The sequence below is a fragment of the Porites lutea genome, chromosome 14 (assembly GCF_958299795.1).
Source record: "Porites lutea chromosome 14, jaPorLute2.1, whole genome shotgun sequence".
Lineage (NCBI taxonomy): Eukaryota > Metazoa > Cnidaria > Anthozoa > Scleractinia > Poritidae > Porites > Porites lutea.
The window spans coordinates 11,982,779-12,034,984 of record NC_133214.1 but is presented as its reverse complement, the minus strand read 5'-3'; the positions used below and the strand labels follow the sequence as shown (position 1 = coordinate 12,034,984).

Genomic DNA, 52,206 nt, shown 5'->3' with positions numbered 1-52,206 from the left:
AAACATTTTTAAAACAGAATAATATTTATTGTTTATGGAACTAACAGACTCTTGCGACCAATTAGAGGTGTTTATACTTTAGTTAAATTTTCTACAGTACCACGCCGACCCGTAAGCGAAAACTCTCTTGTATGAGCTATATGCAAGTTATTTCCTGTTATATATAGCCCGGAAGGATTAGCAAAAGCTCTCTTTACAGTAAAGTTCGGATTGAGAAGTTAACCATTAATTGGATAACAGACGGATACCAGAGAGAATGAAACAAGAACACTGATATCGAAATAAGCCTTATGCTATCTGGAATCGGGCTCAAGAACTTGGGAAATTAGGACGGTTTTTATAATAAGTAAATTTTCTTCAGTTATTATTATTCATTACTCAGTGAGAACCGTGTGGTTTTGCTGACTTAGGAAATCTACATTCCTTCAACGCTAAGTTGTTGATGCAAACTGGACGGTGATTCAGTTCCTGGTTAATGTATCGCTCCCATGTAAGGTAATCCGGTATTCTGGAATCCTCAAAATTTTTGCTTTTGCAGCCCAAAATCCTCGGCTTTGCTACCCGATACTTCTAGCTCTGGGAATTCGGAATCCCGCAAACGATTGTAATCCGGAATCCAGGTTCCACTGACAAGTAATCCTGAGTCCACAAAGTTGGATTCCGGAATCCAGTATAATCGGCAAACCCGGCCATGAAGTGTCAATAAAAAGTGGTTGACTTTCTATCAGAAACTGTTATTTGGGCAAGAAAAAGTGTTTGCTGCCCGCAATAACAGGGGTCGGTATTGAGAAGGTTAAACTAAGAGAAAATGGAAGGGCTTTCTTCAGGTACAAAGAAAACGGTCCGTAATAATCACTCAATAATGAGGTGTTATCTCCCAGATTGCATCTCTCCAGGGAATAGTCTATAGCCCTATATGCTCAGTGTATGCTGATGACTGTAAGACCTCTCAGATTGTTGATAGCCCTCAGCAGGACCGTGCCTTATTTCAACTTGACCTTGATAATCTCTGCAGCTGGAGTCGACTAAAGACACTAAACAGTATGGATTTTTCTTATGAGAATATCCAAGAAAAAACAGCCCTTGGAAGTAAACCTTCAGTATGTCTGACTCATCCTTAGATATTGTTTCATAGTTCAAGGACCTTGGTTTTCTTAAAGTCATAACCTCAAAAAATAAATAAATAAAGCGGTTGTCTAGGTTCGACTGCACCTGTTATCCGGAATTCAAAGCGTGGAATCCAGAATGCAAGACTGTCTTGGATTGCATCAGATGGGGTGAAATTAATGTAACAGTGAGTACTGCTCCACACGGGGTACTACTCTCAAGATCAGTAGACCGTGACAGGCTGCGAAAAATCATATGGAGAAACATTGATGTTTGATCCCACTGCTTTTCTTGTTATTTTCCAGAAACGATGCTTATAAAAAATTGTGGTCAATATTTGGAAAAAAGAGTTAAGGTTAGGAGTTTTGACTCGTGAGGTCGTGAGAAACGTCAAAAATCGTGAGACTCACGAAAAGAATCGAGAGAGTTGGCGGGTCTGGAAGGAGCAAGCTTGAAAATGAAATGATCTTTCTTTTCTTTGTAGTTATAGAACGTCGAAACAAATGAAATTAAATAAACAGAATAAAATAATGGCTCTCAGTTATTTAATTAGCGTCCCTTGGATAATAAGACGGAAAACTGACCCCAGCCTCTAAAATAAACCTGAGCACGCAACTTTTTAACAGCGGTTATGCTGGAAAAGAAGTTGCCTCTCATGTATCTGTCAATAGAGTGTAAGTCAATCCGCCATGTTGTCTCATTTCTTTATCTTGTCGTCTCGTGGAGATACACTTATATTTCGCGACTGTATCCTTTTAAAAGTAGTTCCATAGTAATATTTATTGTGCTGGAAGCCTGGCATGTAATTATAACGCTTGAAATGGTAGTTAATAATATGATTTCCGTGTTCAGTGGCAGTCAATGTAATTGGCACCAAATTCACATCTGATTTCATCTTTCCCACAACTGTTATCCATGTATTTCTTGCGGTAGCAATATAACGAGCTGGCGTATATGTGAGAAGTTGTAGTCGGGTGCTACTCATCCAACTTTTATTGTAAGCTTTCACTGATGCCTTTGCTATGTAAGGTTAATCATATTCCAATTCGAAGTAGACAGACTGCACATTATAGTCGTTCCATCATATTTTATTTATTTATTTATTTATATCCATTTTTATTTGAATTGCATTTATTGGTACATCACAATTATCCTTAAGTTATTTTGCAGACAGAGGAGATGGTGTAAAAGGGACACCAGAGATATTTTTCCAAAAAATCAAAACTGCCAGCAACAATAGTTTGCCTCCTATTTTTGTAAGTAGAATATTATAAAAAGCCTTGTAGCAAGGAACACTGTTATGTTGATATTTTAGTAGCCTTGTAATAACTGGGTACAAAGGAGATGGCTGAATAATGTAAGTATGAAATAACAAAAAAGCAGAAAAGGCAACTAAATTTCATTATAACATGAGTTGCCGGCATGAAATTAGAAAAGGAAGAAGGTGAGCCTAGCTGTTTAAAAAAACAAGCGTGGGTTTATTCATATTTTATATTGTTATTTCCAGTTGATTTTAAAGTGGTTCAGTCAGGGGAGTCAGTTGGAATCATTGTCAAAGCCCCCCTGTGAAATAGAGAGCAAAGTTTGTACCCTTAATTCAAGAAATTATTTGTACAGTATTTGATTTCATCCGATGGCAATATACTAATACATAGTTAGGGTTTGGTTTGTCATTTACCTGGGCAATGATATTGCATATTGGCGTGTCAATGCTGTAGCTCTGTGTTATCATTTCGTGGAAGATGGGGAGTGACTTGCAGGTTACCTGGCCTACCCCTTGCTGTTGCAGTTTGCCATTTATTTTTCCAGCAGACAATAACGTCAATGTATATGTATACAGCTAAGTGTGGTTGTCTAATCTTATTCTATTGCTTTTGACTGTTGATTGACATGAAGGATAATGTCAGTGAGAAGAGAATTCTTGAATAAATGGCCAAGGTTGTGTTAACTCTCTGTATGAATTGTGTGTCTATTCCAGAATGTCGATGGGGTCAATTTTATCTTTATTAAAAGAAATGGCCTGTATTTTGTCTGCATTACAAAGTTCAATATCTCACCAGCTTTTGCAGTTGAAGTTCTTACCAGGTAATAAATAAATAAATAAATAAATAAATAATATTTTGCTCCTGCATAAATGAAACCATGCTTTTCTCCATTGTGTAAACATGGCATATTGCTTTGCTTCCTGAAGATATTCACTAAAAAAACAAACTAGGTGATCAAATAATGAAAGAATAATTATTGAACTCAGTTATTGAAAAAATAATAATAATGATTTGTCAATGTCTCACAGATCAAATTATTATTTGCCTCAGCCTGATCTGCTCGCCACTGACAAATCACAATATGTTGCTCAACCTTGTCCAATAATTGTTAAGCATTAATCTGATTTCTGTTCATATTCTTTTGTTAACCATTGGTTATGTAATCTTCAGGTGTTAGGCAATTTAGCATAATTTGATCCACTATCACCATTCCAAGGTCCCGATTTCTCAGGCTGTTTTAAATGTTCGTTCTAATGTTTTAGTTATATAATTAGAAATGCCAATCATAACTGTGGTAGTAAACACCTTAACCGTCACACCCATGCATATCCATGGCCCTAATGTACCACTTGTGATGTCATCAGGCCCACTCTCAGAGTCATAAGCAACTGGCACCTTGCCTGTACCTTAACAAGTCCAGGGAAAAACCTCTCACACTATATACACAAGTAAACATGATTTAGCCTTAAGGTCTGGAAAACAATGCAAAAAAGGATAAAGAAAAGGAAAAAAATTAATAAGCTGACCTGAAAATTTCAACATAAATACAGTTCCATACCCACCTGCATATCCTCTAAAAAGGCAATCTTAATTTTATCCTAATAAAAATTTTGCTTGAGACTGAAATAAGGCCTTACATGTACTTTTGTGCCCTTGAAAAGAAAAGGAAAGTGCAAGAAAATCAAAAGAAACAGGGAGGAGGGAAAGTAAAATTCATGTAATATCAATGGTTTTGTTAATTGGTAGCCTGAGTGATCAGCAGTTTTTTCGCTAGAGTTTCAGATTTGTGTAAAGATTATTGTGGTGTTCTGAATGAGGAGTCAATCAAGTCTAATTTTCCTCTTATTTATGAGTTACTGGATGAAGTACTGGTGAGTTTTGTTTATTTTTTTTTTCAGTAAAACAATTAAGTAAGATAGTGTACATTCCAGTGTAACCCCCTTTAAACCATTCCAGATGTATAAGCTCTACAGAAAAGAGTAGATTTAAACTCTTTTGGTCAAAAATTATGTACAGATTTGGGCTGAAATATCTTTTTTTTTTTTTGCTGTCTGAAGCCCTGGTCTGGAACTTTTCATTTAGAAGTATTAGTTTTTTATTTTATAATAATAATATATATATATTTTTGCTTCTTAATAAGAAGAGTCGTTTAAGGCCTGAAATAGTTGGGTAGGGTTTTACAGTGCTTTGAAGCTACGTTTTTTTCAAAGTTGCATTTTGACAACCTTAAATAATGTAAAAATGATTCCCAGACACACATGTATTATATTGGTTGCCAGAAAAAGACATTGGGTGATAATTACATTATGTCATGAAGAGTTAAACAAGTAGGTAATCAATTGGTTGCCCAACTACTGCAATCAAATTTGAGGAACAAACAAGATGTCAAGACTTAACAACTAAACAGCCAGGGTGGAAAAGGAAATTTGTTACAAATAAAATGGAGCACAAATAATATCTCATATGTTTCATGATCTTAGTGTTACTTTAATTTAGAAAGACCATGATCTAATAATGATCTAATACAGTTCGGCACATGACATACACTGTAAAATTGAATACTGCCACACAGGCCTCACCAAATTGGTATCTTTCTCTGCAATTTTAGTCGCAGAAACTTTCTTTACTCAGCAATTGGCAACCAAAATAGTAAACTGCTTGGAGCAATGAAAAAGATTTTCATACAGTCAGCATACCACATGCCCTCAGGTCAAGGTCAAACTTCAGCTGTAATACATGCAGTGCAGTACATGAAATGATGTATAAAACAATATGCTAACTATATAATTTTTAATTTATTGTATATCAATCTTATATTCCTTTTCACAGGACTTTGGCTATGTGCAGGTCACATCAACTGAAAGCCTTAAAGCATATATTTGCAACCAGCCAGTGGCCACAGCATCGGAAGATAATATACGGCAATGCACTGGAGGAACTGTGGTGTGTGTGATATGTCATCTATTTTAAATGTAACTTCCTTTGCAAAAGAAAATAGTTAAACTCAAAGTGAACAAAGGATTGGGATAAAATTGAGGCACAATATGTTTATTGAAATTTTGATAAACATGTACATGTATTTAAGTTTACTTAAACCATCTCTGATTGTTTGCATCTAAATTAAGAATGTATAGAAATCACTCTAAAATTGATTGTCAAGCAATTAGATGTACTGATTTTGTATTGTGCTGTATCATCTGTAACCCTATCTGACACACTTGATTCAAGTGTTTGAAGCGTACCCTTGAGTCCTATCTGTAGGATAATTATTTTCAACAATGATATTGTTTCCTGAATTCTTTTGCCAATGAAAGTTAACTGAAACCATCAAATCCATCCTCAGTGGAATGTAAGACGTATGTTTATTTGTTATTTTTTTATTTTTATTTTTTTTTTTTTTTAACAGGGTTGCTATTTTAATTTGCAATAAACTTCAATTTCCCTTTATTCCTTTAAAATCCTAAGAAATTCAATGAGTGCTATCCAAACATTCTGTGAAAAAGTTTTCTATTGGATTTCAACCATTTATTGATTTTTATAAACTGTACATATGTAAGAGTGTCAGCTAGTACAATGTATAATCTGCCTTAACATCTCCTCTAGTGATCAAGTGAAAGGGCATATATTTTTTCTCTGTTCTTAGTTTGGTGTAGAAAAGATGTCCTTGCCCAGCACTGCTGCTAACAAACCTGTTGTTTTAGGAAAGGTTGGTATTAATTTTGTTTATTTGAATATTGTGAGCTATTTTGCAGTTTTAGCTCTCTACAAGAGTAGCCTGGGACCAGGCTCCGCGAAAACGGGGTGAGCGAAACAAATTAAACTGAACAGTGGATTGGGGAGGGGAAAAGGGTAGTGGAACCCTCACCAGACTACCACTTAGGGAGCCCTCTCCAATTTTTCTCTTTAACCTCCTCCACGCTCCCTACTGCAGAGTCAGTCCCAGTCTATACCAAAGTGACGTATATACTCTTTTGCTCCAAGATTGGTTTTGAATACCCTGGGTACCAGAGACTTTTTATACTCTACATTTTCCAGTTTCATCAAGTCTTTATAGTGACCTATATGAAAAGCTTCACCACTCATGGTTTTGTCCTGTGGGCAAGACCAAGGTAACCCACCACAAAAAAACCTCTGGTATCCAGCTTTAAATTAAAAAGACCTTAAAGGAATAATAGAAAATTATAGACAACTTTCTCAGAATAAATTTAATGATTATTAGCACTTTCTTTTGAATTAGTGTCCTTGTTCAAACAATGCTAATATGTACAGCCACCAACTTAGTTCAGTTCTGAAGAGCACTGGTCAGCCTAGTGGGAGGTCATGTTTAAACCTGGTTGGACTGCTATAGCAATGAAGATCCTGCTAGCTGTGTTTAAAAACCTGTTCAGTTCATATAATTTCAGTATTTAACAGCATCAGTAAGCTACAGGCCTTGTCTCCTTCATCCTTATATATACATCAATTTAGAAGAAGACATAAATGATCCTTGACATTGTTCAAAAAGGGTAGGGGATATAGACCCTAATGACTTCATACATGTAGTCAATCTGACTTTCATGGGGGTGGGCAAGATCTGTACAGATCTGTGAGATCTGATCAGATCTGTACAGATCTCACAGATCTCTACATTGTACAAATCTCAGCAATATGTACTGAAGCAATATGCTCATGTTTTAGATCAAAATGGTTTCAACCTAGGTTGATTCTTATTTTTTTAGTTTCTTTGTTTCCAAACCATAATTATCCATAATCATGACTGATTACGAAGGGCAAGGAGACAAAGGAAATTGAAAATCAACTACTTGTAGGCTAAAACCATTGTAACCTTCATTTCATTTTGACCTGCAACACTTACATCCGATCTCATCCCTGTTTCCTTCGTGATTCAGTCGCTGGCTACAGTGGGCCCTTTCTTTTACACAACGTTTAGGTCCCCCCCCCCCCCCCCAAAAAAAGGAAGAAGCATTTCCTACCCCTCACGTTTTTAATGAGAAATGGTATCACTAGGGAAGCTTCTTAATTTCTCTCTGATTTGTTAAACATAACGTGTGCTGTCTTCAACAGAAAAGATCCTTTTCTTGTCTCTTAGAGAAGTTCTTGTTCATTTACAAGTGTATGAACATTGCCTGCCAAAATAAGTTTATTTTAGTACTAAAGAAAATTTAATAACTTTCCTATTGACTGAAGTGCTGCCCTTTCTAAGCACCCCTCCGTTGACTGTAAATTTAAAGATCGGTCAGGCTAGCTAGTTTAGGAAATATAGTGTGTAAAATTGACATTCCTTCTGGTTCCATTTAGAGAGGAAACAAAAGTGAGGTGTTTATGGATTTACTGGAGAGACTTACAGTGTTGATTAGTTCAGATGTAAGTGATGTATTTACGTATAAGTGGGGTGCGCTCATTACAACAGATACTGTATTTTCATTTGAAGGGACGTGCCACGGAAGTTGAGTAAGTATAGTCGAACCTCTACACCACAACGGCCACCTTGGGTACAGAAAAAAGTGGACATTGTGGAGAGGTGGCCGTTATGGGGAGGTAGGGGTGTTTACACCTGTATATAACAATTTGTTTTAGGGAGTACAACATGTTTTTTGTGCAAAGTTCATGCTTACTGTGTCCCATGGTAATCCAGTCATACAGTATGATTATGGGACACAGTAAGCAATTTATACTGCTGCATTAAGCAAAAATTGCTACTATACTTATAGCGAATGTTGCGAACTATGCTCGCGTTTTGTCACGTTTTAATATTTTGATTCAAGACATAATTTAAGCTTTTTGTGTATTTTATCTCTATACGAGCATAGTTCGCAACATTCGCTATAAGTATTGTAGCAATTTTGCTTAGTGCAGCAGTATAAATGAAACAAAAATCAAAATACGATAGCCCCGATTGATAATAAACGTGCCAATTCGTGACCATTCTGGACTTTTTCATCAGTCGCGAAAAAAAACTGGCCGTTTTCGAGAGGTTATTTTGGCAGTTGGGGACACGCGTTAGTGGCCGTTACCGTTGTAGAGAGGTGGCCATTTGTGGAGGTTCGACTGTATTTAGATTTGATTCTACTACCTACCCACACTTTCTTTCAAAAAGTTCAAGACCCTCGCGAAGTTGGTAACCTTTCCAACGAAAATGAAATCTAGTAAATGCCCAGCCAGAAGCGATAATTCGGCCAAAAATGAAAAGCCTCTAACTACTTTTGTCCCAACCTTTGGAAGCTGTAATTTTTTTATTATCAGGGACACGACGTAGCGTAGTGCTCGACTTCGAAGTAAGGTTTTACAGCTCAAATAACTTCAAACGGCGTCTTTTCAAAAACACTTTCAGAGGGGGAATAAATTAATTTTGTCCATATGTACCTTCTTTTGGATTTGCTGTCTGCAGAGTTTCCTCACCTCTGTTTTAAAGCTTTTTTTTGGCAGTTACCTCTACAACCCCGGACAAAAGATTTGGAACACTTAGTCGACTTCCCCCTCCCCTTCACAAAGTCGAAAATCGCTCAAGCTTTCCAAAACTGCGCTTGTTGACAACACTGCACGTGGACGAGGGGACTGTACTGAGCATGCCCAAAAATCGGAAGTGTTCCAAGTTTTTTTTTACTGGGGCTGTAGCTCATTTCCGTTTGTTCTACTTAATTTTTCTGTATCACTTGAGGACGAATTTTAAAGACGGCTTTGAAAACTAAAACAAGCTTCAATGTGTAATTCACTGTTAACATTAGCAGGGTATGTCCAGTAATACGGAAAAGAAAAGGGAGAGAGACCTTTATCTTAACTTTTGTTTCCAGGGAAACGTTTTAAGAAGTGAAGTAGACGGTTGCATTCAAATGAAGAGTTTTGTTGTTGGAAATCCTGAAATCCGGATTGGACTGACTGATGATTTCTTCGTCGACAAATCCAGCCTTACGTCTCAAGGTAAGTAGACAATCTTACTGATATGTTGCTAGCTGAACTTTTTCTGAAGACTAAACTTTTTGCTTCAGCAGACGACTAAAGAAAGAATGAAGGTTAAAGGCGATAAAGTCAGTTTCCATTCATTTTAATTCGGCAAATGGCAAGGTTGATTTTCAAGGATAGACGCGCACAGATTAGCGAAATGTCACCGAAGACTCATTGCCCAATTGCAGGAGATTTTGAACTATTAAAACCAGTTAGCTTTACGTTTAGGAGCAAATTTCTACTAAGTGTAGATTAAGGGTGACCTTGAAACTAGAAACGACAAGGAAACCGGCATCTGTTTACTCTCCATTAGGCTGTTTAGAGCTCCATTTTTTCCATAAGATCAGTGTGATGCAGCTCTTGCTGTAACGGGCGGCCACCTTGATTTCAAATTTTGGTCGGATTCCGGGACTGGAGATGAACCACATTTTCCGGAAGGTTGCCTCCTAGACCATCTTTTTTAGTTTCGGCCGAACTTTGCGGAAATTTTAGCTTAATGGAAAGCACTTTCATTTCCAACCTGCCTGATAGCTACACCGTGACAACTGTCATGTCTAGACTCAAGTCGAGATATAAATTGTTACTAGAGGCTATTAGATGATAGCTACGCACGTTTGCAAAGTGTATGGAGAGCACCAATTCTTATTCTTTGCTTTGTAGACAGTGTTGCTGTAAGGCTTGACAATTGTATATTCCATGAGTCTGTCGACTTGTCCAACTTTGAAACAACCAGAATACTTGTCGTAAAGCCACCAGAAGGCGAGGTAAGACGCTCTTTCTCATTTGAAGCTGAAGGCTGCGCATTCTTGAAACAACACCGCCACTAAGTTATAACCGTGGGTACCAGAGGTTTGTGTCTCGCGTGCGGTGGGATGTTTGGGTGTCGGCCGCAGGCCGCGAGCGGCGGGAAGAAGTCTCTGGTACCAAGGGTACTGAGCTGATCTCCATAACTGCGAAATTACCACCCTGGAGTCTCCTTTGAGTAAGCTCCAACTTTGGTGTAGATTCAGGCCAAGTCCTTAGGTATCTTTTCTCTGCTTTCAAAACAATTATCGTCAACTCGTTTATGTCCGTCGGAAAACGGTTAGTAAACGGTTAGTAAAAGCCGGATTGGATTCTTGAATTCTCCTTGTACTCCTTCGAAATCACTGCTGGTGTCCAATACTAAGTTATCTAGCCCTCGCCAGAACTATCGTGTCCTCTAGTTGTCTGACGTAAAAGCGATCAGCATGGTAAAAGTGATCGTTAATTTGTCTAGCTCTGAAATAAGTCGCACCCAAAAACGTCTATGAATGGCATGTTTTATTCCTCCTGTTTTAACAGTTTATCGTCATGAAGTACAGACTTTCCGAAGCACCACAGTCAAGCCTTCCATTCACCCTGATTGCTTTTGTCGATGAAGATGAAGATTCCAAGTAAGTCCATGTGTAAATTACACCGACTATGTAAAACCGCAATAAAAATTATTTTGTCACTCTTGTCCTTTCTTAATGCCAGAGTCCCCGCGATCACATTGAATAGGCAGCCTTTGATACTGGGGTAATCAAAAGGCTTCTACATGCTAACAGGTAATGAATATTTGCTTTTAGGGTTCTTGAAGTTGTGCTCAAACTTAGATGTAACGTGCCTACATCCAGGTAATGCAACGAAATAAAACAACATATGGATAACTGTAGAGTGGTTGACGTGGCCTCTGTGGCAGACTTTACAAAATTTTAGCTCCAAGACCAATTCAAAAAGGTTCTTTTTTGTTGAGCTATTTTGAAAAAATAGCTCATATGTCAGTGGTGTGAGCGTATGTATCTTTGTGGCTTTGTATCTTTGTGGCTTTGTATGTTGGGATGTTTGTTGCAAGAGCCAATAAGGTTGAAGGTACTATGAGTTGATGCTTAGGAACCAGTGAGATCTTGGCATCTATTTAAACATGGCATTGGTAAAGGTCGAACAAGGACACTTTGAGATCGCCATCTTGATTCTTCACAATTTTTCCGTCTCTTATTACGGCTACAGGTGTTTGGAAGAATTACATTAAATATCTTCATGATTCAAACGCTGTGTACAGTGATGCAGCTGCTTCAAGGCATTTCTGACCTAATTCGGCTATCGGTACAACGCACGTCAGTATGAGTTCTGTTTCACCTGCTACAACTGGGTAGAGTATAAAAGATCATTTTCAAAGCTCTTCCAATGAAGCAATGATTGATATTTAGATATAGACTTTAACTCGAAAGTATGCGCCCTATAAAATGTGGTTTTAGAAGTTTAAAAAGGCAGCTTATTTTTGTGAAAGCTCTACCGAGTATTGTTAATCCTGTAAACAAGCTTTAAAAATATTATTCTCTTGCCTACAAAGTTCAACAGACCTTTTTCGTTCTGGCAAAACAAAAAAAAAGAATAATAAGTGAACAACATGATACATCCTTCCAGCATACTAAAAATTATAGTTCCTGAAACGTATTTTATTTAGTAAAGATGAGTAGAAACAGTAGCGTTAGGGAATAAAATTGGAAGAAGCTAGTTGACACAATAATTAGATACTGTTGTATTGAGTGGAGTAACATGATACAAGTAGAAATATATTTCGACAGTTTGATAATTTTCTTGGAAGTTAATAAATGTTAGGCTATCAACCTTGACGTTGCATGCAACATAATTTAATTCAGATGTTGTAATGAAGCCGAGGTGATTTCTTAAAATCGCTTGAGAAAATTTTGTAGTAAAACAATTTGCCTTTTTTTTTACGAACGAATTGTAAAAGGGCCAAAGACCAACATCTTCGCATGCAAATTGTTTGCATGAGTTATTTTTATAATTCTGTTTACTAGATTACTGTGTGATAACTCGAATTCCCTCACGTACGAACCACGAAAGGGGGCAAAGTCCAACACTTTCACGTGCCGGCTGTGTGACTGTACATCTCATGCAGATTGGCTTTTCACAATAATAATAGTAACTTGGACGTATGAAGACCTGTTTCGTTTAGTAACCAATGCCCTAAAAAGGCTCTTGTCTTTTAAGAAGCAATAGCTTTTAAAACATGAAGAAATAAGTTGTCGGAGTTAAAGACTGTCTCACAAATGTTTATAAATGTTAGGTTATCAACCTTGACGTTGCATGAAACATAATTTAATTGCAGATGTTGTAATGAAGCCGAGGTGATTTCTTAAAATCGCTTGAGAAAATTTTGTAGTAAATAATTTGCCTTTTTTTTTTACGTACGAATTGTAAAAGGGCCAAAGACCAACATCTTCACGTGCAAATTGTGTGCAAGAGTTATTTTTATAATTCTGTTCACTACTTTACTGTGTGATAACTCGAATTCCCTCACGTACGAACCACGAAAGGGAGCAAAGTCCAACACTTTCACGTGCCAGCTGTGTGACTGTACATCTCATGCAGATTGGCTTTTCACAATGATAAATAGTAACTTGGACGTATGAAGACCTGTTTCGTTTTGTAACCAATGCCTTAAAAAAGGCTCTTGTCTTTTAAGAAGCAATAGCTTTTAAAACACGGAGAAATAAGTTGTCGGAGTTAAAGACTGTTTCACTGAGTAGAATCGCACGTGAAAACCTCGTGAATTATGATGATGCAACCATCCACCTCAATGATAAAAATCCTGGTACTTCGTAACTATTCAGTATTCGATGAGCCACATTTTGGCTTAAGAAACTCCGAGGAAACCTTAGAGTTTTCCTTCTAATCAACGTTTGGTGAGTAGAAATTTATTTTACTTTAACAATTTGTTTAACTTGCACCAGATGTAACAGGGAAAGACAGAGGAAAGTGAATATATAGGTTGAGGATCGACTCAGCTGAGCGTTTCGCGTTTTCATTTATGTACGGTAGTGCAATGCCCAATTTCGCACAAAAACCAAATCTACATTTAGGATGAAAAAGGTATAGATTCATCACTCTTGGTAAGGTTACACCGAAGTATTATAGTTACACTGAAGCATTCAAAATAGCTCATGCACGTTTAACGTGCCTATGTTGTTTTCATTTCCTGTCTCTTCTAGCTGTGCTAATAACATAGTCATGAAGTTACCAGTGCCAAAATCGGCCGTTAGTGTGTCCCATAAGGTAACATCCGGGACTCGAACAGCAGAGTTCAAGTCATCTGAGAAGGCCTGGTACTGGAACATAGCAAAGCTACAGGGTGGCTCAGAGATTTCTGCTTCTGTCAAGGTAAATCAGTAACAATAAAAAATGGTTTGTAACGCTGCGCGACTTCGGTGCGCAGTGTTGAGATCCGTAAAAGAGGGTAGCAAACGCAGTTACAGCAACAAACCAGACGGGAAAACTGATTAATCAAGTTTCTTCTCTCTTTTAGGTCCATATGGGTGAAAAACGAAAATCTGCTAGAAAGGAGATTGGTCCCGTAAGGTAAGTTTTGAAGAGCGATTAATTCCTCTTATTTTTAAGTACTTTGTACAGCGTAATGAACATGCAGCACCATAGGAAAGTAGTAGTCTTAAGCATTCATTTGAATATTTATGCTTTAGGATTTCTGTTCAGCTTTTGAAAGCTGCTAGCAGACGAAGTTTTAATTTGGAGATTTTGAGTCCAAATCTCTCGTTTGGAGAGTAGAGAGCACGTGACGTCGTAGTCATGTACGATAAGTTCTATGATATGAAGTCCCACTTTGTAAATCACCTTTAAATAGCTTCTAACCGTATTCTTATTTCTTTCGTGCTGTATTTCTTGTAGGGTAAATGAAGTTACCAATTAAATACATTCTCGTTATTACTGTTCTGCCGTTTATAAATACACTCATATAGTGTTCTTTACTTTTCGTAATTATTTTAGTTTGGAATTTGAAATACCGATGTATATCTGCTCTGGACTACAAATTCGATACCTGCGAGTACAGGATCGCGATAAAGCCTACAGTCCCTTCCGCTGGGTCCGGTACATTACTCACAGGTGAAATTTCAAATTTATTTTATAACCTTAATCCAATGTGCCACGTTCTAAGTGTTAATCAAAAATGTAATGTTGTAATGGTCTGTACCTGGTTTTTCAAGGGAAACGAAATTAGATTTCAGATGGGGTGAAAGGACTCCAACTTGGCCCGAAAAGATGAATAATGCTTTCCAGTTTTCGAGGTACATGTAAATGTTTCTAAAGCGAGGTGATCTCAACAAAATTCGCTCTTAAGCGCTTTCGTAAACAATAGCGTGATGGTAAAAAATCGAATGGACAGACGTTTAAATTGCTTCCTCACTTGAGAAGAGAAGTAGTACTTTTCTGTCAACTCGCCAAGTTAAAAAGATTTCTTGTATCGTTCACCGCAAGTTCAGACAATGGTAGCTCTGTTTGCCAAAGAAAAGGCGTTCTTTTCATGTTGCCTCCTGCGCGCAATAAAAGGACTGTTTTGTTAACATACACTTCTAGTGGACAAAAGACATAGGAAATAAGCGCGGAAAGAATTGTTGACGGCGCCACGGGCGGGAATTTTCAGGGGTGCCAAGCCCGGGAAAAATGTTTGTTGTGAGCGGTGCCCTGCGCTGGGCGGAAAATGATGAGCGTTACAGATTGCCGTTCACTTTTTTTTAGTGATTCCTACGTAATTCGGATTTAGCAGAGGACCGTGATTATGTGTCACAGATGATTTAACAAGGCCGCGACTATGGGTCAGAGATTGTCTCGAGCAAGTTAAACAACTGATGCCCGCAACTGAGTTATTAAAGTGCGTTACCAGTACGAGTTGTTTCTACGTCCGTCTGGAGCCTCCTATGGTAACCATGTGAAAGGATTCACGTTTTCCGCGCCTCTCAACAAGTGAAGTGACCCAAAGGAATAATTACCAGTAGATGCAATTGCTTTCAAGTTCATTCGCCACTGACAACGGATCGGCGACTTCACCAGACGTAGCACACACATTTTCTACTGTTGACTCCGATGTGGTTTTATATATTGATTTTGTGGATGAAATCCGACAGTGTGACCATTCATGTCAAAGGAATGCTATTTAGCAGTTCTTTCGCTTTCACGATTTTGGCGTATTTAGACTCCGCATGAATCGAATAAGAGCTTTGTTGAGCATGCGTTACATGTTGTTAGTATACAGTTTCGAACCCAGGCCCTAATAGTTTGGCGCTTGGTACAGCAGGGTTCAGTTATGACCATCGGTTTATCAATAAACAGAAGCTCGCACCCGAAAAACCACTTTGACCAGAGAAAGTAAGATTGACTAGTCCAGAAGGGCGGGCTGCGGCGACTTCAAAAGCTTGACGAGATTCTGGAAAAGCCCCCTTTTCTCCTCCCGCTTTAAGAAAACTGAGGACAAAAGGAGGGTCTACTCTCAGGGTGTGGCCGTATGAAAAGAACACCACAGTATATGAATAACAGCGTAAAAAGGCTTTGTCTATTTTTTCCAATAATAGTTAGTGAAGAAATCTTAATCACAGATTTATCCTTGATTTTACATATATATATATAAATATTTTCACATGTATGTCATATTTAGAAAGAGCTCTGATAAATGTATACATAAAAATGCACAGCTTTTATGTTAACCAGCTCAAGCTGACAAAACTACGTTCCGTGGTTAAATAAAAGAAGAAACGTTACTGTCAGAACGAAAACGGCTTTTCTTGCAAATAAAAAGTCAGGAAATGCTAGACATTCCTGATAAATCCCAAACCAAGACAGGTCTCTTAATGGCCGTAGTGCCTCCACTGCAACTTTCCTAATATAGGAGAACCCCGCCTAACGGCCACCGTGGTAGTACGGTTGCCTCGTTAGTACTGCGGCTTTTTTTGGCCGCCCGGCAAAAATGACCATACACTTTCTTAAAAAGAAACCCTCGTTAATACGGCCACCTCGTTATTACGCCCAAATATTTTTGGCCCATTGATGACCGTATTAACGAGGTTCCACTGTACCAGTACACATGCAGTTGGCGACAAAATGAGGCACTTCCCATAAAAAAGAAACGGGGCGTCTGTTAAAGTACAAGTCCTGTTGTCCGGTCGAGATGTTCTAAATGGAATACTGCATACCATCCATGATAGTGGCAGAATTTTAAGGAAACCAAACGACAGTGGCAGATGTTAAGGAACTTTCCGCCAAAGTTTACCTTCCTTTAAACAAATCTTTTTTGTACAAGACCTTCCCATGCACACCCGCACTCGTTATTAAGAAGCTTATCCGCAAGGGGACGGCAAAACGTTTGTGTGTGACAACCATGACAGGGCTGTTACTTGCGCGTTTTTTCGTGACCTTCACTTGTCATTACTGTCTCCTGGTCTTTTACAAATTAAAATAGAGACCTTTAGATTCAAGGACGAGAACGACTACGAGTACGAGATTTGACTTGAAGTTTTTTCGCGTATTCTCAAATTATAGACTCCTTTGAAAGCTTCATTTGACCATTTTTCACTAGAAAAGTTAGCACTGTTACCTTTAGTGAAGAAGGTTGCACCCTCTCCCGATCGCGAAATGATAAAACTGTTAACATTTGATATCTTGTTTCCGCTACTTCGACATTCTCGCTAAAACTCGTAGTAGAATGACGACGGCTACCACGTTTTCCCGCCAAATGACGCTGGTTCACGCGCGAGCACTACTTACTGTAATACCGAGAAAATCTCGCACTCGTAGTCGTACTCGTCTTAGAATCTAAAGCTTTCTAATATCTGTTCAAAGGAAGATGACGATTTGTTGGAATAGTTTTTTTCCAACATAATTTTTGTCACTCGCTTGTCACATAAGGTTTGCCGTCTTCTTTTCCGTGCCTTCCTTTTTCTTTATTTTAAGGAGATTAAAACGCGACGACTTGAGACAAGTCTAAAAGTTGCCGACCAGTTTCCCGATGAGGTTGATAAAAGACACATGCTACCACTAAGGGAAACATAAGCGCCCGTGCGCGCGCACATACGTTTGTTAAAAATCCATCCAATCAGGAACTTCGTTAGTGGTTTTCTTATGACGCGTCTCGCACGCACCACGAGAAATTCCATGGAAACATTAAAAAAACTAACGGATTAGAAAAACTGCAATTTTCTTTGTGAGTTTACAGGCATGGCAAGAGTTTTCCCCTATCCGTCAACAGAACCTCCAGCCGAAACAAGTTTGCTTAACTTTCCAGAGAAATTATGGTGGATAGTCAATAATCCCAAACGTGAAGAAATTCACTGGAATTCTGAAGGTACAAGTATTGTTATACCAAACACTCGAAAATTTGTCGACGAGATTCTAAATAGTCCATCGAGTGCGCTTTTCAAGACGAAGAATTTCTCGAGTTTTGTTCGACAGTTAAACTTGTATGGCTTTCGCAAAGTCACTGAATACCCCAAAAAGACAGTACATTCTCCACTTTTGGTACCTTCCAAGTGCGAGTTCAAGCATACTTTTTTTCGTAAAGGAAGGCGAGGTAAGATGAACGTACTGTTTTGATGTTTGTTTGTTTGTTTAATTTGTTTTGTTTTGTTTTTTGCTAAAGTTGTTCATGTCTGTTTTCTGTATCGTTCTCTTCTTTTGTTCTGTTTTGTTTTTTGTTTTGTTTCATTGTTTGTTTCCTAGATCGGTAATCAGGAAATCAAAATCGTTTTCGGGAATCCGGCGAAATGTCGTTGGTTTGAAATGCACGCCTGAACTCAAACTAAAAACAAAACTGAGTGTCCTAAATTACATCCTTCTCAATTCCTTGGTTTAGTTTCCGCTTTTAGACTTGTGGCTCTCCTAACCAACTCACCGATGACCAGGCAAAAAATAACAAACAAACGAATTGCATTAAAAGAAAAGAACACTTTTTCTATATTTCTCTGAAAGCAGCTTTTGGGATTGTGATCAAAAGTCTGTACATTTAGATTATTTTGATATCTTTACCGTAGAAAAACAACAACAACCGTAAAACCTGGCTTGTGCGCTTTTTCTCTCTGCAGATCTCTTAGTCAACGTTAAAAGACAGTTATACACACCGAGAAAATCCGAGGACAAGCAACAGAGAAAACCAGCCTCTCTCTTCAAAGAAAAACAGTCTGATTCCATTTCGCCGACCCTCTCTTGGAATCCTACTCTGTATACACCTATGCCATTTATCCCCTGGCAAGCTTCGTTTCAAATGCCGCTCACTCTTTACGCGCCGTTTTGCAATGCATATCAGTTAGCACAATTGCAACAGGGACCTGTTGCCAGTGGACTGGGGATACCTGGGCAGCTTCAACAGAGCCCCACGAATACCCAAATGGGAAGTGATGGGTGTGTAAATTCTGTTTCCTCATTTACGCCACCTCAACTAGGGGCTGCTGGAGGTGTTGTGTTTTTGCCATCCCATGGAAATCTGCCCGCAACAGCTACTTCTGAAGGTAAATTACATGTATTTCTGATCAATGTACTGCAATTCGATACAACATTGTAGATCAATTAGTCGATGGATTGACTGTGAGAAGGAACATTAACTGTTCCAAACTGTCGGCTGCTTTGAGTGACACACAGTCGATTTATATGATTGAAGGACGTCAATTGATTGACTAAATGAATGTGAGAGAGTGAATGAATTAATCAGTGAACGACTTTCTGAATGGCTAACCAATCAACCATCTCATCAACTGTCTCGTTCACTGACTGGCAGGCTGACTATTTGACCAATCGACTTTCTGGTAGACTGACTGGTAATCTGATCTAGCTGAATCTCTTTTGACCTGCGGAACATTAAATAAGCATATTTACCGGCTATTTTAAAAGTATTTTCGGGTGACTGACCGACCGACCTACTGCATATACACCTGACAACCGTCCTGGTAATGACCAAATTACCCATCAACTGACCGGCTGACTAGCCTGTTCCAGGCGTTCCAATTGTAAGGACAGAGCAAAGAGATGTGAGCAGGAAAAACAGCGAGGGGTTGGGTAGATGCCCTCTCCCTCTCTCCCTTATTTTTTTCCTCCGCTCTCTGGCTTCGCGCCGTACTCCACTATCTTAACGCTTACAACAGGCTACTGACTGACAAGTGTGTAGTATGGTTCTTACCTGACTCGCGTCACACTGATCCCCGGCCCATTTTCAGTAGCTATGTACTGACTGATTGTGAAAACTGTACACCATCCCTTTAGGTGCAAATGGTCTCAATTCTCCGCTAATGACAACATCAACAGCAGATGCAGGCACAAACTCTGCACAAAACGCTCACCCAGAGAGCAATGTTCCGCTTTCCACTTATATCGTAGACACTGATTCTGGTGCTAAGCGCACTGACCAGCTTACGGGGCAAAGCAAAGCTGATGTAGCGAGTGATTGTTCGACAACAAATAGCAGCTTCATCACAGGATATACAAGTGCTTCCGTCAGTAACAAGCCTACCTTACCTGCAGAAAATATCACCTCTGTGTCATTTTGACATTCAGCACATGTATTTATGAACAAACCATGGACTCATTTCAAGCATACGCGGATTTTTTCGTCATAAAGTAAAGCAATGATAACTGCGGTATTTAGTCACAAATTTCTGTCACAAAGTAGCTTAATGTAATAAAGATATTCGTACTAATGCAGTTTATATAAAAAATAAAAATTGTTTAAAAACTGACATGGTTGGCGAATTTGTCGTGTAGCGCAAAACGCGCAAATTACGTCTAACAAAAATGAACTCTTGCGCAAGACAGCAATAGTTGGGAAACAGAGAAAATTTTACCCCGAATTTTGTTCGACACAGCGACTGCACTCCCACTCGATTTTTCTGTCAAAATCGCCACCTAATAATCAAACTCAGTAATCCTACTGGTATTTTGAATTACTGCTGGATACAAACACCAGTGACGCATCTTTTGTACATATATAGTTAGCCAGTACGGTGCTTACTCACAACTCATCCGCTCTCAATTCATGACTGTATATATTTACCTCACATCAAGAATAACCTTGTTATAATGCATCATTAGTAGTTTTAGACCCCGTTTACACGAGTCCGGACAAATTCAACACCTGAACCGGGCAAGTTTTTGCAAAGTTTGCACGGTAAAAGCCTGGAGCCAAGTTACGCGTCTTTGATAAGTCGCACTTGTAAACAGTCAGTACTGCAATGTGTGACAGAAGCTACACGGTTCCATTTAAAAGGGTTCACAAGGTAAAAAATTCGTCCGCTTAAAAATTTTAAGCGAAAGAATTTTTTTCTCTTTGAACCCTTTTACACGGAACCGTGCAGTTTCATATAGTTCATAGTTAATAGATTGGAAGGGTTATGAAACCCATCAGACTCTTTTGTTATATGTTTTTGTGGACCTGACGGTACACAACGTTCAATAGCATTCTCATCATTTTGATCTTACTGGCCAATAAAAAAAAAATGACCATCTTCTGATCAGGTCAAAATTTGCACACTTTGCCGTCGAAAAAGTTGCGCGGATCCGTAGGTCCCGCGTAAACAAGAGGCAGCTCTGTGCAAGTTTACGTCCGTTCAAGAATTTGTCTGGACCGGTGTAAACGGGGTGTTAAAAGATCATGGTAAACTCTGCTGTTTTTTGCACCTGCGTTCTTTCGCCCAAAGAGTAGGGTGCAAACTGGACTCCCTCAAACAGCTGAAAATCGTGCCCTGGGGAACTCAAAACTAGAATCACGTTTAGTTTAGTTGTCGTTTGTTCTTAATTAAATCTTCACAAAGTAGGAATCTCCGAGTTTGGTCCAGCTATAAGAATTACTTTGGACAATTTTTATCTGCTCATTTCATTATTTGACAAAGTGTCAACTTGAATCTCACGATTGCCGTTCGTCATAAACGTGACCCTTGATCTCTCTATTGTGCTACATAGGGCGCATGCTAAGGAACAGCAGCAGGCACAACAAGCGTAATTGCGGTCATTTGGGCGGGTTTTTGAGCGCGTACGTGAAGCACGCGCCACTCTCGCGCTCCAAAGTCCCCCAAAGCGACCCCAATAACGCGTTGTACGCGGTACGGTTGTGTCGGCAAATGAAGACAGGTTCTGCATGAAGTCAAATCTTGAAAAGGAAAAAAAAACATCTTCACAGACAGGATTTCTAAAATTTTACATCCTTTTATTCAACAAGGGTTTTTTTTTTTACATCACCTTATCTTTAAACATTTACTCTATGTGGTAAAATTCAGAACTCAGCTGAGTAACCGACTTTGTTGCTTTTCACTCTTACTCCGTCATCACAGCCTGCGCCTGTCATGAGTCAGCAGAAAAATAAGCAATACTCGTGACGCTGACCAAAAGAAAAGCGGGAATAAGAGTGATTTCCTTGTTCCGTTAAGCAAGTTAAAATGTAATAAAAAATCTCAATGTTAACCTTACATAACCATTACCAATATTTCATACGAAAATACAGAAAATTGTTAAGATTTATCATAACAACGTCGAAGTTAAAGCTTTTGAAAGCAGCCACCATAGGTGACGGTTGATCATTTTATAGACCACCCAATTATAATTTAACAGGCAGTTGTCGTGTGCACTACCACTAACAATCACTTTCATCTCGGCGATAACGTGTTTCTTACTGCTAACAAGAGAGAATATAATGGAACAGAGGGAAACGCCCAATCTAGCACTTGGGATATGTGAATTTCACAAAAGTTGCTTTTACACTAATTAAACAAGTGAAATTAATCGGAAGTTTGTTTCCGTAGAGGTCCGCAATCTTTTATTCAGTTTTGTCAAGAGAGAATTCAACAGGGGCCATTACAATATTCTGCAACAATAAAACAACTGTACAGTATTGTTTGCTTTGAGGCAGTCGCGTGTAAACTTGATGACGTTTCAAGCAATCGATTAAAATATGCTGACGTCTCAGGAATTGCAGTTCCGTTTAATTACAACCTTTAAAAACAACTTCAGTTCAATTCACATATCCGGCCAACGTCCCTCTCGCTCCAATTATTCTTCCCAGCTTGCTGCCTGCCCTTAATCAAACGGATTTTCCATTGAACTAAATAGTAATATCAAAGAATACGAACATTTTCTTCTTATTTTGTATTGTTAAGTTACCGTCTATACCAACTCTCGACCTGTAATCGAGGTCAATCTGAAACTCATTTCAACCTTGCTTCCAGTTTCTCGCACTAGCCCCCACCCCCACCTTGCTTAATGTGTTATTCGTAAAAAATGAGTGTGAAGAAGTTAAACTGTCGTCAGTTATGTCTTGGTCAAGTCTGTGTAAGTCAGTAACCATGAGGCACATACTTCTACAGGAAAATAAATCTGCATGTCGTGTAATCTGCTACTTGCGTTGCCGTGTCTTACTTCGATAATTTCGCAGCTATCAAAGGAGAGTTTATTCGTTAACAATGGACCGATGTGTCCGCCTCTCGTTTTGCCACATAATAAGTCTTAATCACATACACAAGTAAGAATTAGGTTGTAGTTGGCGGAGGTGAACCTACAAGGCTAGTTTCTATGATTAACTCGCGGGGATATCCATATAGAGACCTCAAACAGAGAGACTGGGAATCAGCTGAATATCATCCTTTGGGTAACCAATCAAAAGTAATTGGTTATGCTGATTGCCCTGATAAACACTGAGTTGTAACAACCAACGCTAGCTATATAAACTCTCCAAGTTATTGTATGACTGTTACGTTTGTGGCATAAAGTTAAACTAGTCAAACAGTCCAATTTGTTACAAAACGTTCCCTTGTATTTGTTGTTTACTTTTAATGTTCTTTCTCTGTCTGGAAAATTAGCTGGTTTTTCTAAATTTTAGATGCATATTCAAAATTGAGGAACAAAGGCCAAGACATTATCTGCTTAGCCGTTCTCGGCACCAGTCCTTACTTGAAAAATTGAATAAAAATGTCAAAAATCACCCAAAGACCTGGAGCCGAGAACAAACAGCAGTATGTCTTACATCGTAAACCTCGCAATGAAACCGAGGCAAAACATTTACTGGGAAAATTCACATTGCGAATATGAATGTCTTGAACGATTCGAATTACTCGCACTCTTCACTACACACAGGAGTCTGGTGTTTACAAAGGTAAATACACAGGTCTTTGATGGTTCCCATTTTGTAACCACAGCGAGGCACAGCACACTGTTCATAGGTCATAGGGTCCCTGCAAACTCTTTTGCACTTTTTGACATGGATTTCTTGCTCATCGTTAGACTCCTCGCTTTCTCCTTCCGCCTCAGTCTCCTTTTCTTTGTCATCTTTTGGCGCGTTACCGCTGTACAGCTCAAAGTCATAACCGCTGGCCACTGGGGTTAGAAGTCTGCTCAAGCTTTCGATTCCCTTTCGTATCACTTCTGCACTTCCGCTTTCCTCTGACTCGTCTTCGTTGTCACCGGAAGATGCATCTTCGATTTCCGACTTTTTTGACGCAACAACGTCGTTCATTTCTTGTTGAGCGCCGCTAGCCTCTTCCTGTGAACCACTTGAGGGCTCAGTTTCTTGAATGGTACTCTCCTCAGATTCTGATCTGTCGTTATCATCGTCTTGCTGTTCAATCCCTGATCCTGAACCAGATTCATCCATGGATCGTCTAGCGGCGTTTTCGTCTTCAATCAGTCCCGAGCCACTTGAATCTTCATCCTCTACACTTTCCTTCTCACTTTTCTTCTCTGTAACGTCATCTTCATCGTCGTCGCTTTTTTCCTCTTCGTCATCATCCTCTTCACCTTCATTACCGTCACCGGAAGTGGGACTGCTATCAGTTTCTTCCGCTTCCGCCTCATCGTTGCCGGAAGTTTCCTCGCCTCTCGAATCGGAACTCTCCGATTTGCCTTGGCTCTCGTACACGTGACTTCCAGAGCCAACGAAAATGTCTTCGGTGGCGTCAATTTGTTGAACTCGTTCTCGTTCTTCTTCTGACATGTCATTTGAAGTAGGCTCTAGCGGTTCATCTCCATTGCTCTGAGTATCATTGATTTCTCTCGCCCTTCTCAGCAATGCCTTCCCTAACTGATATCTGGCAGTGTTAAATCGATTGGCACCTGCGTGATAATACAGGGCCGCGACAAACACGCTTAGCAGTAGTGGGAGACTCGAACGCATCCCTGGAAAGGAAATAGAAATTTTTTTAACTAAAATTCGCCACTTAAGAAACGAGAAGGGAACTGGAGCCGAAATGCGTCCTCTAATTGTTTCTGGGATCGTTACTGGGGACGCGCCTGTCAGCTATTGGTCAATTAGCAACATTTCCAGAACTCTTTGCGATCTTTAACTCGGCCCAGATCCCATCTCGATTTAAAGTGGCAAATAGGAGAAAAATAAAATAGGGAAGTTAATGTTAGGAAATGTTTTATAGTTAACGTCTTTCTGTAGTTCTGGGTCCGGTTGATTACGTCCCGCGCCGACTATCACTAACGCATCCGGGTTTAAATTTTACTCCAGGTACCTTTTTCTTTTGCTAAAGACTACTTTTCATGTTAATTTTCGCTGGCCAGGTAAGAGCGTCGAATTGTCAAATTGTAGGCAAAGAGAATTTACAGAAATATACTTTGTAAGCGTTCACAGTTGAATTCAAATCTCTCGCACACCCTGATTATGTAAATAGGAAGCTTAAGCAACTACGACGACGACCACAACGACAACTTCAAAAAACAATAGGTTTAATGATCAAAACAACAGCTCTGCACGTGCATCAGGCTTTTTAGTACATTTCTTTGACGTCCACTGCGCGACTACGACGTGAAACCTTCTAATTTGACGTTTTATGGAGGACGTGGACATACGACGACGAATTCTTCTTCCTCTTTTTGAACCTGAGAAAAATCCTTAAGAATTCAACTCCAGGAAAAATCTCCTGCATTTAACATATTGAGGGGGTCCAAATAGATGCGATTAAGTTTGAAAGAACGTAAATTCATTTTTTTTTTACCGACGTTTTCACTGCCGTCGTCGTCGTCCTTGCTTAAGGTCCCTGATATCCTACTTTAGACAACCCGGCCCTTCTTGTCTGATTGCAGCGTGACCGTGGCCTTTAACTAAAACTCAGTTTGACAGATCATCCATGTTGCCCTTTTGTGTTTTTAGAAGGGGTGGGGTGGGGTGGGGTGGGGTGGGGGTGAGGGTCCACAATGTATTTTGTAGCCTCAGTATATGTTACATGCTGTCCTTTTACTTTCCCTCTCAAAGTCACTTGAATGTACAGTTTGGATTTCCTTTAACCACCCTAATAATTCGGACCAAATCTCACTCCCCTTTCCCCATTCAAACAGTAGTTTACTCTCAAGTTTTTTAATCTCTCGATAATAGAGTACTAAAGTGATGACGTCATAAAATGAAATTTCTGAAATTGTAGGATTTGTCAGGATATTCTGAGAGAACAATGTCCAAGAGGCCTACTTAGCAAAAATGAGCATTTCGGGACAAATTGTCTCTAAGATGTTAGCCGGTTATACTCAGAAAACTCCATACAAACACTTCTAATTTGTTTTTGGGTCGACCCAAGAAAATTTAGAAGGGTTTGTATGGAGTTTTCTAAGCATAACTGGGTTACGATCTCAGAGACGATTTCCCCCGAAATGCTCATTTCGGGGGAAATCGTCTCTGAGAGCAAGTAGGCCTCTTAGACATTGTTCTTTCAGAATATCCTGACAAATCCCATAATTTCAGAAATTTCATTTTTATGACGTCACACTTTAGTACTCTATTCAGTGAACCACTTTCCTTTATCCGTCAGGAGTTTCGAAAAAACGTGGACGCGGTTTATTTCGTCCTCCACATTTTGAGAACGAATTTTGGAGTCAGGTACTTGGGATGGAAAGAATAAATCGAAACATAAAATTTCCAGTAATGGTCTTCATGACCTCCCTCTCTTTTCTGTACCCGTATGTCCTGATACTATTATTGTCACGATATCTTGTCTTTGGTTTACAATTCTCTCAATAGCTGTAGTGTTTATCTTTAGCATGTTTACTCGTCTACGATCGTAAATATCTGATCCTACCATCTAACTACATTAACTCTAATAAATTTCTGCAAAAAAGAGTACACAACAAACGTAAACTGAAGTCTCCCTTTGACAGCCACAAATCTCCCAGTCGGGACGGTACATGATTGGCTGGTTCTCAAAAAACGCTGATGAGGGAAAATGTCGAGTTTTGGAGGTGGCGGTGCTTTTCGAGAAATAAGAGTCTCTCAAAATTTTACTCAGTCTGTCGAGATTGAGGGCCTCCTGTCTCTTTCCCACTTTTTCTCGAGAAAGTTATTAAGTCTCTATTTAATGGTTGATTGCTTCAATAGCTGTCGTTTCCACAGTATCACCTGTACTCCATATTAAATGACCAAGTATCCTTTTCTGAATTTGATCGGCACTGTGACTTTCTTTGATATTAACTGAAGGTGTCAATAGGCTCTTCTTATTTTTGCAGTTCGAGAAAAACTCTCAGATTCTCGAGCACAAATGTTAAAAGTTCAAGAGTCTGCCAAAACACAATTTCGCAATTCAAAACATGACGATGAAAAGTCTCGAATTTAGCATCCGCCAACCCAATCTAAGTATACTTGAGTTTTAAGATTAGACGTCATATTTCTCGGGAAAAAATTGCTAATTATTCCAACAAACAAGTTATCCCGATGGCTTCTTCAAAACACAAGAGAAGTAACCACCCATAACCTTAAGATTAAAATTAGATTATACGAATGCCATAAGAGTGTTTCTTTTTTCTCCTACAATCATGAACTAGATAAGTTAACCAATTCTAACAAGTCAAAAGAAAATACACCGAAATTCCCTTCCTAGAAAAGAAATATGAAAATGTTTTTTAAAAAAACTCTCAAGGGCTGCACTTCTCAGTTAAAGCACAGCTCATGGCTTTGCTTAGATGGACCTGCTAAAATATGAATCATTTAAAGATTTTGTTCCGGTCACTCATTTTACAATCCCGCCACAAGAAAAATCAGGATTTCACAGGAGGAAAGCTAATCTGCCCGTTTTCGAATTGAGGAAAGGAAAATTCAGAATTAACGCTTTTTAAAATAGCCGTAGGCTATTCTTGTTGAAGGAAAAAATACCACCTATTGTAGTCAACTTATGAGTGTTATTTGCCCCTTAATTATCTCAAAGCTTAAACCTTCTTCTTGGAAAACTTGACATGGTACTGGAAATAAAGGAAGAATCGCTCTTTCGCTTACCTTTATGCCACGATATCCGCAGAATATAATACTGCGTCCAAAAACGAAGAAAATCCTCAAAATTTAGCTTATTTTTTCCAAACAAACTTTAAAGTCTTATATGGTTATGTGACCTCAGTGTTGTGTAGCGAAATGCCCGGTAATATTTTATTTACGCGCCAGATCTGTGATGTAATTGCTCACTGAGTGTAAATTACACAACGGGTACTGTTTGGAAATGTGATGAAAATCGCTTCCTCATTGCCAATTTTTGAAATTCAAAGTTTTCCTTTTCCTTTTCTCAGAATCGAGTTCTCACTCATATTTCACTTGGTTATACTTACATCTTACGAGGATCGACATATTTTTTGCATTTTGTTGCTGAAAGACATATCGACAACAGATGACCAAGTTTACAAACTTTGATCTGGTTGGTGCGTCGATGGAGATCACGGACAATTTTATTTGAAACAATTCACATAAAGAACCTTACATCCTAGCTCGTCGACCGGGTGAATTTAGATGTTATTGATAATTTCATTGGCTGCGTCAACAAGAGTTAATTGCCATGTGCTGGACGATTTGTGCTGTTAAATTGTCAAACAAAAGTACTCTTTGGGTGTTCCTCCACTACTGGTCAGCGGAGTCTCCCTTGTTGCATGTTAACGCTCTGAAAAAGCTCATTCCCCGCAACCGCGACGTTTGATTATTGTAAATGGAAAGACTGTTATGCTCTTCACATTTATTAGATTTATTTCAAACACTTAGGTCCAGGATTGAACGCAAATGCAAAATTTACAAATTAGTGTTTTTTTCTGATATCTTATGGCTTCTGAAAATTTGCAAGGAAATGCCTTGAGATTCCAGACGGCGAAATGATGAACTAAAACATCCATTGAAATCGACAAACATACGGAAACTCAAGGATCATAACTTCAAAACTGTTCTAAGAAAATAAAGCTCAAAACAGTCTTATAGTACATTTGTTTCAATTTTACTGATTTTGAGAAAAAACGCCAATTTATAGTGATTCTAGAAAGTGTTTCAAGCTAGTGGTCTAAACATCTTGAACAAGAGCACTGTTTGTGCACTTCAACCTTGTATGTCTCTATGTAAAACTTTCCATCATTCCTCTTACAGTATATTTGAACTGCAATTGGTGATCGTTGTACAGGCCTACAACACCAACAGGTCTTTCCATAGCGAGATTCCTCGGAAAGGCAAGTTCCCTTACACTGAGGTAAATCGACATTCCTCTCGAGGCAACCCACAACTTTTACAGATACTGGTAAAAGTACGGGCTGGCACACCTCTTTGAACTTTCCCGTTGCTGACAGGCCGCTGTGGATGGTTACTAAGACGAAAAGTAATGTAAAGAGGAAATAGAATATCTTCTGCTTCATACTTCTGTAAAAAAAAGAAACAAAAGAAACAAAAAAAAAATTAAACTTTAAAGGTAAGTGAAAGGACAAGGTTACGCGAGCAGTAAACTTTCAATTGTCTGTCCCAGTTCCCCACCACAGAAACTGTAGGGGCAATTAGGTACAAGCTCTCGGCACAACGATTTCTGGAATTGTTTGGAAGGACAGGCTTAAAGGTAAGTGAAAGGACAAGGTTACGCGAGCAGTAAACTTTCAATTGTCTGTCTCAGTTCCCCACCACAGAAACTGTAGGGGGCAATTAGGTACAAGCTCTCGGCACAACGATTTCTGGAATTGTTTGGAAGGACAGGCTTAAAGGTAAGTGAAAGGACAAGGTTACGCGAGCAGTAAACTTTCAATTGTCTGTCTCAGTTCCCCACCACAGAAACTGTAGGGGGCAATTAGGTACAAGCTCTCGACACAACGATTTCTGGAATTCAGTTTGGAAGGACAGGCTTAAAGGTAAGTGAAAGGACAAGGTTACGCGAGCAGTAAACTTTCAATTGTCTGTCTCAGTTCCCCACCACAGAAACTGTAGGGGGCAATTAGGTACAAGCTCTCGACAAAACGATTTCTGGAATTCAGTTTGGAAGGACAGGCGTTACTTATTTAGCAATTAATGAATTCACTTTTCGTAGGATCTGAAGAATTATGAAGATCGAGGAGGGTGTTATCCGCCGAGGCCGAATTGCTTTATTACTCATTTAAAATAATTCCTAGTTTAAAAACAAGCTAAGACATGGTTACCTTAAGTTCACCTAGATAGTGGATGTTTAGAAGATAAAGGGCTGTTCAGGTCTGCAAATATATGTTGTCCGTCGAGTTGTCTTCTTGCCATGTTTTTAGACAACAGTTAGTCGTGAAACGAGTTAAATGTTACGCCGACAGTTCAGCCATTTTTCTTTTCACAACCAAAACAACTCGAACTCGTCCGCAGGTCTTCTCGGTTAACGGTGCGTTAATCTGCAACTGGGCTGCACTTTTGACGTCATCGGTTGTTTAATCGCAAAGTTGGTCAACAGTAGCTGGTTATGGTGAATTATGCGTGTGCTTTTAGCCAGTCAGAAACGGAGAAATATTTTGAATGAATAATAAGATTGGTTAGTGTTTGCCTTAATGGTACTGAATACCATCATAACTAACGCTTGTCCATCCAAACGATCCCAGAAATCACTGCACCCAAAGTTAGTGCCCATTCTCCCTAGAGTTTGTGAAGGGGGAAATACGTCGCAAGTTCTTAATTTATAAACTGAGGTGAACCCATGCTGCCTTTGTATGTGTAATCAAATGGTGACGAGTGAAATAAGGGAATAATTTCATGCGCCTTTTGTCCAAATCCTTGTAATTTCCCGAGCCTTTAGGAGGGCGAGGGAAGTTATTGGACAAAACGCAAGTGAAATTATTACCTAATTTCACGAGTATACCATTTGATTCCTATTAATATCATGGGTGACGAATTACGTTAGCAATCTTGGATTTTTGGCATGTTTATCCTGGATCGTATCGATCGAGAACTCCTGCACTCTCTCGAACATTTAGAGCTTAAATTCGGCTTAAGTTAAGAGTTTTTTCGACAAAATACCGGTTAGAATCCTTCTTGATGTGCTCTTTAGTGCGTTCAGGTTTTCTAAAGCGTCTTTTTGTGCCCTGACATCTTCATTCATGACATGTTAAAACTTCGTCGCCATCTTGACACTGAGACGTACGGAAGGTTTCCACGGCAATTTTGTAATTTCACATGTGATATTACAAATTAACGCTGAAATTTCGCGCCAAAATTAAGGAGTAATTCGTCACCTATGACATTAATAGGGGAATACCAATCCTCAGCGGCGCTCATCAGTATGATGAGAGTTCATGTTCGACTCATTCGCCGGAGCCGACATATTGAAAGAAGCTTTGACTTGGAAACCATACGAGCTTGGGATTCACTAGAGTGACGTATATTAAAAAGTTATTGGATGAGGTTTTTGTGATATCCGGAAAAAATAAGGTCGAGGTAAGTGTTATCAGCCGAGCCAAGGCCGAGGCTGATAACATTTACCAAGATCTTGATTTCCAGGAGCGAAACGTTCATACATTCATACGCCCATACGCCCGTGCTGTAGGTGAATATGCATATGCAGTGATAAAATAGATTAATGATGGATTTTCGTTTTCAAAATTTAAATGAGAATTATCGTAATCCTGAGGCACTGAAAAAAGAAATTTATGAAAGTGTATTTAGAACAGTCTTTTTTGCTCAAGGGAATAGCGACTTCAAACAACGGACCAGGACGAACTTATTTCATAGATGAGTTTGTCTTAGGGGCATTTAAGTTTCCTATCTACTTTTTCGGAGAACAATACTCGTCTCTCGATTATTGCCGTTCCCATCACACGAGTCTATTAATCAAAAAGGCAATATGCCCGTCTAAAAAGTAATTAAAATGCTTTGTTCTGCGATGAATCTGCATATTTTCTCTGTTATTTTCAGGTCGAGATTTAAGTATAATTAACTGCATTTTGAAAAATCTGCCAATGGGGAGATTGCTTTCCGCTAACTTCATTGCTTTTTGACTTAATGACTCCGACGTTACAGAGAATTCGATCACTTTTAGCTCTAATTTCCATTTTCAAATTCGTTGCGTTTTTTTGCTTTTTCATGGAGGCTCCTGGCGTCCGTATTAAGGGGTTCATGTTGTCATTTTGCTCACAAATTTGCCTCTTTTTGGAGCAGAAAAAATAACACAGGACATAAGCCATATTTGAAACTCGGTATCTCTAACACAAGGCAAACTATAGAACGACTACAACTAACGAAACACCATCCATCCATCTTTTTTTTCTATTTTCCTGACCACAGTTCTATTCTGGTCCCAGAGATTTCTCAAATTGTTCTCACTTCTGGCTCTGGGACCAGGGTAGTCACAAGATAGCTCGATAGATTCTTTTGACAAGCCATTCACGTGAGTGGAAAAGCTAATAACGTCCGCCACGTTGGATGGCGTCACTAGCCGTATGTATCCCACAGTATTACCACCATCTTGTAGAAGACATTATAACAGGCTATATATTAATGGTAGAAATTTTTCAAAGTGTCGTAACGTATTACAAACTCTAAGGGGACCAAAGGGGGGCTCCAAGCACCTCCCTTTGTAACAAGGTGAGAATATGAGTTTTCATGTGTGTCCTATATAAGCTGAAGGTAGGCTGCAGATGATGCGTAGGCTTACTACAACACAGGCTAGTCCGAAGATTAATCTACACCTCGTGACAGAAATCTTGATCGTATTACCCAACTCAATATTTGTTTATTTAATCAAAACACACATTAGGCTTCAACCGCCAAGACTTTCTAATATAACACATGATAGTTCCTTGAGGCTGATCAGTTGATAAAATTCAGATTTTAAGAGGAAAACAATAATCGACCAGCCAGTGTATGCACGGCTATTTTTTTTTTCGTTGTAATTGTGTTTATAACAACGTGCACTATAAGGTCCTATAGGCACTCTAAATCAAACGTCTTGCCTGACTTAGCAAAGTCACCATCTTTTAATGAGTGGGCGCCAAAAATGCAAACAAGTCGGTTCTAAGGGACGGAAGCACTAGTTCATCGCTTTAGGCCCCAAAACAGCGGGGTAAGGTAGAAAACAAATTGATCGCATATTGTAAAATTTCATTCTTTAATCTTCAGTGTAGTAAACAGAGCCCACGTAAAGTACTTATTTGTAAGCTTTCAGTTCGATCGCGTTGTCCTATAATATCATACACTGAGGGCGAAGAACCGACTAAAATTAACCATTGCCAGGCCTGCATAGAGGCAACTGAGGCAGTTGTCTCATCTCAGTATAATTTTGAAGTTTCTCGTCATGTGCCCTACAAAATAGATGTGGTTAGGAAAAAATATATACCTGTGTATATCCTTCTGACATAACCTTTTTAGAAATTTCGTCTGGCTACGATCCTTTGGTAGGAAGCTTTTATCATCTCCTAAAATTAAGGTTACGCGTAAACTATAAAATGACTATCTCTGGCATAAACTGAAAGCATAATGTGACCTGGATTGTCAAATTGTTAATTTTATTTACTGCAAGTGGTCTGCGAGAAATGAAAATTGTCACTGGCCTGTAAGTGATTGTTTTTTCCCCACTTCTGCCCTTTTTATGTGCAGCCATATGACTTTTCAGTGTTTATTCCCTTGTTGTTGTTGTTGTTGTTGTTTTGGGATAATTAACCCTCTTGCTTACCGAGTCAATTCAGTATGGTGACACGTCAAGTACAGCTCCCTTAATTGCCGGGTCCTTGGATCAATGAAATCCTATAATTGCTAAAGAACAAAATCTCTTTACATGGTTTGACAATATTTTTCTTTCACGTTGTTTCCAAAATAAAATTTAGGAATTGCCTTTTTTAAAAACGTTCCCACTCTTAGGAGAAAAAGGCTCCAGAGGAAATTCGTGAAAAAAGAGCATAAACGTTAGTCACCATTTTTTTGTTACTAAGTTCTTAAGTTCTCAAGGGATCTTTAAACCAATAAATCAAAAATTGAGCGTATGAACATATTTTGAATAAATACTTTCATGAAGCACGATCGGCAACCGTTGCAAGTTGCAACTAAATTAGAGTTGTGAACTTCACACGTCTAGGAAAATTAAGAGTAAGCAATACTGTATAATCAAGACGTTACCTCAGTTGGGTGCCTGCAAAGCCGCGGTTGACTCTCATGCAAAAAGTCCACAGCAGTTCGCGTTAATTGATCAAAATCAATTTTTTTTTATTATTTAAAAGTAAAATCCGCCCATATTAGAATATTATGTTTGTTATCAATGCGTTTATGCCATTAAGCTCCCACGACTCTCGACGTGTTTAGTGGCTAAGAAAGCTTTTAACTTGGACGTTTAGAATAGATCTTATCACCGATACAAGTATGATGATATTATGATGTTAATCTGTGTTGGCTTTGTTTTGTAAGACTTCCCAAGGACATGTTGATTTTTATCGGCCTACAAATGCCATTTTCGGGGCATCCGGCTCACCAGGCACGTATCGTTGAACAACATGATAAGAGCAAAGTATTTGTAGTTCTTCTCCACTCCTTCCCCCTTTCTGACATCTTATGTCATGGGGATGAACAAACAAGAAAGTTAAGAGTTAATTTCAACTTTCCTCAATCCGTTATTTACTAAAACTGACGATTCTGAGGACTCAACAAGTCTTCAAGATAAGGTACACTGCCAAGTGATTTTCTATCGTAAAGACAACTTTATATTTTTCCTTTCCAGAACAGATTTGGAACATACTTACTTGGAAACTCGTTTTCCCATCGATCAACTTATTGCCCGAATCATAGATATACTTCAAACTTAACGTTAACTTTCTATGTTTTTTTTTTTTAAGTTATTTTAAGTTTGACTAATTTTTGTATTTTTCTCGGCTATGGAAGTTCAATTCGGCCGGCGCTTATGGAAAACTCCTTTTCCTCAGTTTTCTCAGGTAAATGAAAAGATACGCGATAATGCCAGTTCTTGATTCCCCAAATTCAAGTTGAATATTCTACACGGGTAGTTCTTTGCCATAAGAGACTTTTTAATCAATACCCAAAATTAATAAACAAAATATGTGTTTGGTTTCAATCAAACGTCAAGACGCTAACGGAAAGTCATGTCAGCGAAAAACTGCGACCAGGGCATATTCATTAACCTACAATTTTAGGTTGTGAAATATTGTGCGGTATGCATTATTTAAAGTTCAAATTTATATTAAAATATTATGGAATATCGAAAATCGAAAAATCGTTCTGATGCTAGTTAATCAAAGTCATTTTGAGACTTTTATTTGCCATAAAAAAAGAACATCCTTTTATCTGAAAACGATTGGCTTTTTATATATTTTCCATCATCAATTTAAAATATAAAACTTCAGTTCCATTTTGTAAGTCAGTCAAAACTGAAATTTATTTTTACGTAGCATTATTTAACTTGCAGATCAATGAATTTCCTGTGTTCGTCATTTCAACAATATCTGTTTATATATGTATTATTTTTTCTTATCCTTCTTAAATGTACACCGAGTCTTTTTCGAAGATATAGTGTTTAAGACTCTGGAACTTCTTATTACAATTTTCTCTAATTTTAAGTGACATTTTTGTACTATTTTTCAATTTTCTTTAACAGATACGTCACGGAATTAATTACATTAAGGAGCATATACTTCCTTTTTAACGTATTGTGAATAAAGTTACGTTTATTTTAACTTGGTTGTATCTCCGCTTTCGATATGAGGAAACTTCAACAACCCTCAACTTTTATATTTCAAATAAAAGCGATTCTATGGGGTTTTTTAGAACTTTTTCTTTCCTTTTTCATTAAAACTATAATCTCAGCACTAAATTACTTTATCGTCAGTCTCACAGAAAAGCTTTTCGTTGGGTTTAAGTTTTACTGAGGAAAAGAAGACCAATTAGATTAATCTACTTTTTGTGAAAAAAAAAACAGAAGAAGAAGAACAACAAATAATACATAGTACTGACATTTCACAAGGGGTTTTTAAGATTTGACTATTTTTTTATTTCTGCAACTCTTTTCAGTGTAGGAAATATCTTTGCAATTGCTCGATAACTTTCAGCTAGAAGAGACTCCTTCTAAACCAAAAAAGTCAGTAATTATGGAAATAAATAAATTGGTTACGTTTCGCCCCACTTTTCAAATAATTCTGTCAGTTTTTAATCTTTTTTACACAATTATGGGCATGCACAATTTGTTGTTGCCGTCGGGATGAAAACTGTACAAAATTTTATTCCCTAAAAAAACAGTGAAATGTTTGTCATAAATCTACTTTTAAATGACTTACCTGAGATCTCTGCTGTTTTCAATTGTAGACACGTTTTTCGCGAAGACTTTAAACTCAACGGTGTTCTTCTTCAGTCGTTGAATTTTGAAACAAAGACGTCCGAAACTTAAACTTTCTTATGCGACAGGTGTAATTTCAAAGCTAGAAAGCCCACCGTAAATGAACTTCTTTATCCTGTGTTTTATAACTATGGGCTGCTTCCCGTTTGCTTTGATCATCAATACGTCCGGAAAAACAAAGCCTTTCGAAATAATGTTTGCAAAACGTAATTAACTTGAACTCATTGAAAATTGATTGAGTTGTTTCGTAAATCCCATCAGGCTAACAACAGGTAAGATTCAGGCAATATTATATGCCAAGCTATCCTGTAAAGTTCCATAAATAAAATTTCGTTATGAACGTTTGCGACGTAGTTAACATGCAAAAGAGAAAGTGTTACAAATTTACGTTACTGTTTCCATTTTTGCTTATTACATATGATCGTTGATCATATCTATATTGTTCATTTTAAACCCATGTTTTTCCCCTTGTATTTTCACCTTCTATCAGTAGCGTAAGAGGGCCGGCAAGGCCTTTTGCGTTTGAAACCACTTTAGATGTCAATAAAGATTTCACGACTGTAAAAGAATAGATTGAAGCGTTAAAGCCTTAAAGAGACTCCGTGTACTATAAGATTTAATGTGATCGGTTAGTCGTTTAACCAGTAACTAACACCTGCATGTCGCGTTCATTTTATTCCATTTTAATTTAACTTTCAACAGTTTGTTTCATGTTTTTGTGTGGCTAGCCCTGAGAACTCGCCAAATGCCGAAATAGAGTAATTTAAAAGAATACCGTTTTCCGGCGTCAATTTTAAGAGTGATCTAGTTGAACACAACGTATCTGATAAAAAGCTTTGTCCTTGGACGCCCCCAAGTTTGATTGATTCATATTACTTTGTGGACGCTATTAATACTCTAAATATAACCAGCACATTCTTAAGTGCCCGCGTGCGACTTTCTTTGTAGCAACATCCATCACGTTCACATGCATGAAAATAATGTTAGGGAACTAATTCAGATCCCACACACCGACGCCTCCCTTCTCATATTTTAGCTCGATTTAAATGTAATCAAAATTTAATTGTAATTCTTTACAAATCTTATTATTCCGGTTTCCGCTCTATTATTGGACACACAATCGACCTCATTTACCCTTCGTTCATTTCATCTCCTTCTTCCGTCGTTTCCGCATTATTTCTTACGTCCATTCAAATGTTAAAATTACATTTCACCAGGAGTCTCAATTCGCAAAATAAGACGCTTTCACACTGAGACGCCATTGAACCTGGCAAATTGTGAAGTCTTACCAAACTTACGACAGAAGATACAGTGCCAAAACGACAGTCAAGTTACCTGAGTCCAAAATGTGTAGGTAAGTAAAATTTTATTGACGCATTTGTTTAACTCTTGCCCTCAGGAAAACAACTCGAGTTGAAAGATCATCTTGAAGCGAGAAACGGACGAAACCACGTGAAAAGTGCCCCCTTAAAGCGTTTTTTTTTCCTACGACCACTTTAGATCTTTTCCGTTAAAATTGACGGTAACGTAGAGGCTTAAATCTTGTGGCGTGTCTTCGATATAACATGTGAAAGAGTTTGGATATTTGGCAACGATTTGTGCCTTTTTTAGCAAGTTTCATTTTAAACTAATTACATTATTTAACGACTAGAATTCTCAAATCCGTGAACTATTGCTTTTGATGTTTTAACCTAAAAGCTAAAGGCAGGAAAACTTACTTAAGTGAAAATTAGACTAAATCTTTAGTCTTCGACCTCTTATTATATTACGCGGTTTTGTAACTTTCTTGCAGTCAGTTTCAGTGTTGTCAAATCGTACAACAATAAAATTTCTTGAATGAGGCTGAACGGATGTTCGATTTTTACAACATAGCTTGCAAACAATTAACAATCACATGGTAGTTTAATCAGATCATCCTAAAAAGCCATTAACAGTAGTCTTACTTCATATGACGAAGTACCTTACACGGTATGTGTAAAACATCTTTTCCCATAATGATTGGCGGATAGAGCATTATTCAATTAGGGGTTTAATTCTTCGCTCGATGCTGTTTACCATCGACAGCAATCAATAAGAATGTACTAGCTATATGAAATTTTTACCTATTATACACCGCCAACGTGAAAGCATTTTAAGAGAAAACGAGTGGATACCTACGCTTTTTCGTCGACGACACGTTTAACTCGAGGGCGGTGTGGCAAGTATTACTTACTTCCGAGTGGTCAATCGAAGCGCACACTGTTAAAAAAAAACTCAACTTTAGTTCCAGTCAGTTAGAGGTAAATAAGGGCCAAGGACTTATCATCAATGACCCCAAGAAAAGAAATATGTTTCTTGTACAACTAGTGTTGCCTGATTCTCTTAGTATTTCCAATATATGTAGTCGACCGAATTATTGAACGAGGCAGAGTATGTTGTGAATAATTATGCATATCGAGGATAAAATTAATGTTATCCATAATCCGAGATCAGCATGATTCTTCACATCATACGGAGGCCGAATTCAGCTATAATTCTTGATTATACATTCGTAGACATTCTTCAAAACCTTGACCTATTTCTCGGTTACGGTTTCAGTATATAAAGATATATTTTTTCTTTCAGATACTCCACAAAAAAAGTAGAAAACATCTATTGAGCAAAATGTTTTGCGTATTCTTGCATTTCTTGCGTTCAGGTTTATTCAGAAAGTCAGCTATTTCGTCTTCGGATAGCCCTGAACGCCATTTTTTTTAGTTCACTATTTACCCAAGCAGCCTCGTTTCCAGGCAAATGTACCTTCGAATCGATAGTATATTGCTCGCATCTTCCAAATATGGTAAGCGCCAATCAGAAACGGCACAATATCTATACTGAATAATAATGAACAATTATAGAAAGAAGCTGAGTATGATGAGAAGAATTATGGAATGAGGAGAATGTTATCCACCGAGGCCGTACGCCATCTTCGCCGTTTGCACGTGTTCCGTAAAGCGTGAAGATTTTTCTCTTTCTGGGGCCGTCTTTGCTAGGACATTTATTGCTTTCACTCTTCCTATTTTACTTTTTTCATTTTTTTTTTCTTTTAGAAAAGCGACAAACCTTTGGATGATCACGATCGCCTTTGCGTTGTTAAGTCACGTGACTTGCAGCATTTTTGAGGACATGGGTGTGACGTGTGAGCTGGAACAAGAATTAGTTCGAGTTTGCGATAATCAAGAAGTCAAGGTCAAAAAATGCCGAGGAACATGCCAATCGTCGAGCAGGATTATAATGACCAAACCTTGGTACAGGACCACGTGCGCTTGTTGCAAAAGCAAAAAATCTATCTACAAGGAAGTCTCCTGTAACGACGGCAGCGTTAAACAAATTTTTAGCGCTATTTCTTGCCAATGTCAAATGTGTAACGGAGCTTAGGGAAAAATATATATATGGACTGGATTAAAATGTATGCTACCTATAGAAGACCGTTTTTGGAGGGGATAAACAATAAATACTATATTTCAATATTTTGAACTCGATTAAGCCGAAAATTATGTAACTTCTTGCAGTAGCAAATTGGCAAATTTATATTAAATGTTAGCAGAGACTTAGATTTTCAGTGCGTCTCAAAGACGTTAGGAGATTTTAATCTTTAAACTGAGAAAATAAAGTGTAATCGTTTGATACTGATTCGCCTGTTGATATTTACTCTTGGCTTTCACATGAGGTCACAAATTTCAAAAGTAAAGAATTATCCATCCTCCTGAGTTTTTACGTTCATGAAGTGTTAGAGCAGCTAAAAACTTTTATTTTTACAAATTCTCACTTCGAAAGGTTTCTTCATTTTTGGATAGAGTTCGCTTTAATTTCTAACATTTTGCGTGACACGGCCTTACGTGGCGGCCGAGAGAGCTTCCATGTAGGTTAAAAAAGTGACTTATTTATTTAGTTTCAATTGGAGTATTTTGCTATTTGAACAGTCCTTGAATTAGGAAGAGTATTACTTGTTCATGAGTTCCTTGAGAGGTGAATTCACGCTTTCGTTGCAAAACTCGAATGCAGTTCTTTCTGTTGGTTTCGACCACCATGTTGGTGTCCCCGTGAGGAGAACCAACATGGCGTCTCCATACAAAGTTCTATAAATTTAGGTACAACATTTCTCCGAATATCTCGCATGTGAAAAATTGTACTAACCTGAAACATGGTTAGGGTCTTTGTATATCCACCTTCTTTCATTTCCCAGATTCTGGACTTTATCTATTGAACGATTTGATAGTAAAAACCGAAAATTCCTCTCGTTATCAATAATAGGTTGTCATTCTAATTATAATGAAACAATTTGATATGAATTAGTTGCATTCTTTTGTAATCCAAAGACTTTATTTCAGTATAAACTATCCTTATATACATTTTAATAATTTTAAAACTGCAGCTTTTTCAGTAACTTTTCGAGTCTCGCCCACAACTACGAGTCAAGATGGCGTCGAATACCGTGGCAAGGTCTATTACTAAAAATACCGGTAGATACGCTATGATTCATACCGCATTTTTTATATTCCTGTAAAGTTTGCTTTCAATTTACGACATTAAGCACCACACAGGTAAAAAAGAGAGTAAAAAAGAGATTTTTAAAAAAGAAAAATAATGAAATTAATAATAAAACTTGCTCCAAGGGGATTCGAGCCTGGACCAGCAGCATCAGCTAGAACTAGAAGTTAACGCCTCCATCCAATGGACCACCTCGGTAAACGCTAATCTTTCGAGTTTAAAAGAGGTATTTATTCCTTCTCTATGGTGACTTACAGTTTTTAAGGTTGACTTTTTCGGGATTTCCTTGTAGAATTAAATTTTAAACTGATCGAAGCTAGACGAAAAGCACACAATGAATCCATTAATATTCTTTCAGGCTTGGCCCATGCCGGGGAACGTTTAAGAAATTTATGAACTATCGATCGCGCGGCTACCGACTGAACCGTACGACCGTACGATTCTCTCCATGCTCGTCAGGTGTCTTTTCATCGGTCGGGGAAAATATTAACACAACATTGTTCATAATTATTTATATTGTTTTAGGTTAGGGTAGCAAACCATTTGGCTTTTAGGGTTAGAAGAGCTGCACATGACTTCTCTCCCCAGAACGAAGAAAAACAATATGGCCGCCAAATACACCCTTAACAAACAGTTAAGTTGAAAAAGGATTTTACAATAGTTTCAAGAGTAAGTCTCCTTTTTGATTTTAACTTGCAATATCTGTCAATTTATGCAACTTTCAAACTTCTGGCTCAGTTTTCCTTTCATTCTGCTTTGAAAGAATAATAATAATTACTCAGAGACAATGCAGTGTAAAGAATTGCTGACAAAAACTGCAAAAACTTACCAATTTAGACAAAAAAGGTACTTTAAAAACAAACTAAAACATTCAAAACGCTTTGATCACGTGACTGATGACGTCATGTCGCTCTTTTGGTCATAGAAAAAAATTATCAGGTAGAACATTACTTTCCCCCAAATGTTCTCTGCCGTGTGACAAAAGGTTTACCCTCTACAGCCCTCGGTCTAGTCTCCCGAATATTTCGCTCATGGTAATCATCCCCCTTAAATTTTAAATGCCGGACGTCAAATGGTTATTTTTAGATGCCCCACACAACTATAACCTCAAATATGCCATTTGTTTTTAACTCGTTAATGAAATCACAGCAACACAAAAACCTAATTCGGAAAAAGTCATGTGACTGATGACGTCATAACCGTAGATGTGAAATGGGAAGGCAAATGTTATCTTGTTGTGAATAATAAAGGATTAAATTGACTGCAAAAACCGTGGACGAAGATCCTGCTAGTTGTAAACGTTGGATCTCTAGAGAAGAGATCTAATTAGCCAAAATATAAAGAACCAAAAACGAGAAGTCCAAAGACTACTGCAAAGCTGATTCATAACAACGTGTATTGTTTTTTATAACAATATTTCGGCTACCCATACCAACCCTCTTCAGGTTTACAGATGTTACTGACCTTATGTAGCAATCCCAATAATATATAGATGGAGAATGTCGCAATAAAAATTCTTCAAGGAGAGGCGGAAATGACGTACAACACAAAAACTGGAAAGGAAAAATACCAAGGATATGGATTACAACAGGAGCAGTAATCGGCTCCTGGTTACAATAACTCGTCACGGCGGCTTAGGCCATGAGGTTCAAGAGTGATGGCCTTATCTATCAAATGCGACTCCCTGGCCTTACGAACTGAGTCACGTGAAGAATGAATTTTCTCTAGTGGGATTAACTGCATTATCTTGTTGTTGTCTTCTACAAACGTATAAAATTGTCAAAGTTATAAAGCTTTTTTTAAAAAATGCCACAAAGAATTCTGGGATTTTTTTATGATTATTGTAATTTACTTTTATTTTATAATTACTGTTTCCAGGAGCCGATTACTAAGTAATTAATTAAGTAGAGAATTTCAACCTGAACAGATCTTCGTTGTCGAGATTACAGTAGGCTTTACAGCTTCTCCGTTGGCATGTGGCCAACTAACAAAAACACGAGGCCCCCGAAAAACATTCAGCTAGTAAGTACGCCCCGGGGGGGGGACTTTGCATATAAAGGGTGTGGGGATGCTCGTCGTCTCGCTTAGGGGTATAAATTTCGGATTTTGGTCTCACTTAGGTGGTCTAGGCAAAACTCTATCATATTAGCCGTGAAGGTCTCGTTTAGGGTTGCACGCGAGAAAACATATATATATATATATATTTGATACGTATATTTTTAATTTGTTTTATTTACTCCATTCATATAATCCAAGTTTTCTATGACATCAATGCTTAAAGAATACGTCTTTGTTGATTGTTTTACAAGAGTATAATACGAAACATGGCTGCTGACTCAAAACGATTATTTGATCACGGGTAAATATAATCACTAGCTTGTTATTTTTCATAGTCTCTTTTAGGGGTCAAAAAATGCTTGGGCCACACCCAGATCGGTCTCCCTTGAGGGTTTAATTTAAAATTTACGACAAGCAACCCCACCCCTTTCATATGCGGAGTTCCCCCCCCCCCCCCCCCCCGCGGGAAGTGAGCACTACTGAGAGCTGCTTCTCGCCTTAACAGCCTGCCATACAGAGCAAGCTTACAGATATTACGTCAAACAATGAACTGTTTTAAGGTGATTCATTTGTTTTGCACGGCGCAAACCATGTGCATCAAAGGTGGCGGGGATTTTCGCCGGCCGTTTGAAGAGATATTATTAATAACTGAGGGAGCTTCGGTAGTGTAAAGGGTTGTGATGGCCATAATGATAACTTATCCCGGTTAAAAGGGTGTTGTTTTTGAAACTCGCCTCATTTTCTCACGTTAAAAGGTCATGTCTCTCTCATCCTCTGCACAATGTTAAAAATATAATTTTGTATTGTGAATGCATAGCTCAACGTTATATGTGGGGGTGGGAGAAGAGATTGAACATATCAGTGCGGTTTTAAAAAGCCTTTCAAATGCAAATCTGTTCCGTGACTTTTCTGAAATAGCTTTTTTGTTAAAACCTTGTTTCCATCCAATAGAGGAGGCTGGCTATGTCATGTTTCAGTTGTTTTTTGCGAACTTTGATGGATTTACATATAATGTAGAATGCATATAAACGCCACTAACAAGTTTGATTATTACTGCTTTAAAAATTTCACTATTCCTCCTGCGAAACATTTTGGATTTTGATTGGTTCTGTTGCGAGATGAGGTCTGGGACCGAGAAATGAGGTTCTCACAACTTGCAAAGTGGTCACCTTTCGTGGTGGTCAGCGGATAATTAAAGTAGTTTTTATAGTAGTTTTAGAAGCAAGAAGTGGAAAGTTAGACGGCCTATCGTTAAGTCAAAGTGAAAACAAGGGTTTGGGTGAGGTGTTTAGTCTCGTGGGCTCATAAAACTTCGTTTCCATCATTGTTATTTAACGATTTTCTCTCAAAACCGTTGATCTATGGTTTTTAACGTAATGCGCATGATCAGTACACAAATCCGCAGGCAAGACCCTTCCTGATAGCTTTGCAAGTTGTAAGAACATCGTTTGGATTTCTTTCAGACGGATATCGTTTAAGAGAATGTATGGGAAGTAGCTCCCCACCCCCTTCCCTTCCTTGTGTTTTTGATGAAACCATAGAATTGGAGCACGTTGATAATCAGTCTTAAGAAGTTTGTCCAGTGGCATACAGAACTACACTCTTGAGAGAAAAAGAAAAAATAGTTGATAAAGATCATGCATCAAGTTTATTGAAACATGTTGATGATTTACTAGATTGCGCAGATTATTGCCTCCTCAATACAGTCAAAAACTTAAGCTTTTTTAACATGTATTTGAATTGTTATCATGCAAAGTCATCGCTTAATGATCAAGACATCTTAAGCAAGAACAAATTTCGTGTTCATGTACTTTGTGTCGGTATCTATATGCTGGACCTTTAGTACCTGGCTTAACACAGAGAAGTTCAACATTAACGGGTTTTTTCTTGATGGGACTACAACACTCGCATGATTTAGAATTGTACGTTTGTTCAGAACGACATGTTCCCGCGCATGTATTTAATTTCACATATCTGGTCTGGTAGCCAACAACTTTTACTGCAACTGTGGTAGTAAATAGCTTGCACACTTCCTTGTGTTTTCCAAAATGTCTCACAGCTTTCAGTACGTCGCAGGCTGCTAAGACGAGATGCACTGCAATCAGGACGTGAAATGTCTTCATGCTTCTGTGCTTCCCGGATTTGTTGAAGAGACTTTGCGTGACTTTCACTGAGCTTACGTGATGTTCTATCAAGTTTGAACAATGAAGCCTGGTGAGGCACTTAGGCCTTCGTGACACTATTTTTCGCTTAAGGAGTTTGGCGTTAAAGAAGATTATTGTTTTCGATAGTTACTTTTTTGTGCTAGTTCCTGGCTCCTTTTTTCTATAATATTAGGTAAATACAAGCGATTTGTATTTACGGGCCGGAATGTAAGCGCCAGGAATGGTTTCCGTTACCTTTATAGTATTTTTTATGTTCGCCGCGTTCTTATAATTAGCTAATTTTTGTGTTCGCGCCTTTAGTGCTGTTGTTTGGTTCATTAGTTTTTCATTGTCCGCGTAGCTTTGTCCTTCGTGTTAGGTTTTTTCTGCATATCGTATATTTAGCTTTTATTGTAATTTTTCGCGTCAGTCCTTCGTTAGTTGCGCTTGGTCCAGTTTACAGTTTAATGTTTGGGTTTTTTGCTCGTCCTAGTTTTTCGTCCTTATCTCGCTATCGTCTTGTAAGTATCTCGTTTGTTTCATTCGCATTTCTAGATTGCCTTATTGCTTTCGTTCAGTTTGTAGGTTGTTTTATCTTGACTGTGTATTTGTTTAATTGTTATTTTTCGCTCTACTTCGCTACACTTCGCTATACTTCGCTATACTTCACATCGGTTCACTTGTTTCCCTTCACCAGATGTAGAAGTTCTAGAATAAAGTTTGTGTGTTAAAAACTATAGCGCGTAAAGGCTGCGACTATAAATAAGGCAAATTTTTAAACCCGTATTAGCGGTCACCAGGGCCTTAATAGTCAGACTGCGCTTAATACAGGTTGAAGAAGATTGGCGAGTGTCTACTTAATATTAGATGGCGACATCAGTTACCGTAAAATCCTCTATGAAGCCCCCACCCCCCCCCCCTCGCCCCCCAAATAAGCCCCGTCCCTCTAATAAGACCTCCCCCTCCTTTTCAGGGGAAGAAAGTTAATAAGCCCCCCTCCCCCCCTCTCTATTAAGCCCCCCCCTCCCCTCTCATAATTATTCTTCACTAATAAACGATAGACTGTATTAATCAATCACTACTGTAAATCTCCGTGTGGACTGTTCCGCGGAATGGTTTATTTACCACCTGAAAGTTCGGATATGATTCTGATCCTCGGCTTCACGACCTAAATCTTCTTGTATTTGACTTTTTCCACTCAGTATTATACTTCTTTATGGAGAACTGATACCATCGTGCTTTCTAAATTAAATAAGCCCCCCGTCTCCATTAAGCCCCCCCCCCCTCAAATGCGCTTGAATGAATAAGTCCCGGGGGGGGCTTAATGGGGGATTTACGGTAGTCTGCCCGGTAGACGTCAAAGACGATAAGGGATCAGGAGGAAGGGAAAAAGCGAGGGGCATTGGGGAGAAATCATATAAATCGGATTCTGCGATTCCCGCCGAGCTGTCGTTCGATTTTGTTAATTAATTAATTAGACTCGACTCAGTTCCATGCATCTCTAGGAAAAGCAGTTCAAAACAAAGGAACGCCTCAGAGTCTGTTTCACGAGCAACACATCAGTGCAAACTTTAGATGTTGCTACTTACTACTTTGTAGGAAAAGATGTGAAAAAAGGTTTTGTGTCATCTTCAAAAACAATTTCTCAACAAGAAAATGCTAATTTAACCAGAAAGTGTTTTTTTAGAATATAAAGCTCACGAATTAATGTGTCGAACAGCTAGCCTCGTGCAACCAAATATAAGGGACCCCAACAAATAGTTATTACGTTGTGGAGAGGGTTAGCCGATTCGGTCTGTTTTCCAGTTAGGTTTAGAGAAAAATCAAGGAAATCAATACATGTACTCGACAACAAACCGCGCACAAAAATCTGAGACAAATAGAGGAAGAAACAAAAGAAAAGCAACGATACGAGAAGATAGAAAAAGGACAAACACGCTAACTACGTTACGGTCGGAGCCCAGACGACTTTTTCTGTGTCACGGTGTTTCGTTAATTAATCGCAGTCTCGACGCGACGCGACCTAATTTTCTTGTAGTTAGTAGTCATAGCAGTCAAGCTAAGTTCTCCTCAATGCAGAAATGTTGATTTTATTTCACAGACATTATCACAAGCTTCACAAAATAATCAGAGGAGAGTTGAAAAGATGTTCAAAAGATGTAAAGAATGCATGATAAGACAATTGTAAAACCGGTATTTCCGAAAATTGTGTCAAAACACCTACATATTTAATAGTGATCTTCCGAGGGCTGCGTTGAGTCGGGTCGGAAATATTTTGAACTGAAAATTTAGAAAAAAAATGTTTATGGTATTATGTCAATTTTTTTAGACAATCGTACGCGGAACCGAGGTTTTTATTCAAAAGGCTAAGTAAGACATTTTTTTCAGTGTTCACTTGTTTCAATATTTCTTTTCACAAGAAAAACTTGTTCACGGATGAAATCACCCAGACACCATTATTTTCTTACTGGTGTTCTCTCCTGACTGGTGTTGGGATTAGCTGGGATTGACAAAAAACGTAAAAAGATTTGGACAACTGCCTCTTTAGTTTTTCAAGCAACATTTTACTTAACAGTTGAGTTGACTGTTGGCTTCGCCGTTTCTCTCTCTCTCAGTCTACAGCATAACTTCGAGTTTTCGAGGTAAGTACACTCGGTCTCCTTGCAAATTTGGAGTAGTTACGTAAGAAAATGGCTTCCGGATTTGAGTAGTTTCTTCTCTGTACTATGGGACTTAGGCACAACTCATGTTGAACATTTTTTGAGTGACCCGCCTGCTACTTTATTCTGCTTTTCTAATAATTTAATGTTACCTTTACAAAATGTAGTTTGATTTAGCCCGACTTTCATAATTAGACTGAATCTCGTTTCCTATTCAACCAGCTTATTTTTTTCAGTTCTCTGTTTTTCTAAAATACCAGCAGATTATGGTTGTTCCGTAAACTATAATTGAAAATTGAGGTTAATCCATGTGATCAAATTTTCAGGTAACATTTTTTAGGATAATTTTTTCCTTTACTCTCCTGTCCTTTATTTTTTGCTTGTTTGTCTGTTTGTTTGTTTTTTGTCTGATTGACTTTTTATATTTGTTGCCGAAACTGTAAGCCAAAATAAATTGGCAATCACCAATTTTATTTCTAGATCAGTAAAAAACTTATAAACCTGGTGATCGTAGTACAAACAGACAAACGATGATAGTTGCAGCTCGACGTTTGTGCCGTACCGATATTATCACCATTATTCATACAAAAGATGCACTTTATATTAATTGAGGACACTATTTTTACGTGTTCTACCATGGAGACGGGGCTGCCATGCATTTTACCTATAGTGATCCAGGCCGCGCAAAGGTGTAGCTGTTTTTAGGGCAAAGGCAGTACTTAAGACCCAGAGTATGGGCCCGGCCCCAGGAATCGAATCCGCAACCACCCGCTCTGCAGTCAAGCGCTCAATCTATCGACTATGCTACTGTTCTCAGTGTCACGATTAAAACTAGAGAGAATACCATCGCCAACGCCTAGTTCCCTTTCGTAAACGGTCTTCAAAATGGCAGCGACCGTCTTCGAAAGGGAGAACTGTATCGCCGACAATCAATTTCATTTTAATTTTTTATCAATATCTCATGAGATTTATTTGAGAATACTGTTTCGTCCATTTATTCACTGAGGAGATTTTGTGGTAAGGTAATTTCAAAATGTTTTTGATATAATTGGAGGTCTTCTCTGACTGGAAACAGTGATTAACATACAAAAAAACCGTTCAGAAAATTATGAAAATTATCATAATTACTCTTTAGTGCTTGTGTCCTAATCAGCCGCGCGTTCTTGTGTCGTTTAATGCATAACTCTCCCCCGGAGAACGGTTGGGAAGGATGGATTACTGATACCTTTGATATCTTCCTAACGTGATATTTACAATTATAATGGGCTTCATCCAGTGAAAATCAAAGATTTTTTTTTGAAAATGGGGTGAAGTCCAGCGTCAGAAAGGTTTCAGTTTTACTCAGACATTTGAAGATGTCGAAAACTTCCTTGAATGGAAAAGTGACGGCGCGTTCTTCATCGCCAATGTTATTTTTTTTTCTTTGCTGTCTTTTTCAGCAGAATGACAAATCTTCTTCTTTTCACGATGGCCTGTCTGCTGTTTGGCTGCTTGACCCGGGGAGGATATTGGGAAGAGATGGGAGTCACGTGTGACCTGAGTCTCATGACGTAACAGTCTGCCGTACCAAAATCCAGGTGAAAAGGTGCCGTGGAACATGTCGGTCTATCAGTAGGATCGCAATGGGCTTTCCCTACTACAAAAAATATTGCCAGTGTTGTCAAGGCAACAAATTCACTGACAAGACAGTATCATGCGCTGGTGGAGACCATAAAAAAATCCGTTTACCAGCTGGAAGCAGCTGTGAGGATTGCCTAGCATAAAGGGAGTCAGAGACCGTATAATTATATAAGCAATATCTATTAAAACAATTGATTGATTTAAGCAACATTGTTATTACGGTTTTGTTGCTGTTGTTGTGCCTCGACATATTTTAATATATTAAAAAGAGCAGACCCAAGAAATTTCGAATGAGGTCACGCCATAAAACCCTAAAAATGCCTTGAGATGCAATGGATTATCCCCAGTTCACATTTCTAGAAAAAATTAGGGGTCGTGAAGATATTATCCAAGATTTCAAAAAATAATTAATCATATGAACGGAGAAAGGAGGGTTTCCGATCATAGCCTGAGAAAACAATCGACATTTCGCGACGCCTCCACTGGTTTTCCGTTGAAATGGCGTCTGAGCAACGGCTGCTGAGAAATTCCGTACTGATGACGCCTCACTTCTCAGGTCTGGGCAGGGCTGTAAGAGTATTAAGAGGGAGGGCCAGTGGGCCCGTGCCCCTGCTTTTTTTAGGCAAAAATTTAAAAAAAAACGGAGACTACCACTCTACCATCGAAAATACTCAGTCAATAACACAACGCAATTTCACATTTGAATTTACAAAATTTGTTGTTAGGGCTAATTTTTTAACCCCTCAAGTCTGTTTAAATCCCAGGACAATCTGCCCCCCTTTTTTCCGGAACTGAACAAGACTATAACAGATGTATATATTTTGAGGCCTTGGAGTTGTACTTGTTAGTGAGCGGTATCAAGTCTAGATTGATCAACCATTACTTACCAGTTTACCAGTTTCTTCAGGGATGAATCCACCCTTTCGTAGCAAAACTCGATAACATTCAATTGTTGCTGTTGTTTCCCGCTGCCATGTTGGTGCCCCTCAGAGGGGCACCAATATGGCGTTTGCATACAACGCTCTAAAATAAATTTAAACATTCTGCCAAATATCGCGCATCTGAAAAATTGCTAAGGGTCTTTGAATATTTCAAAATTAAATCAGTAAAATGATCCTTAAGGCAGGAAGAGTGGTAGAAAAAATAAAGAAAGAAAACAAATGTTTCGGTTTGCAAAACAAACCTTCAACGGGGGCTATAAAATGAAAACGATCCCCGTTGTATGAATAGTCGTTATGAACTCAATAAGTGACGTTTATCTTTTTAGTAGCCTATCATTTTCTGTTTGCTATGTCAGATTCAAATCTCGCATATGTAACGTTCATTTTGTATCTGTATTCATTTTTCGTTTAGAGCCCTCGTTGACGGCTTGTGTTGCAAACCGAAATTTTGGGCAAATATAATTCACCATTCTATTTCCGTTTTCTCTCTCTATTTTTTCTATCACTCTTCCTGCCGTAAGGATCAGTTTACTGTCTTAATTTTTAAATTTGGATTGAAGATTTTACTGATTCAGGTCTACCGTCAGCGGTCAGCGAGCATGATGGCCGCGTTTTTTGTTGGCTCTGCCAACTTGACATAATTTCTCACATAAATCTTACTTTTTCTTTTACAAACTAATCAAACAAGTAACAAACAATGTCTTCAAAAAGAGGGAAGCAAAAGGAAGCGGTGGAAGAGGATTTTGAGGCGTTTGTACGCCACCGTATGCTTTTTTATGATAATTTCCACCAAGAAAAGTTTCCTAATATACCTGTTTCATTAGTATCTGAACTACATAATTACAGTACCCGCAGTGCATCATCCAATCAAGTTGCAATACCTTTATTTCGAACTAATCTTAGGAGATTTTGCCCCAGCATTATTGGAAGTTTCTTTTGGAACGATATTCCGCAATCCATTAGAGAAAAACCATCTAAAAAAATGTTTAAAAAAGCACTTTTACGCTGGTACCTGGCTCAATACTAATGAATCAATATCCCTTTAATAACTTTCTGAGCTATTTGTCATTTTTCCTTTACTTTTTTATTAATAATCTTAAGTCCTTTGTTATACATAACTTTAAGGGGCACAATATTAGTTTATCTAGATGTGCCCCTCTCCTCTCCTTCCAATATACAATGTAATTCAATTTAAGTGTTGTAATTTCTATTTTACGCGTTTTTTCCTTTGTAAATCTTTATCTGTTACTACGTTATTTTTCTCAGTTATATTTACATAACTATGTATCAGCTAGGAATTGGAGGAATAAATAAATAAAATAAAATAAATAAAATACTTAAGACTCGGCTGACCCTCACTGGTTTGTCATTGTGGTTTTGCTTTTGGCACAAGTGTCTTTGTATAATTTACTTTCTTTCATTTCCCAGATTCTGGACTTTATCTATGGAATGGTTTGAACGGTGAAACCAGCAATTTTTTTGGATTTTAATAATAGGTTGTAATTCCAATTTTAAGAAAACAAATTTGACATCAGTTGCATTCTTTTACATCCCAATTACTTTATTTCAGCATGAACTATCCCTGTACATTTTAAAACTGCTGCGTTTTCAGCGTCGCTTTGTATCTCTCCCACAAGTTCAGTTTGCAATCATCCTCGTCATTATATTTTACCTAAACCGCGAGGGGAAATAATTATCCGTCCATCTTGAGGCAAAAATTAGACCAGCTTTACAGTCATACTTCAATTATAAGAACGTTATCAGTTGCAGAAATAGGCGCACTCAGGACTGGAAACTTTTTCACTTTGAAATATTTGTATGTGTGCATAGATGTTATTTAATTTTATTGTAATCCGAATCATCCATCCAGTAATTTACGGCAAGAAAGTTAAATAAATTACTATTATTATCATCATCAACATCACTATTATTATTATTATTATTATTATTATTATTATTATTATTATTATTATTATTATTAGAAAGAGAACCCCGAGGAGGAACTTAGATGTTAAGGACAGGGATCTAGAAATAGAGAAGGGTCAAGCTGGACTTCCCTAGACTCAGCAGCTATAGATATTTTATTAATTGTCTTTATTTTTTTTATTTATTTATTTTTTTTAAACAGTTGAAAGAAACTTTTGAATTCTAGAGGCTGACAGTGTTTTTTTATTGAAATGAAATGTTTTTAATACGAATAAATTTTTCTTAGTTAAATTAACTCTTTCTAAGCTAAATTAAGTGTCTTTTAAATCGACAGGAATTGTAAATAGTGTTTTGAATGAATAGTTTTTTCTTTTTTTCAACGAATTAATTGTAAATAGGATTTTAATAGTTAGCATTGTTGTCAATAAAATTATTTCATTATTAATTATTATGTCGCAGTATGAAACTTTGGAATGCTGTCCACATTATGAGTAGTATAGGGCGCATAGCGTAACCTACACCACTTGAGATGCTATACTTAGAAGTAAAAAAAGGTCGATACGAAACCTAATACGATCCTAAAATACATAGTGATATGAATCTCTCTACTTAAAAAGCCAATTTAGAATATTATTAAATTCTGATACTCTGTAAAACCTTCGCTATTATTATTATTATTGTTATTATTATTATTTCTCCTCTTT

At 38.1% G+C, this 52,206-nt stretch overlaps 3 protein-coding genes and 3 long non-coding RNA genes across 7 annotated transcripts; 3 read left to right on the top strand and 3 right to left on the bottom strand.

Moving 5' to 3' along the window:
• The first annotated feature begins 1,771 nt into the window (after positions 1-1,771).
• LOC140924612 (uncharacterized) lies at positions 1,772-15,996 on the top strand. The gene is made up of 15 exons (XM_073374632.1): positions 1,772-1,854; positions 2,278-2,363; positions 3,086-3,192; positions 4,147-4,243; positions 5,202-5,315; positions 6,016-6,078; positions 7,671-7,736; positions 9,164-9,290; positions 9,975-10,078; positions 10,638-10,729; positions 10,904-10,951; positions 13,334-13,502; positions 13,648-13,700; positions 14,124-14,240; positions 14,874-15,996. Exons 1-15 carry the CDS (start codon positions 1,797-1,799, stop codon positions 14,896-14,898), a joined length of 1,326 nt encoding a protein of 441 aa, XP_073230733.1. The 5' UTR covers positions 1,772-1,796; the 3' UTR covers positions 14,899-15,996.
• Positions 15,997-16,958: 962 nt separating this feature from the next.
• LOC140924353 (uncharacterized) lies at positions 16,959-19,849 on the top strand. 2 transcript variants are annotated; one of them, XM_073374391.1, is made up of 3 exons: positions 16,959-17,469; positions 18,206-18,628; positions 19,377-19,849. In XM_073374391.1, the coding sequence occupies exons 1-3, from the start codon at positions 17,343-17,345 to the stop codon at positions 19,658-19,660; spliced, it is 834 nt and encodes a 277-aa protein (XP_073230492.1). In that variant the 5' UTR covers positions 16,959-17,342; the 3' UTR covers positions 19,661-19,849. The 2 variants fall into 2 exon arrangements, with proteins under 2 accessions (XP_073230492.1, XP_073230491.1); XM_073374390.1 differs by having other exon boundaries at positions 16,959-17,694.
• Positions 19,850-21,311: 1,462 nt separating this feature from the next.
• On the bottom strand, positions 21,312-27,503 carry LOC140924167 (uncharacterized). Its single transcript, XM_073374197.1, has 2 exons — positions 27,352-27,503; positions 21,312-24,269 (listed from the first exon to the last, which is right to left on the bottom strand). Exon 2 carries the CDS (start codon positions 24,265-24,267, stop codon positions 23,206-23,208), a length of 1,062 nt encoding a protein of 353 aa, XP_073230298.1. The 5' UTR covers positions 24,268-24,269; positions 27,352-27,503; the 3' UTR covers positions 21,312-23,205.
• A 554-nt stretch (positions 27,504-28,057) lies between these two features.
• LOC140924169 (uncharacterized) lies at positions 28,058-35,911 on the bottom strand. Its single transcript, XR_012164205.1, has 2 exons — positions 35,586-35,911; positions 28,058-28,737 (listed from the first exon to the last, which is right to left on the bottom strand). It is a non-coding gene; the product is annotated as an uncharacterized lncRNA (long non-coding RNA).
• Positions 32,253-33,765, bottom strand: LOC140924170 (uncharacterized). The gene is made up of 3 exons (XR_012164206.1): positions 33,424-33,765; positions 32,984-33,063; positions 32,253-32,612 (listed from the first exon to the last, which is right to left on the bottom strand). It is a non-coding gene; the product is annotated as an uncharacterized lncRNA (long non-coding RNA).
• On the top strand, positions 33,805-36,998 carry LOC140924168 (uncharacterized). Its single transcript, XR_012164204.1, has 2 exons — positions 33,805-33,962; positions 36,862-36,998. It is a non-coding gene; the product is annotated as an uncharacterized lncRNA (long non-coding RNA).
• The last annotated feature ends 15,208 nt before the right edge of the window (positions 36,999-52,206 follow it).

Coding starts and splice junctions, on each gene's coding strand:
- LOC140924612 (XM_073374632.1), top strand. CDS start 1,797: ATGTTGTCTCATTTCTTTATCTTGTCGTCTCGTGGAGATACACTTATA. Junction 5,316..6,015: donor AATGCACTGGAGGAACTGTG/GTGTGTGTGATA, acceptor CTCTGTTCTTAG/TTTGGTGTAGAAAAGATGTC. Junction 9,291..9,974: donor ATCCAGCCTTACGTCTCAAG/GTAAGTAGACAA, acceptor TTTGCTTTGTAG/ACAGTGTTGCTGTAAGGCTT.
- LOC140924353 (XM_073374390.1), top strand. CDS start 17,343: ATGGCAAGAGTTTTCCCCTATCCGTCAACAGAACCTCCAGCCGAAACA. Junction 17,695..18,205: donor TTTTCGTAAAGGAAGGCGAG/GTAAGATGAACG, acceptor TTCTCTCTGCAG/ATCTCTTAGTCAACGTTAAA. Junction 18,629..19,376: donor CGCAACAGCTACTTCTGAAG/GTAAATTACATG, acceptor CCATCCCTTTAG/GTGCAAATGGTCTCAATTCT.
- LOC140924167 (XM_073374197.1), bottom strand. CDS start 24,267: ATGCGTTCGAGTCTCCCACTACTGCTAAGCGTGTTTGTCGCGGCCCTG.